The following is a 72,089-nucleotide window of genomic DNA, read 5'->3' as shown; positions in this document are numbered from 1 at the left end:
TCAGCTTCCTGATTCCCAGGCAGTGCCCATGTCTGAATGGAAGAGTTCTGCTGGCACCCTCTCAGAAAACCGTCCTCTCATTTTGGATGAATGCAAACATGCAATTAAAGCTATTTTCTTCAGCGGCAACACAAGTGCTACTATCTGCTATGCATCAGAGACAAGCTTTGGAAATCTCTCCTGCCCTCTCAGTCACAGTCGTCTCCTTCTCAGGTGGTTCATTTGGTCTATATAGACTTGCCCTGGCTAATAGGTAAACATCCCATTTGTCTTAATGAAAGGAGGAGAAAAAGGATGAAACTTCCACCTGCCTGAGAGATTTTTTTGTTGATATGGAAATGGTTTGTTGTGGAAATTCCTTGAGCCATTGTTTTCTGCCCACAGATGGTTTCCTCAAATTTTTCCACACTAAGGAATTGTTGACAATATATCTTAAGGATAAATATTTCTACAAATTAGATCTTCCTTTAACTTCAGCCAAGACCAGTGAGGACATGCCATGAACCAGAGCAGCCTAGTGCTGTGGTCGGCCAACCACTGGCCTAGTGGGAGACGGCCCTCATCCCAGAAGGTGTGAGTACTTTTGTGCTCAGACCTGGCCTATTTGGTCTTTTTGCTGTTTCTCTTCATTTAGCCCCAAAAGACCATCATGTCTTCCTGTGTAAGTTTTCTTCCTCTCTTGCTCACTCTTCTCTGTAACATCTTCCCCTCATCTTACTGTGGTCTTTCTCATGTTCTCTTTTTCACAGGTATCAGTACAAACCTATCCCCCAAGTATTTACATCACATAAACTAATCATCTGAAAGCATGAATATTTCAGTTTTATTCTCTATGTATTAATGTTAAATAGACATAAACTAAGTGTCCCTGTATTTTGAGTTGGATAGTAAGCCTTTATTTTAAAAAGAGGGTCCCAGCCTGGCTGGTGTGACTCAGTGATTGAGTGTTAACCCATGAACCAGTAGGTCAGGGTTTGATTTCTGGTTAGGACACATGCCCAGGTTGCGGGCTTGATCCCCAGTCTGGGGGCATGCAGAAGGCAGCCAAATGATGATTCTCTCTCATTAGTGGTGTTTCTAACTCTCCTTCCCTTTCTCTCCCTGAAATCAATAAAAAATCATCTTAAAAAAAAAAAAAGAGGTGCCCTAGCTGGTTTGGCTCGGTGGATAGAGCATTGGCCTGCAGACTGAAGGGTCCCAGGTTCGATTCCGGTCAAGGGCACATGCCCGGGGTTGTGGGCTCGATCCCCAGTCGGGGGCGTGCAGGAGGTAGCCAATCAATGACTCTCTCTCATCATGGATGTTTCTATCTCTCTCTCCCTCTTCCTTCCTTTCTGAAATCAATAAAAATATATTTTTTTAAAAAAGAGAGAGGGTCCCAGCGGCCCTGACCAGGTAGTTCAGTGGTTACAGCATCATCCTCATAAGCCAAGGTTGCAGGTTTGATCCCAGGTTTCGGTCAGGTCACATGCAGGAGGCTACCAATGAATGCATAAATATGCAGAACAACAAATCGATGTTTCTCTCTCCCTGCCTCTCCCTCTCTCTCTAAATAAGCAATAATAATAATAAAAAGTTAAAAATCGGCTCTCAGTGAGTAGGCTTTTGTCTTTAGACCTAATCATGAAGAAAACACATAGCCCTTCCAAAAACATCCTGCTTCTGACTCCCGGACAGAAATGCTATTGGATTCAATCCGATCTTTGGGCACAAACCCCTGAGGCTGTTCACTCAGTCTTCCCGGTGGGATTTTATCTGCTGATGTTTTCTTCTGGTTCTAATGTAGCCTGAAGTCCTACCTTTAAGACGGCTCTTAAAAAATTAGAGACAGAAAGCAAAAAGCTAGCCTCCAGGACACAGGCAAACAGAGGCCAGACCCAGTCCTGGCAGGCTGCGGAATCTCCACTTGGCTGTGGCAGCAAGCCTAATGAGAAGAAAACCATTAATGAAATAAACAAAACACTTCTGCTTGATCAGAGGAGGCAATATGGGCAGCAGCACATTTGCCAACTCCTGGCCCTTTTCTAGAAGAGAACTACACATGTTCCAAGGAGTTGGTTTGTTTTAATCTACTATGGTCACTTCCAGAAAAAGCACTTCAGAGTGTATGCCCCTGAATGTCAAGTTCATCCTGCATTTTGCCTTTACCTTAGAGCAGTGGTTCTCAATCTTCCTAATGCCACGACCCTTTAATATAGTTCCTCAGATTGTGGTGACCCCCAATTTCATTGTTACAAATTGAACATAATTAAAGCATAGTGATTAATCACAAAAACAATATGTAATTATATATGTGTTTTCTGATGGTCTTAGGCGACTCCTGTGAAAGGGTCGTTCAACCCCCAAAGGGGTCGCAACCCAGAGGTTGAGAACCACTGCTTTAGAGGCTCAAAAGTAACTGGACTATCTTGGTTGCATCCCTCCCACATGAGGAGAGACTAAAAGACAGACCAATCCCGGTTTTCGGGTTTTAGGAGATACCTGAGCCAGCACAGTTATTGTGGTTCTTTTCTTAGATAACTTCACTTGCTGGCTCCCATACCCCGGGTGTCTCATGGCCGACCTTGGGAAGTTGGGACCACCTCACTTTGGGCCCTATCTTCTCTCCACTGCACTATTCCTGGTGGCGATGGATGGTGTGAAAAGCCCTGATGGTATTCTTTCTCTGGTATCTGGTCCCTAGCACAGCTGTGGTACCTCACTGGAACCTGGCCTAATGGTCTTATGCAGTCAGATAATTATTCACCGACTATCTTCATTGAGCACATGCTGGGGAGAAAAATAATAGTAGGATACAGAAAACATTATCTGCTCAGATTCAAAATTGGCTTCCAACGACTTGATTCTGGTTCATGTTATGAAAGGAAAATGAATAGTCTGCCTTTTATTGCTATGAATGGTTTTGCTGAGCCCTTCCCCCATCACAATCTCACATCAGAAAATGCAGGTGTTTCATGCTCTTTTCCAGGAATGAGGGTGGATAATAGAACCATCTGTATTGCTTCTGTTGGTCCTTGTTGAGACCAATAACATGTATTTGTGCCATGATATTGGAAGAGAGGAGTCCCATCTGTATTTGAGTTCCTGTGTTATGGCTCCAGGTAACTTTTGTTAAAACATAGGAATGACACCTGGAAAGTTCTGCAGATCCACTGAGCACTTTAGCAGGATTGGTTAAGATTAGGTAGCTTAAGCCCAGCCTGTGTGGCTCAGTGGTTGAGCGTCAACCCATGCACCAAGAGGTCGCTGGTTCTATTCCAGGTCAGGACACATACCCAGGCTGTGGGCTCAATCCCCAGTAGGAGGCGTGTAGGAGGTAGCCAATCAATGATTCTCTCATCATTTATGTTTCTCTCTCTCTCTCCCTTTCCCTCTCCCTTAAAACATATTTTTAATAAAAGATTAGGTAGCTTGAATATCCAAAGCTCTAAAAAGAAGCAAGATTTTATGAGAGAGGAGGGAGTTAAAAGATTTCTTGGAAGTTTAGATCTTCGTAGGTTGTAACATTAAGGACACTATATATTTAGGGGCTAACACACAAGGTCTGGGCACCTAAGCAATTTTTAGAGAGAAACAACTGAGGGGTGCAGGAGGAGGGATACTGTGGGGAAAGTTGGAAGGGATGATGGTGATGAGAGAGAAGGTAAAATAGCCCCAAAGGGAAGCCCCGAAGGAAGCTCACCTTTTACTGAATATGAACTTCGAGGAAATCAAATGACGTAAGGAGGAGTAAATATTATTCAGGTATACTACTTGAAATTTATAGTTAGGCTTTTTTCAAATGCCAAATAAACTTAGAACAGCAAATACCTTGCAGCCAACTTGCCCGAAGCTTTGATTCATCCTTTCCACATGAAACAGTGGGTCTGTTGGCCATGAATGACCAGCACGTGGCCGCTTAGATTGGTCACTGTGGGAAATGCCAGCACTTCCCATGGTCCATGTTGGCGAGCCACCTCCCATGAAGAGCTCCTGCTGCACTGCTCACTGTCCAGATGGGTCACTGTGCACCCTTGGTCCTGATTTCATGCCTCAGTCCAATCCCCATTACAAAAACAAAAGCAAAAAACCCGCCGACAATGACTCGTTTTATATTGCAATCACTTCTTCCTCAGGAGCAAGAAAGGATGAAAACACTTTAGCCGACGTGATCTGAAAAGTAAAACCGGTTCTTTTACCTCCTGATCCCTGGGTAAAGGCTTATGAACTCAGCAAATCCCTCTGTTAGAAGGGAGGCTTTGAGATAGCGAGTTAAACTAATTTGCTTTGTGTTTGTACCTGCTGTTGGAGGTCCAAACACAATACCCAGGTAATTAAGTCTTTTCAGAATATTCTAAGGCCTGTTTTCAGAGTGACTCCAAACAGCAGGGACATGCGAGGTTCAGTCATGACAGTACGCAGAAAAGTGAAATTTCTAATAACCTCAATTTTCTTAAATCCAAGAATGCCTCCCAACCCTTTTGGTGATTACTAAGAATGGAAAAATTTATCTTCACATTGGCACATGCGTTATGCAGGCCCTGCCCACACACATGCACAGTCTTAAAATGGTGTTTTAAATGGTCGCAGGAAAACTAGAACTTCCCTGCTGGCTCTCCTGGCTAGAAGGCCTCCAGGAGAGGGAAGTAATGGGCAGAGGCCCTCCCTGGGGGGAACCAGCCCGCAGCAGAATGTGGGAGGGGAAGGCAAATGGGTTTCAGGTGGCGATTCCTCCCCACCCGCCACCACAGTACGCACCTGGGCGCCTGCTTCCTTTTAAATGGCTTTCAGCAGCTTCTCCCGCCCAGGAGTTGACTGGATTTGTAAATTGTCTGTTGGCTACAATTTTATCTCTGTATTTTCTGTTTGTATTTCCCACTCCTCCCCGCCCACCTTAGTTCTTCAGTTCCAATTTTGAGGGGGGGTGGGGGGGGAGTGGATTTTGCAAGGAATAAAGAAGAAAACAAGGAAGGGAGGAAAGAAGAAAAGAGGTACTGAGGGAGAGAGGGAGGGAGGGAGGGAGGGAGGGAAAGAAAAAGAAAAGAAAGGGAAAGAAAGAATTTACTTGCTCACTTACATAGTGACAAGATGTTTTTGTCACAAGTTTTTCTCCCTACAAAAGAATGTCCGTATTGGCCACTGTACACCCTTGTACAGCATTTAACGTATTTCATTCCATAGAAAGTTTTTAATTCCATTCCTGTGGACTCTAAAAGCCTGTCAGAAACATAGAATTTGAAAAGTATTTTGAAAGCAGGAAAAACCACCTTCTGGTGTAGGGATATTGCTATTTTTAAAACCTCATTAAATATGAAATGAAAGATGATAATAATTTGTGGGTTGACAAGTGACCATTAAACAATGTAGAAATGACTGCTTTCACCAGTTGAAAGTTTTATTAAATTTATTGGGGTGACATAGTTCAAATGAACATACAAGTTGCAGGTGTGGGTTTCTGTCACAAGATCTGTATATTGCACCACAACCCAAAGTAAAATCTTCTCCTGTCACCATATATTAGGACCTCCCTTTCCCCCCTTCCATCTGGCAACCCTTAATGGTAGATTTTAAATGTTCAGATGCAACTCCAATATTATTTTTCCTGGATTTGTGATTTTTAAAAATAAAATAGAAAGTTATTTCATTTTTAACTGATACTTTATTTAAAAATAATGGGAAGAAGAAACTTAACATAGTTATGCCTCTGTTTTGCTCTGCCAATTTCTTTTGGGAAAAAAAAACCCACAAAACTTAGTTTAAATTCGGTTTAGCATATATAGAAATTTCTCCCTAAAATAAATTTGAGTTTCTCCTCATTTTATCTGCAGCTTAACACTTACTAAATTTGATTCTGAAACTAAGACTTAAACTCTAGAATGCTTTTGCGATGCTCCTGACCTCAATATTTCAGTATAGACTGAGATTCCTGCTGAGAGCCTATCAGAAGAAATATGCAGTCCGTTACTCCGGGCCTGGCTGGTGTGCTGCAGTGCCTGCTGGGATTTCTTCCAGTCAGAGGTATGTTTTCCACTTTTTTATTAGTTTCTTTCCTTGGTTAGTAGCATGCGTGTGAGGTTTGTGTTTCTGGTTTTGAAAAGATTTCTAGATGAAAGTTGGCTAAGTTGTTTCGACCCTGTTTTATAAATACGAAGTATCCTGTACGCTATGTGATTGCTAGGTGACAAGGTCAGGGTGAGGTGATGGATATTTCATTTGCTCATTTGAAAAGCAAGCTGTTGTGTAGTGTGTTACTAATTGAAGTGCGACCTTGTCAAATCTAACTGGTTAATATTTCCATTTATTAATTCTGTTCGTCCTACTCAATGTTCATCTTTAAGACTAGCGTTTGAGCCCTAACCAGTGTTCTCAGTGGTTAGAGCGTTGGCCCGAGGACTGAAGGGTCGTGGGTTCGATTCTAGTCAAGGGCACGTACTTTGTTTTGAGGCTCAATCCACGGCCCTGGTTGGGGCATGTGTAGGAAGCAACTAATCACTGTGTCTCTCTCACATTGATGTTTCTCTCCCTCTCTCTCCCCCCTCCTTCCTTTCTACTCTCTCTAAAAATCAATGGGGAAAAAATATATCCTCCTGTGAGGATTAACCAAAAACAAACAAACAAAACTAGTGTTTGAGACTAGAGAGGTTGTGGGGTTATTGCTTCATTTTAGGGAAGTATTCGGGAAGTCTGGGCGTACTGTTGAGGTTAGACATTTTATGTTTGAAACTCAGCTTCTCAACAGTTTGCAGGGTGTGCTTTCCCTGCTCGGTTATGCGGTTATGCGACTGAGTCGCAGCTGTTCTGAGCGGCTGCCAGCTCAGTTCACCACTAGGCAACCACTTCGTTTGCCCAGACTGAGGAGGTAAAAGATATTTGAGTTTTGGAGCTTATATGAAGTTGGTGGTGGAATAAAAACGAAATGTGGGTCTGAATAAATTTTGAAAAAAAAATTGACCGACAGGAAACTGGCTATAATTGGTGAATAATCTAGAAGTCATCATCTGTATATGAATAATAAACACTTACATTAAAAAATAAATGAGTGCTTCCTGCTCTGAGGTTAGGGGTTCCAGCCAGGGGTGGTTGGCTCCCTAGGGGACTTTTGGAGGTTTTAGATTGTCACAATGACTGGGGACAGCCCCAGGCAGTTAGTGTGCAGGCCGGAAATACCAAGAAACCCTCCATGCACACAAGGCATTCTGGCTTCAGGAAGAACTGTCACAGCCTAACACCAACAGCACCCTCATTGAGGACCTATGGTAGCCCTAGTCTTAACAGGTATCACATGTGAGGAGATGCTAGCAAACTAGAATGGATCTTCTCCTCTTTCTTCTCCTTCTTTTTCAGTGCAGCCTCAGGCCAATAATATAAACTAATTAGGAAACAAAAACTTCCCTCTTCCAGTGAACAGCCACTGTAAGCAATTGGCAATTGAAATTCTCAGTGGTTGTGCCACGGGGGTTGATGGTTTTATGTAAGGCCATAATGTGCTGGAAAGGGTTTAAATCTCACTATAGAAAGATAGTGCTATTGTCTCAGAAAACAAAAGATTTCCTGTGATTTCCAGTGCTCAAAATTGGGACAACTGTGGAGGTTTGATAGCGTTGGACCTGAAAAAACAGGATTTAAAATTCAAGTGAGCCCTTTTAAGAGCCCAGACATCATTGCTTACATTGACATGAAAGAAACTTAAGAGACTCTAGAAACCCACGCGTATATCCAGGACCTGAGGGTAATATAAGCTATGTGTTTGGTTCATCCTTGGCCAATTAACATTTTTTAAAATTTATCTTTATTGTTGGAAATTATACAGATGTACTCTTTTTTCCCCCCATTTACCCCCTCCCGCCCCCAGGCCTTCACCGTACTATTGTCTGTGTTCAGGGGTTATGTATACATGCATCCAAGTTCCTTGGCTAATCTCTTTCCTCCCACTCACCCACCCACCCATGCCTTCCCTTTGAGATTCATCGGTCTGTTCCATGTTTCTGTTTTTATAATGCTCATCAAATGTTTGACTTTGAAATATTTCTTTCAAGTCCATTAGACTAGAGCAATATCCCCTAAAGACAACACCAATTTATCACATCAGTTTTAATTAAGCTCTTAAGATGTGACTTCGCATCTGTGCTTGTGACCCAGAATTCAGTTCTTTATAACTGAACTCTGGGTAACTCTGGGTCACATGGACATCTTGGTTAATCTCATTGTATACATGGAGATGCAGTTACTTTCATTCAACAAGTCTCTGCCTTTAAAACCCGTTTACTATAAACAGATCCCTTGTGAGCTTCCAAACCATTTTTGTAATCTTTTATAAAGTTGAGTTTTAGCTGTGTTTTTCTCTGTTCTCCATTTTTTGAGCTATTGCTGAAAAACAAAGCGGGTAATACAAAAATTATTTGACTTGGGACTGAGTTTAGGCTGTTACATTACAATGAGTTGAACTGTGCTTTAGTTGTGTGTTAGAAAACTGCCATTGTCCTAAATTATCCTCACAACAACCATCCAGGTTCAGTGGTATTACCACCAAACCACAGCATCAGAGCACCTGTGTGACTGGGTCCTGAGAAGTAAGGTTTGGAAAGGGGCAGATCTGCCTTCCAGCTTGCAGCTTTTTCTGTAATATTATATAACCTTCCCATTTTTAAAAAAAATATATATTTTATTGATTTTTTTTACAGAGAGGAAGGGAGAGGGATAGAGAGTTAGAAACATCGATGAGAAAGAAACATCAATCAGCTGCCTCCTGCACACCCCCTACTGGGGATGTGCCCGCAACCAAGGTACATGCCCTTGACCGGAATCGAACCTGGGACCCTTCAGTCCGCAGGCCGACGCTGTATCCACCGAGCCAAACTGGTTAGGTCTAACCTTCCCATTTTTATTTAGATGGGATTGCCTCATGATTTAGCTAATAAAAACATTCAATAAAACCATGAAAGTAGTACAGTGCAGGCACCTCGACCTAAAAAGGAAATTATCTTTGTTGTCTTCCATATGGCTAAGCCTGAGAGAACACTGGTTTATTCAATCACACCGCTTCAACTTACCTATTAGAGAAGGCTGAGCCAACGCAGTCACACAAAAGGTCAATGCGGTGTATTCTATGGTGTCAAGAAAGGGTATTTTGAGCTCTCTTTTCCTGAAGGGTAGGGCTATGAAGGTACCATGTCCACACTGTCTTGAGTGTTTTGCTTGGTGACTTGGCATCTGAGGTTGCTCGTTCGCCCAGCCTGTTGTGTAATTGTTGTTCCCCACTGATTTTCTCTACAATCACGGGAAAGAGGAGCAGGAAAAAGCACTTGAATTCAAGCACAGTTTCATTCAACCATCTAGTCATTTGTAGAATAATGAATTTATCACAATTTCATGGCTAATTCGTGGCTGCTCTATTTGTTTTCTTGCCTCCTCTGACATGTATCTCCCTTTGGAGTAACAATACCTATTAATTCCTAAATGTCAGAAATAAGAGAAACCATAAAAAGCAAAGCTTTTGTTTATTTCAATAGTACCTGAGGCAAGTTCAGCTTTGAGCTGAATATACACCTCTCCCTCGCATTCTCATAAATCATATTCTTTATATCTGTGATAGAAATGGATCAGAAAGCACAATTTTCAATAGAATATCAAAAGGATTTATGCATATTCAAGTTTCTGAAGATGAGGGGAAAAATAGGGAAAGTAACTAATTAAATGAATATGGTTAAGAGATTACATTTATTCCCATTTAAAAGGCTACATGAATTTCAACGGAACAAATCGATTGGTCATAATGGGGTCATTTCAACCATCTCTCATTATAATAGGAAAGAAATAAAGTGTTGTAAACCCAAAAAGGACAAGGAAACTAGAGGAGATATTAGTAGACATACTGGGTATTTGAATAAGGTTTGGAAAACAGAAAGCAGATGGGAGACTAGTACCTGACTTAGAGCAGAGGGAGCGATGTGTTGAAAGGCACACAGAGGTGAATAGCAGAGAAGAGAGTGGGTTTCCATCTGCAGGCCCTGTGCAGGCAAAGGACTTCGAGGCACCAGGTTACCTCTCTCAAGATAAGCAACCACCTCCCACTTTTCCCCAGAGAGAGACTCTTACACATGGAATGGAGAACATCAGAAGTGACACATATGTGGCCATACATAAACATAAACTCTTTCTCTTCAGTTCTCTGAAATACATATGAGAGTTTAAAGTACTTTCCCAAACTTTCTTTTTATTATCTCCCCCTAGGAACCTTTTTAAACCTTTTTCTCCCTAATCACTCACTCCCCAACCAAATAAAATGTTAATATTTGAGATATATTGAATACTTGTTTATATGTTGTATGTATATCTGTGCTTTATACACAAAAAGAAGAAATAATACAGTTTATTCTTTTTGCTTAATGCAGTGTTCAGAGTTGCTAAACTTTTGTAAGTTAAAAGTTAAATTTAAAAATTAAAAGGCTATTAATATGTAACTTTACAACTGCGTGATTTTTGCTAAGTAATTTTTCATGTAATTATTTAGTTCTATAAATTTTAATTTATAAAGTTAATAGCAAATTAGCAACTGAGGTAATAAATAGCAAGAAGAGCTTATGTAACTATTAATTGTTGAAAAAGTAATATAATTTAAACATTAGATTCTTAAAATTTATTTTTAATGAACTTAATTTTTAATCTTGGATTGATATGAAAAAATAAATAGCTAAAGATGTTCATTTAGATACAGTCAACATTTTTTTTTCAGCACTTGACCTGATGGGTTGAATCATTTGTATAGAATTAATAATAAAATATGAACTATTTTTATTTAATTCTCAAAGTCTAAGTCACAAACAAAAACAATGAGGATCAAGCAAACAATATCTATAAGGCAGCCAACAGCAGCCAATAGACATGAGTAGGTCACCTCTTGCCTCAAAATAGACCAATCAAAAGAAAGAAGCCATTTAGTCACCAGAGTTAATTAGCATTGATATTGTATACATTATGTCGGTGTCAATGCTGCTTATGTGACATGCAAGAAAATCCATAAAAAGAAATTAAATTATTAGGAATAAGGTTCTGTTGGGTAGGCTTAAGCTTTGTAGGGCCACAGACTGCTGTAATACTTAAGAGTCTTTCATCACCCAGCAACATCTAGTTTTCATCCTCATGAGGGCGATGTTATTCCTATTGTAAATGCATAGTTTAAAGCCAATAGAACAGTATATTATGGGGCTTACATGAAAACTATAGCATAAAAACCTGGTATCAGGATAAATGGAGTTAAAGAGGTACTAGTACTAAGAAATATGGAGATAAAAACGGAACAAGACAAAAACCCAGCTCTAAATTGAAGTTGACTGGTACTGGAGAGAAGACTGAAGAAGTGGGAAAAGGTGAAGTCATGGCATTGGTTTCTCATTTAAGACGTTTGTTTCTATTTTTTAATGATGTAAATTATAAAATGTTCAAATTAAACTACCAAGAATGTTTATTATATCCTTGCCCTTTAAAAAAATTTAGTTTATAAAAAATGCCTTTTTTTCCTAATTACACTCAAAACATTCGTAAGTCTATTAAAGGTAAAAAAGCATAGCAGAATGATTCGAGTGGCCATGGGAATACTTAAGGACAACAGAAAACAAAGTAAAACAAGTTCCACTAGAGAGCAGCAGACTTCTAATTCCCCTTTCACCATTTATTTTTTGCATTAACTTGGATAATCACTAAAGTTCCCAGTTCTCCTTTATTAATAATACTTTACTTACATAAAAGTGAGGGCTGTCCAAATGGCCAACAGGCACAAGAAAAGGTGCTCCGTGTCACTAATCACAAGTAAATGGTGAATTGAAACCACAGTGAGATATCTCCTCATGCCCGTTAGAACGGCTGTCATAAAGAAAGTGAGATAGCAAGTGTTGACAAGAATGTGGAGAAAGCACTGTTGGTGGGGAATGTAAATGGGTGCAGCCATTATGCAAAACAATATGGAGGTTCCTCAAAAAATTAAAAATAGAACTACCATATAATCCAACAATCTCACTTCTGGTTATATCCAAGGGAAATGAAAGCAGGATATTGAAGAGATAGATGCATTCCCATGTTCATTGCAGCATTATTCACAACAGCCAAGACATGGAAACAGCTTGTGTCCCTCAAAGGATGAATGGACAAAAGATGTAGTATAGATGCAATGGGATATTAATCAGCTGTGAAAAAGAAGGGAAACCTGCCATTTGTAACAACATATGAACCTTGAAGGCATTGAGCAAGTGAAAGAAGCCAGACAGACAAGTACTGTGTGATGGTGTCACTTATCTAAAGTCAATCTAAAAATAAAAAATAATAGAGTCTAACTCTTAGGAACAGAAAGTAGAAAAGTGTAGCTTGGAGCTGGAAGGTTAGGGAAATATGGAGAGATTGGTAAAAGGGTACAAACTTGCAGCTATCAGATGAATAAGGCCTAAGGATCTAATGTAAAATATGCTAACTACAGTTGATAACACTGAATTATATAACTGAAATTTCTTAAAAGAGTAGAACTTAAATATCTCACCAAAAAAATAAAGAAACATAGGAGGTGATGAATGTGTTCATTAACTAGATGGTGGGAATCCTTTCATTATGAATATCATCAAACCACCATAATTAATACTTAAAAATAACATGATTTTGTTTGTTGTACCTCAATAAGGCTGCTAAAAAGAGGGCTGTCACAGTGAAGATTACAACCTCTTTTTAAGCCTGAAGGAAAAAAATTCTACAACTCTTTCTCTGTTTCCCTCTGTTCTACTTACTAAATTCTTTTCATCTAATAAAATCTCAGTTCAAATGTTTGTCCTCCATCCTTTCCTGACCTCCAAATATAAATTTCATATTCTTTATATTTTCTTATAACATCCCATTATTTTTATGGCACTTACCATATTTTAATGGATACTTTTAAAGTTATACTTAAAATGTTATATACTTTAAGATATTATATTCTTTTTGTGTGTGTTCATTTGTTTTATATCACTTTTACTTAATATACTATAAGTAAGTTCATGAGAGCAAGAATGATATCTGTTTTATTCACAGTTAATTGGAATTCACACTAAATTAAGGGTTTAATCAATTCCTTCATGTATAGGAGAACCTCTATGAATACTTAAAAAATGAACCTGGAGCCCAGCCGGCATGTCTCAGTGGTTGAGTGTCGACCTATAAATCAGGAGGTCATGGTTCAACTCTTGGTCAGGGCACATGCCTGGATTTCAGGCTCAATCCCCAGTGTGTGTGTGTGTGTGGGGGGGGGGGGGGGTGAAGGAGGCAGCCAATCAATGATTCTCTCTCATCACTGATGTTTCTATCTCTCTCTCCATTTCCCTTCCTCTCTGAAATCAATCAAAATACTTTGTTTTTAAAAATGAACCTGGAACAGCCTTTTAAAATAATTTCAACTAAAGGGCGGGTTGGGAAATGGTTTGAGTTCATTACGCACTCTCTTAAGAAAACATTTTTATAGATTTATAAGAAAAAGTTGCTTTTTATCAAGTCATAAAAAGAATAAACACAGCTAAATAATCCCATTTTTGCAAATGTTTATAAAACATGTCAAGAAATCAAGAAACTCTGTCCATGTCAACAGAAGTTGAGTTTTTCATTAACTGTAAGACTGTCTCATCATCGTTTATAGAAAATGCAGCTATTCGTCAGAATTTGGTTATTTTAAAATGTGACCTCGCCAAACACTTCAATTTGTTCCATTCCTTTTGTTTTTCTCTGCGTTGGCCACAGACCTAGTGATGCGTAGCGGATGATTGGGAACTGCTGGCTTCCACTGCGGGTTAAATACGCTGGCCATGTGCTGTTAATGGGCTTGTTAGGCTTCCAAGCATTTAACTGAAACAACTTTCTCCTTGCAGAACTTGGAAAAAATGGATATTTACGTATGTGAGCCAAGTCTCACTGCCTCTTACTCTGACTGCTGTTACAACTTGGACTTGTCTACGTGCTTCAACACAGCATTTCTTTCTTTGCCGTAGCCACAAACCTACCCATGACCCCAGTGATATCTGACCTGGACCTATGTCACCCTCCGTTCCATGCTTCAGGTAGTGCTCTTTGCCCAGAGGATCAAATCACTGCTATCGTTAGCTTTGCGGTAGTTTCCCCCCAGCCAGAATTCAGAATAAATGTTTTCCTCCAGGTGCTTTGCCAGATCTATCTCAAGGACCTCCCATCTGCCTTCATTGCTTTATTGCCTCACTTATTAGCTATTCACATCCCAGAGAATAAACAGAGCTTAATGCAGCCCGTTCAAAGCTTTCTCAACGGCCATACCTGAACTTGGGATGACCTTCCTTTCCCACACTCTTCCCATCCATCTTATCGACTGATCTTCGATGACCTACCTCCAGGAAGCTGTCCTGATTTGGAAGCACAATTTCTACCTTCCACTTTCCACACTGTCTTAGGAGACAGGATAAAGCATTTTTAGTCAATATTTAACTGATTTATTCATTTCTGCAATTGCTGGTGGCTGCATGTAGCTCAGAGAAAGCAGGCGCTATGCACCATTCAGTTCATTGTGGACAGGGCTTCGGGCTGACATCCGCTGGGACACAGGGCTTGGATGAATTGGATAGGCCTCATTCTGATTGAGCAGTGTGGTATCATACCACTGTGAAGGTGTTTGAATTCTCTTTTGAAATTGCAACTATTTGAAAATCACAAAATGTATCTTAGTTAAGGATGATTTGTAAGTAACATTCAAAGTATCATAAGCAAAAAATAAAAAAGAAGAAGAAAATTTATCCACAGGAAGTGGTGTACTTTATGAAAATCAAGGAAAGTACACTGGGCCTTATGAGGAACAACATTGACACTTTCTGGGACCACATGACCTCACATCTATAAATTTCTTTAAGTTTCCACCTCACTTTTCTTTCTGCAGAAAGGCATCATATAAGTAGCTTCACATCAAATCTAACTAGAACCTCTGAGTCCCCATCCCCAGCCTTGGCACATGAAATTGGCTCATATTGGCTCATATCCAATCCTGGCCCACAGCCTTGTCCAACAGGCAGAATCATGAGACCTACAGGCAACTCAGCATTAGATTTTCTGAGACAAGACTAGACACATTTTCCTCCAAGAAAGCCAAGGAGCATGAAAAAATAGAGACAAAAAGAATGGCCTGCATTTTTAGAAGATACAATATTTTAATAAATATTAAATAAATGCTCCTAAAAAGCTATGTAACTTGCATATTTATTTTGTTTTGTTTTCTCTCTCCTATGCGCAATAGATTGTAAATTCCACAGTCAGGATAGTTTTCTCTGTTTTATTCACTGTTCAAGTGCCTAGAATACTGCCTTGCAGTAAACTTTTGCTGAATGAGTGAATAAAAGGCCTTGGGTAATGATACTGGTGATAGTTATAGTGAATCTGACCCAAAGACAAGAGAATAAGTGACTGCATGCACAAGAGAGCTTATGATTTCTGTGAGAGACATAATTTTCAGTACTTCTCACATTCACTTTTTTCTTTCTATTATTACCTTTTAAATAAAGTTCTTGAAAGAACTAACCAAACTTATTTATCGTTTTATCTTTAAGTTTCAACATAATGTCTGATGCTCAGTGAATAACTATAAATTGATCAGAATGGGTGAATATATACTATTGCTCCTTTGAACAGTATATTGCATGCCATGAAATGCTACCCAAATATTAAATTGTCATCATAGTAAGTTTAGGAAAATGCTATATATTAAATGTTTATGTCCCCTCAAAATGTATATGTTGAAACTAGTCCCCAGTGTGATGGTACTTGGAAGTGATTAGCTTGTGAGAGTGGAGCCCTCCTGAAAGAATGGGATTTGTGCCTTTTCATAAAATAGACCTCAGAGAGCACTCTGGCCCTTTCCACTATGTGAAGTTATAGAGAGAAAACAGCTGTCTATGAATGAGGGGGTGGGCTCTCACCTGACACTGAATCTGCCAGCACCTTGATCTTGGATTATGTAGCCTCTAAGACTGTGAGAAATAAATTTCTGTTGTTGATAAGCCACCCAGTTTATGGAACTTCTGATTCAGCAGCCTGAATGAGACAGAAAAGTACCTTGGTAATAGTGGTCAAGATGCATGGGACAATTAGAGATTCAAAAGCAAACTAGGAATTTGACTCAAGAGTTTAGGTAAGGCCTAACTGGTTTGGCTCAGTGGATAGAGTGTCAGCCTGGGGACTGATGGGTCCCGGGTTCAATTCCAGTCAAGGGCACATGCCTGGGGTAGTGGGCTGATCCCCCGTAGGCATGCAGGAGGCAGCCAATCAATGATTCTCTAATCACTGATGTTTCTATCTCTCTCTCCCTCTCCCTTCCTCTCTGAAATCAATACATATATATATATTTTTTTAAAGAGTTTAGGTAAGACCCATTTGACCTCAATCAGTGTGGTTTTGTTTGTTTTGTTGTTGCCTTTTCCCATAAGGTCCTGAGTTAAAATCTAATCCAGGTTTCTCTATCATCTTAGAAGGGGCAAAACCTTGCAGCAGTTGGACTTGTTTTATCACAAAGTAGATTTTTATGACACAGTTGTTTCTGTTCACTCGGTTTTAGATTAGGAGTGTAAGTAACAGAGCATTCTCTTTTCCTTACAAACAATCATCAAAGGGTTTATTCAATTTAATATCATCTTTATGCATTACTCAACAATTCAGCAAATATCTAAATATAAACAATTCTTGGAGCACTTTGCTAAAGAAAAGATTGTTGCCTCTTATGCCAAATTAGTGAGAAACTACATGAAATTTTATCTATGGGCATGTGTGTAAGGGCATATGTAAAATTCAGCAATTTTCTTGTAAATTTATTGTGTATACACAACTCAATTCAATTAGCATTTATTTAACTTCTATGTTAATTAATTATAAAGATGAATATTATTTAGGTCCTGTCATTAGGAACTTTGAATATATTAAATGGAGTAAGAGATATTAGGTAATAATATAACATACCAATATTCATAATACATGGCAATTTCATGTGAGCTCCATGTAAGCGGTAAAAGCTATGTAAGTTTCAAGGATGGGTGAATCATATAGTGTCTGATCTTAAGAGTGAAAGTGTTTATAAAATACAGGAAGATTTAAGAAGGAAATACATTTGGAATGGCCCTTGAAGAACAGATATACAATGCACTAATATTTCAGAATCTGAAATTAGGGGAGAAGCAGTTTTAGGAAAGAATTACATTGGCAGGAGAAACAGTAGCCCAATTTGATGAACAACCAGTTATCCAATTTGGCTGGATGATGAATTATGCAAAAGGAAGGAGAGAAAATAAGTGTAAAGAGGTCATATAGGATCAGATTGCTCATATAGGATCAGATTGCTCAGAGTTTCAAATGTCAGATAATTGAATTCTGGTCCTAATTGGATGGTGTTCTGAAAAGAGCAACATTGAGATTTTGAGTAGAGTTGTATCACGGAGAAGTAAGCTCTAGAAGGAGTAACCTGGCAGAATATTTCAGGAGGAATTCTAGGACCAGTGATGTCATTGATGCAATCTTTAACTTGTGAGTTCATTGGGGCTGGAAAGGGAGCTGTAGCCATAGACATGGTGAAGACGTGGAGAAGATGAGAAGTACAGAGACAAGAGACACTTCAGAGACAAGAGCCACTGGATTTAGCAGCTAGTAGAATAGAGGACGTGTGGGAGAGAGTATGTCACCACTGGAGATGGTGTTCTATTTGGATCCTATTAATAAACAATGAAGACAGAGGTTGGTGGAGTAGGAAGCAATGAACCCAAATGTGATGGATAAGTCCATGGAAGTAGATAAAATATCTGATGAAAGGAAAGATGCTGAGGATAGACTTCCAGATGGGAAGAGAATCGTAGTGGGAGGAAAGAGAAATTTCCTGAGAGCCCTAGCTGGTTTGGCTCAGTCGCTAGAGCATCAGCCTGCAGACTCAAGGGTCCTGGGTTTGATTCTGGTCAAGGGCACATGCCGGGGTTGCAGGCTAGCTCCCCAGTGGGGGGCGTGTAGGAGGCAGCTGATCAATGATTCTCACTCACATTAATGTTTCTATCTCTCTCTCCCCCTCTCCTTTCCTCTCTGAAATCAATAAAAATATGTATTTTTAAAATTTTCCTGAGAGTTCAGGAAAAAGAAACAAAAAACATGCTTCCTCTGTCCAAGAAGCCGATAGTGGATTGAGAAAAGGCCATTCCATTTGGCAATTAAGTTACTTGTGGTCATTGAGAAAATAGGACTTGTCGGCTAGTTGTATTTATAACCCAGATGGCAAAGAGTGACGTTAGTGAGGAGTGGATGGTAAGAAATCAAATGCAGCCAATTTAGACTAGCCTAACAGTTTTAGTAGTAAAGGAAAAGAGAAAAAGAGCATGGTATCCTGAGATCCAACGCAACCTTCTATTTCCTCCATTTGAGAGTTTTGATCTATGAATCACCATGTGAAAAAACTCAGTTTGCAATTTGATCTACTCACCCATTGACAAAGTACATGCTAAAGGACCTGTAAAATAGATGGGGTCATTAGCCTTGGCTCTAATGAGAAATACAGTATTTTTGCTGTAATGATCAGTTGGCTTGTGAATACTTAAGCATATGAAAAAGCCTTCAGGTAATCAGCAGCTTCCACTACTCATTATCTTATGTTTGGGGTCATTTTCTTGGCAGAAAATACCATTTAGCTGTAAAATCTATCATCATTCAGAGAGGAATAAAGATTTTGAACAAAATACATATTCTCCTTCTGGAAAAATTATAATTGCTCCATTTTAACTTTCCATGTCCTATCTCTAATTGCTTCCTACACCCTTCTGTTCCTTTGCAATTAAAGGCTTTTTCTACTGGTCAGTGTACATGTGAGCTCACTAGAAGCTTTCTACATTATGAAAATGTAGAGTATTTTATGTGAAAGTTGCATTGCATGTCACCAGCTGTTTAGAAGGCCTGCCTTTGCTGAAACAGCTAGGCTGGCGAACTTCGTAGTATGCTTTGTTTCTCAGGGGCATGTATCCAAATATTGCTTAGGAAGCACTCATATTCTTGCACAGAGGCATACCTGAGCATAACTGCACACAAGCCTTCGATTGCTAGCTCTGCAACAATCACCCATTCATCCGTCTCAAGTAAGACTACTTTTACTTCCTAGAACTTGACACTGGGGTTATATTGCTTAGAGAATCTCCCAAGTTTCAGGGTTAAAAATTTTTTTCCTTTAAAGGGCCAAATAGTAAATATTTTTGGCTTTACAGGTTATACAATCTCTGTTACAACTACTCAACTCTACTGTCCTATATAATAAAAGGCTAATATGCAAATCGACCAAAAAGTGGAACAACCGGTTGCTATGATGCGCACTGACCACCAGGGGGCAGACGCTCAATGCAGGAGCTGGCCCCTAGTGGTCAGTGTGCTCCCACAGGGGGAGCACCGCTCAGCCAGAAGCCCTGAGCCGAGCTCATGGCTGACAAGTGCAGCGACCGTGGTGGGAGCCTCTCCCTGACTCTGCAGCAGTGCTAAGGACCCCTCTGGGGATGTTCGACTGCTGGCTTAGGCCCACTCCCCAGGCCTCTAGTTGTAATATAAAAGCTGTAGTTTGCCAACCCCTGCTCTAGAAAAGGACCCTGAGTAGATATGTTGTTTGATCATCCATAAGGACCCAAGATGGGGAACCCAAACATACATGATTGAAAAGATGCTCAATTCTCAGTTGATACCAGATTAGTTCTGGTGTTTGGATCACAGACATTTGCACTCCATCTGAAGAATTCCTCCATACTACCTTCACCTCTCTCCACCTGTGTTTTTCCTGTGCCATGGCACATGGCCTTCTCACTCCTCTGTCCTATAGCCCACATTGCTTAACAACCCTATTTAGGTTAACTTATTTGCTCCTGACTTTCCTCTCTTTAGGTTATGACTTCTAAGAATTTGCCTTTAGTTCCAAACACCAAGACCTATAAAAAATGTATTTAATTTTAGGGCCTCAAACAACCAACTAAAAAAGAAGTGTATATATTTAAATGATATATTTCATTACTAGTCACCAAATATCTTCCCTTCTATTTATCATGTCATACACTCACGGTGAAGCTGCTACACCAGCCTAAAGTATCTTCAACACACCACTCGCTCTGCTTTCCTTCTTGGCCTGAAATTTCCATCTGTAAAGTCTCCACATAGTGTAGGAGAAAGAAAACATACTAGTAATATAAATCAGACACCTGTTTTCTGGTTCTGACTAACACTGGTTTGGGGCACATTACTACCCCGCATATTAAAGTGTGTTGCTTCAGAGGATCTGCTGAGAGCATCATTCCCCTCCACATGGTGAAAATGTAAGTTATTTGAGGAATATTTTTAGCTCTATTCCATATTGAGAATATAACTAATATTTCTAAAGAAACTTTCTACTGTTTTTAAAAAAGTGTGAAAAACATTTATTTTACAAATGAGGAAACTGTTTTAATAAAGTAAAGTGACTTATTGAAGATCACACAACTGGTTATTGCAGATCAAAAGTAAAATATAAGCCTCCATGTTCTCAATCCCTATAGTTTTCTTTTTTTCTATTGCACTATTTTGTTCCACTTTACCTTAGTGTAATATCCATGTTAGCCAGTCTCAACCTATACTGTGAGCCTTTCATAGAAGCATAATCATCATTAGATGTAAAAAAAAGCCTGCTTTACCATTATTTAAACCTTTCCAAATTAAACATCCTATTTGGTTTTGCTGGTATGTAGAAACAATTTTTTCCACAATAAACTTATATCCAGCAATCTTACTAAAATCTTACTAAATTAATTTATAATCTTAATATGTGTATGTGAATTCTTTGGGATTTTCTACATACACAATCAAGTTGTCTACAAGAAATACCACTTACTTTCTTTTCAATGTTATGTCTTTTATTTCTCTTCTTTCCTATTGCACTGGATAGGAACTCCAGTACAGGATTGAATAAAAGGGAGATAGCAGGCATTCTTATCTCTCTTCTGATCTTACGAAGAAAGGGTTCAATATTTTTCCATTAACTATGAGGGTAGCCTCAAATTTTGGGTAGATACTCTGTCAGATTAAAAAAGTTGTCATCTGTTCCTAATTTGATGAAAGGTCTTATCAGGAATATATGTTGAGTTTTAATAAATGCCTTTCTGCATTTATTAAGTGATAGGTTTTGAGGTTTTATTCACTTTATTCTACCTCAAACCATTTATAAAACATAGTGTAACAGCAGAGGATTAAAGAACACCTTATAAAATATAAAACTATAATTTCTTAAACAAAATAATTTCATAAGGAAAAGAAAACCTATCCAAAGCAAAAACTATCAGAGGAAAATAAACATATTAGATTACATCAAAATTAAGATTTTTCTCTTTAGTCACAGACACCACAGATGAAATGAACACATGGGTAAAAGAAGAAATCTGCAAAATCCAAAGTTTATAAGACATTAGTATCTAGAATGTATGGGGCATACCTGAAAATCAGACAACAAAAGTAAGTAAAGAAATACAGTAGAAAAATAATCAGGAAATGTGAGTTCTTAATTCACAGATAGAAAATTAGAATGTCTGGAGACAATAAAAGGATGCTGAAGTTCACTACTGATCACAGACAAGCTATTTAAATAACCGTGAGATACTACCATGAGATAACATCAGTAGGTTGGCTAACGGCAAAGGCTGCTAAGAACTCGCTAGTGAGAAGCCCCCATAGGTGCTGGTAAGAGTGTAAAGGTACGTAGTTTTCTAAAGGGCAACCCGAAGTCTTTAGACATTTTCTCACAGGTCCACAGGAAAGAGTTCCCTGGGTTTCTAGCTGCGGGAGCTGCAGGCCAGAGAAGTGCACACTAAGAGAGTAGGTGAGTAAACTATGGTTGGCACGATGAATGTCTATGCTCCTGTAGGTTTACATCCACTAAGGCTCAGAACCATAATGTTGAATGAAGAAAGTAAGAAATCAAAGAAGACTTTTAGCAAAATGCCATTTCTGTAAATTACAAAAAATACACATGGGAAATGAGACTTTGTCGTTTTGAAGGATACACATATATCCAAATGATCATGTGAGGACAAACACCAAATACGTTAATACATGTAACTAATCTGGGAAAAGAAATGACACAAGATCTTGGGGATAAATAGTGAAATAAAATAAAATAGAAGATTTTGCACAGGCCAATCATGATATGGTTCTATAAACTGTGGAATATATATATGCTCATATGTATACTTCCATAGAGAGACAATACACTTACACATTATATGACCAGAAGTATTTATTTCAAATATTAATAGTGGTTTTGTCTGGTTATTAAAAATGATTTTCCTTTTCCTTTTCACACTTTTTCATATTTTCTAAATCTCCCTCAACAAATATTCTATAATCAGAAAAAAAGTAAGAATCTATACATATTTTAATGAAATGAACATTCCTAAAGGAGAAGGGAAAGGAAATTTTAAGCAATATATTCTCAAGAGTTTTTAAAATAGAGTCAGAGATTTCTTTTCTCTGCAGTAGCAATACTTATCGCAATATCCCTTGACTGGGAAAACCATTGAAAATTCAGGTCCCTGTGGGATATCTCACTCTTAAGTTTCCAGGTAACTGCCGACTGAAGCAATCATTTACAAAGTCCAGAGTCTCCACGGGATGTTTGTGTAACACACTGCAGGTGAGTTAGGTCCCTGCCATGTGACCGCATTCCCTCCTGCTGGCTTGTCTGGATTATCATTTCCACCCTTTTTGTTGTGAGCACCTATTGTGTCCTCGGGCATTTGCAGATTCGATCTCTGGCCACCACAAGCTCTGTTTAAAGGTGAGTGCTATAATGATTTCATTTGTAATCTTAATATTTCAACATTGTAGATTGTGTTTCCAACAAACTTATCCTTTCATGTGTAAAAATTACATAACTCAGATTGTAGGCATTTCTCTTTCTTTTTAAAACATAAGCAATAGCTACTTTGCTTAAATATCAAAAGAACCAAAGGTTCATGTTTCTTAAGGAAATTTTCTTCCAGAAACTACTTTGTGGTTTGCGATTAAAAGCAAAGCAAACATACCCTTTGGCGAGTGATCAGTCTTGTGCCTGGGCTCCTGGGTCTGCACCAGCAGGGGTAAATAGCATGTCTCGAGCCCCTGCGGTACACACAGAAGAAAGAAAAACAAGAAATAAGGGATTTTAAAAGTTTACATGGAGATGGAAAGGAAGAAGCTGTACTTGAGAGCAAACTAGCTCATCCTCTGAACCTGTTGGGTAAGAGGCACTGAGCTGCCTTACAGACAAATCAGTCAAGGGAGGGTAAACAGGTCAAAATCAAATGGACTTCACGCTACACTAAAATTCTTTAAATGCTCACAAAGCCATTTCCATTGATTCAGTGGGATCACAGATTCTGAGAGTTCAGGAGTGGATGCCAGTGGTGAGAAACCTGCAGAATCGCTGCCCTTCTCCCAGGGTCCTGCAGTGGAAGATTTTTCCTCACTGTCTTCCTCTACCTCTGAGCATTCTTTTGTTCTGAGTTTATATGACAATTGTGTGGTAATGGGTAAGTAAAATGTTCTTACATCATTTTAGATAGCCCCCAAGTGCCTAGAGATGTTGAAAGTTAACAAATAAGGAAGCATTGGATATTATGTGCTGGGCCATAAATAAAAAAAATTCGTAATTACCTTTATTTGAATAAAAATGATATTTTTAACATAAAGTAATTTCTCGTTATAACAACAGAATGTTAAAAAAGGAGACACTACCAATTAGCTCTTTTATGAGCATCTCCTCAAATAAGAAGCTCTTTTTTTTAAATCCTCATCCAAGGAGTGAGGATATTTTTTTCCATTGATTTTTAGAGAGAGTGGAAGGGAAGGAGTAGGGGGAGAAAGAGAATGACTCATTCATATGAGAGACTCATCGATTGGTTGCCTCCCACATGTGCCCTGACTGGAGGTGGGAATCGAACCTGCAATCCAGATAGGTGACCTTGACTGGGAATTGAATCCACAATCCATGCATAAGCCAATGCTCTAATGACTGAGCTGCCGGCCAGGGCTCAAATAAGAAGCTTTGACATACCATCTTAATTTAGAGCAGTTTCCAAATTGCTTCAGAACAGTTATAGCCAAAGAGGAGATAAGACTATTTTTATCTTTGTGCAGCTTTCAATGAGAACTGATATGAAATCTACCTATACTTTTCCAGCTTTGGGAAGTTCAAACAGATAGTGGGTGCTGCGGTTGGAGAATTGGAAACCTCTTGTACTTCAACTTCTCCCAATCACACACTGATCACACAAAGTGCTTTAAGAAGTTCTCTTCTGTACAGTTAAGAGAATTATTCTGGAAGAAATCTATTTCTTCCAAACCCAGTAAGAAAGACAAATAAGCAAACAACAGCAACAATAGACACCCCCTGTGTGTAGGTTTCCTTGTTGAAGCTGTCCTGTGTAAGAAGACCCCAAATGGGGGATGGGCTGGGGATGGGGTAGTGGTCTGTCTAGTGGTCTGTCAGCTCCTCAGGGCCTTTTATTTACTTACTAGAGGCCCAGTGCATGAAATTTGTGCATGAGGGATGGGTTCCCTCAGCCCAGCCTGCACCCTCTCCAATCTGGGACCCCTCGGGGGATGTCCGACTGCCGGTTTAAGCCTGATTCCGGCCTAAACCGGCAGTCGGACATCCCTCTCACAATCCTGGACTGCTGGCTCCTAATTTCTTACCTGCCTGCCTGCCTGGTCACTCCTAACTGCCCCCCCCCCCCCAACAGCCTGATCACCCCTCACTGCCTCTGCGTGCCGGCCTGATCGCCCCTAACTGCCCCCCCCTGCTGGCCTGGTCGCCCCACGCAGCCTGCTTCTTCAGTCCTTTGGTCATCCCTCATTAACCCCCCTGCTGGCCTGGTTGTAGGCAGCCATCTTGTGAGGGTGTGAGGGTTAATTTGCATATTACCTCTTTATTATATAGGATTTTAAAACATTTATCTTTATTGTTGAAAGTATTACAGATGTCCTCTTTTCTTCCCGCATTGAACCCTCTGCCCAGCACCCGGTCTGGAGCTCAGGTCTGATGTGACAGAATGGCCTCACACCATTCTGTCTGATCACAGCCTAAATTCTGTCTGAGCACTCTAGTCCTACTGTCCCCGGTTCTGTGCTGCTGAGGGAAACCAGGAAAGCCGAGCTACTCTACCAGTGAACTAAAGTAGGCAGGCAAGTGCAGAGACCAGCTTAGTCATTGACATCCTGGGCCTACAGCAGCTTACCTATGAGTTAGATACAAAAGCTTAGGTGAAAATCATGGGAAGCATCTCCAATCTCTGTCTACTGTACCCAGACAGTGACCATGAATTATATTTCTTTGTCTCTCACTCACAGCCCAGCAGCACACAATGGATACTCAATTGTGCAAATTCCATTTGAAATTGAAGGACATATTTAGTCATATGCCAATGAATTTGGTTGTTTTTATTCCAGCATTCTTCTCTGAGTTTGTAGGAAAATTCAAAAGCTTACTGATATATTAAGAAGAAATGTTCTCATTTTTTAATTGGAGACACAATTTTTATATCTGATCTCAAGCTTTTGGCTTGAACAAAAATTTATGAAACAAGGAGCCCTATTGTTTTTTATATTTTATTGATTTTTTACAGAGAAGAAGGGAGAGGAATAGAGAGTTAAAAACATCAATGAGAGAGAAACATTGATCAGCTGCTTCCTGCAAACCCCCTACTGGGGATTGCCTGCAACCAAGGTACATGCCCTTGGTCAGAATTGAACCTGAGACCCTTCAGTCTGCAGGCCGATGCTCTATCCACTGAACCAAACCAGTTAGGGCGAGCCCTATTTTTTTTTAACTGACATATTCTTTCATCACAACTAAGAAATGTAAAATAACCTGGCCGGTGTGGCTCAGTGGATGAGCATCGGCCTATGAACCAGGATGTCATGGTTCGATTCTTAGTCAGGGCACATGCCCAGGGCTCAATCCCCAGTAGGAGGCATGCAGCAGGCAGTTGATCTCTCATCATTGATGTTTATATCTCTCTATCCTCCTCCCTTCCTCTCTCTGAAATCAATAAAAACAATTTTTAAAAATTGGAGTTAGTGCCCGGCGGGCAGCCCCAGCCCCAGCCGAGGCCGTCCCGGGAACGCTGATGCCAAAGCCCCTCCGGCCAGGGCCGGGACCCGGTCCGCCTAGCCAGCTCTGACAGCTCCATGGCCTCGGCCGGCCACTGAGCCCCACCATGGGCAGCCTGTACTCGGAGTACCTGAGCCCCACCAAGGTCCTGGAGCACTATAACTACACCAAGGAGACACTCGACGTCCCGCAGACACTGTCCCGCCAGGTGGCCTTGGTCCTCATCATCATCCTCTGCTGTGCCATCGTGGTGGAGAACCTGCTGGTGCTCATCGCCGTCGCCCGGAACAGCAAGTTCCACTCAGCCATGTACCTGTTCCTGGGCAACCTGGCCGCCTCGGACCTGCTGGCGGGCGTGGCCTTCATAGCCAATACCTTGCTCTCGGGCTCTGTCACCGTGCACCTGACCCCCGTGCAGTGGTTTGCCCGCGAGGGCTCGGCTTTCATCACACTCTCTGCCTCTGTCTTCAGCCTCCTGGCCATCGCCATTGAGCGCCATGTGGCCATCGCCAAGGTCAAGGTCTACGGCAGCGACAAGAGCTGCCGCATGCTGCTGCTGATCGGGGCCTCCTGGCTCATCTCACTGGTTCTCGGGGGCCTGCCCATCCTCGGTTGGAACTGCCTGGATCACCTCGAGACCTGTTCCACCGTTTTGCCGCTCTACACCAAAGACTACGTGCTCTGCGTGGTCACCATCTTCTCCGTCATCCTGTCGGCCATTGTCGTTCTGTATGTCCGCATCTACTGCGTGGTCCGCTCTAGTCATGCCGAGGTGGCTGGTCCACAGACGCTGGCCCTTCTCAGGACAGTCACCATCGTGCTAGGGGTCTTCATTGTGTGCTGGCTGCCTGCCTTTAGCATCCTCCTCCTGGACTACGCCTGTCCCGTGCTCTCCTGCCCTATCCTCTACAAGGCCCACTACTTTTTTGCTTTTGCCACCCTCAACTCACTGCTCAACCCTGTCATCTACACGTGGCATAGCCGGGACCTGCGGGAGGAGGTGCTGCGGCCCCTGCAGTACTGCCGGAAGGTGGCGGGGTGGGACCCCACATCACCACCTCCTGCCCCTCCGTAGCTCTAGCTCACTGGAGAGGGGCACCCACATGCCCACGTTGCCTACGATGCTGGAGGGCAACACAGTGGTTTGAGGGACGTGTGGGCTGACAACCAGGCCATGGCAGAGAGCTCCCTGGAGAGGTGCCACGTGACCACAGACAGCTGTGGGGCTGCCAAGCACGGTGGCCCACTCCACAGACCTGGGTGATATGGAAAATATCTCATACCTGGGATGGCCCGCGGAGGCACTGACCTGTTGGAAGAAAGAGCCGCAGCAGAGGCCTGGAGGCCAGGGCGGCGACTGGCGTGACCCCTTCAGAACTGGCCCCGGGGAGGTCTGAGGTTACCTGCAAAGAGCCTGGGTGACAGCAGGCAGGCACTCAAGAGGAACTCAGGGCAGGAGCAATTTACAACGTGGTACAAAGGATTTCATTGCACAACTGTCTGACCCTCCACCTTGCCACCTCTTGGCAACCTCAGGCCCCTTCCCTGGAACCAGTGCCCCAGGGGCTGGAGGCCTCCTCCCTTACTGTCTGGGCAGCCCAAGCCCAAATCCACAGCTTCCCCAAATTTCACCAGCTGGTACTTTGGCCACTTCTTCCCTTTCCTCTTACTCCACGAGATGCCAGGAAACCACGGGTGGGGGGGCCTAAACCCCATTCTCAGACCTCATCGGCCAGTTGTACTGTTTGGGGCACAGAGAAATAATCACCAAGGGCTGGAAAAACCTGTCTGGGGAGCTGAGGAGGGCTCAGCATGGAACTTGAGAAAGTTCTGGGGGAGCTGTTAGCCCAGGACCCTTCCACTTTTCCCCCCAAAACAACCACCCCCAGGCTACTCCCACCGCCAGCCCCCGCTGAGGTACCAGCTCTCCTAAGGCAGGGCAGCTTGACTCCACTGTGCCTCCTTTCAGGTTATAGTGAACGGAGCAGAGAGTGGGGGTGCCGAGGACATTTGTGGGGGCTCTCCCCCACCCTGCTCCAGAAAGACTTTGCTAAATCCTGTGGATAGAGACAAGGGTCATTGCGGTACGAACATATTTATGTGTCTCTCCGTGTCTGTGTGTGTCCTCGTGTGTGCGTGTGTGATGTCTGCGACCTGTGCCCATGTTTCCTCAGAATGAATGCTATTCTGTCTCCTTATGTCTGTGTTGAAGCTGCCAAAGAGGGGTCCGGCCCCACACAGACTCCTTCGTAATCGCTGGCTCATGCCCCCACGTGAGAGCTGGGCTGCAGCTCACCTGGGGACGGAAACCTCATGCCTCAAAATAATTTCTTGTGAATGCAAAGGTTGGGAGCGTCTGTTTGGGGGCAAGGAGCCAGTCGGGGGCGTGTCTCCCCTTATTCAGCTCCCCAGATGCCCCCACACCCCATGTCTGAGACAGGCCCAGGCCAATAAACGGTTCAATTTCTCTTTCTGAAAAAAAATAAAAATAAAAATAAATAAAAAAAATAAAAATTGGAGTTAAAAACAAATTAATGTCTACATTGCTTTGAATATTTAATATCAGACATATTTTAATCTTCACATGATCCTTGATGTAATTCAAAGAGCCCCTAGTTTTGAAAAATACATGACTGACAGCTACAACAAAATTTGCAACACTCGTAAGTATTATTACTAATTTTAAAAGCTAATACTGAGCAGTGATCCTATGCCAAGGGTTGTTTTAAGCACTTTACATTAATTTCCTTACTGAATCCTAACAAAAGCCTTATGAAGAAGGAAAAATATTATTCCTTTTTTATAGATAATAAAACTAAGGTGGAGAAACAAGGTGAAGGGGATTTTATTTCTTTAAATGTGAGTCACTATATTAATTGCAGCAGTATTTTCTCTATATTTAATCATGTTGCATGTTTTGTTAGAGATATAAAGATCAACATGGCAATATGGGAGGGCAGAAATGGTTTTGAAAATTCCCTTCAATAATTCCCAGATCCTCAGCACACGGGTGGGAACTACTGGTCAAGGTTTTCTCCGACATTCAGCCGCATCTGGATACATCCTCTCGTGGTTTGGGTGTAGAGCTCCAGGCATCAAGAGATGCTCCAGTAACAAAATAATTAGTGTTACTACAGATTCAGTGAAGGATGCATATTATCAAAGAATGAAGAGTCCTGGGCTCTTACTTGTCATGTAGCCTCAATGTTAATGCACCTCCTTAAGCTTCAGTTTCATCACCTATAAAATGAGGGTGTTTAAGCTGCAGATTTCAAAGATCTGTTTCAGCTCAAACTTCTATGGCTCTAAAGGTAGAGGTAATTGGACAGTGAACTCTCTCTCTAGCTATTTTTATTGAATATATTGGGGTGACATTGGTTAATAAAATTATATAGGTTTCAGATGTACAATTATATAATACATCATCTATATTTGTATTGTGTGTTTACCATCCAAAGTTAAGACTCCTTCCATCACCATTTATCCCCACTTTACTCTCTTCTACTTCCCCCACCCCCTTTCCCTCTGGTAATCAGCATACTTTTGTCTGTGTCTATGAGACTTTTTGTGGGTTTTTCTTGGGGGGGCAGCGGGGACTTGCTTTAGCAGGTTTCCAGGATGTCCGGAAACTGAATAGAACTTCCAGCAGAATGGTCCTAGCTCATTCCCCAGATCTAGAAAAGTAGGAAAAATTGAAGTGTACTTGAGGGTCCTGCCCACACAAAATGAGCAGTTGTTTTGAAAAGGATAAGTTTATACAAGAATTCCCATTTTGGAATGGGAATGGGTTACAAATATATACTACATACTTTGCTTTGTAGCCTACCACTAACAATTCAGAAAAACGTCCTCCTACTGGGGATTGTAACCACAGAAATATATACCTTAAAAATCTTTAGAAATAGGATTTATACTCATGAACATGTAAATTTATGTGTTAACTTGCCTAAAGCAAGACGAGGAGACACCAGTGTTTTCTAAGATAATATCTGAGTCTCTAACAGAATGATTTGTAAAGGTTTACCCCCCGATGAGTCTTTGATATGCACTCTATCATTGCTTTTCAGGGCCTGGGGGCTCTCAGAACATGGCCAGACACTCTGTCTTGTGTTTCATCCTGCTGAGTGCCCTGATTGACAAGAGCCATGCCTGCTTCTGTGATCATTTCCCATGGACTGAGTGGTCCAGCTGCTCCAATACCTGCAATACTGGAATCCAAACCAGATCAAGGTGGGTGTGAGCTGTGCAGCTTTGCTGTGTGCCCTGGGAAACCTCAAGGGCAGACATAGCAATATCCAAAGGGCCATAGGAAGCAATGGGACAAAACTAGATGTCTCAGAATAAGAACTCATGAATTTGGAAGGAACTTGCGGTCTTTTCCACATAAGGTTGAATGGAAGTCTACTCTTGTTCTCTCCATAACATTGAGGAGTTTCAAAGAAATTTAATTAAGAATCTGTGCAATATTTTCAGTTGGCTATTTACTTAGAATTGCTACTCAAGCTTTTTATTCAATCAGCATATAACTGCTCACCACCAGTGAGTGAGTTAATTACAGAGAATTTTCTGCTCATTAAACAGTCTAACAGGAGCTTAACTGCACAGCAATGCTAGCTGCTACCTTGATTGTTGGCATGTACAAGAAGCAGGAAAAGTGTGTCACATTTAGTAATTCAGTCTTTTTGCCAATTCAGACCTCGTAGGTTTTTTTAAAATCTACGAGGTGTTTCTGTTCCCTGCAGATGCTCACATGACTTGAGGGAGAAAGGCATGTGTTTAATGTGCTTTAGCTATGATAACACTTTTTAGAAACTTTATTTTAGAAAACTTTTTTGCATATGTATAGTGTGAGTCTCATTAAAAATAACCAGTTGACTTCCACAATAAACCATCCGCCAAGCATGTAAAGACAGATTTGTTTAGAATATTCTTCTACTGAAGAGTCCCTCAGTAGCTCTCTCACCGTCCACCTAGTGAAGTTCAACAATAAATCCCATTCTTCCCATCTGTGCCCTTCTCCAGCCCGTGTCATGGGCTCCTCCGGGGACATGCCGTGCTCCTCCACCTGTCCTCTTTGCACGGCCCTTCCCTCCACATGCTCTTCCCTTCATTGCCGGGAGAATTCACATGAGCTTTTCAAGATGTATCTCTCCTGTCACTTCCTGTCTTTCCTGTCACTTCCCCTTTGACTGGCCCCACACCACTCTGATTCCACCTCGATCATTGTACTTATTACACTGAGATCCTTTAAGCAATTTTCAGGAACTTTCTCTTTTCCTTTCTTTCCCAATCAGTCTCTTCCAGGAATACCATCGGTGCCAGCTTCATAGCGAGTGACCTAACACTTAAAAGGACTTCATGCTTGGCTTAATACTCTATCGTCACTGTTTTAAATTCTTAATTTTTTAATAAGAACAGTCTCATCCGCCCTTTTTTATTCTGCCTTGGGCCCCATAAATTATTTACCTGGTCCTGAGTTCCATGAAATGATTTTTCATGAAAGCCTTCTTTCCTTCTATTCACTATAGTCAGTTCTCAGTGATATTTTCCTTATTGGGCTGGCGCCACAGTGATTAGACTAATTCTAAGCAGGTTTTTTCTTCACTATTGCAGACAAGTAACAATAAATGAATACTATCTGAAGAACTCCTGTCACCACCTTTGTGTCTTACGGGAAGCCAGAGAGTGTAACTGGCAAGCTTGTCCGATCAACTGCCTCCTGGGGGATTATGGACCATGGTCAGACTGTGACCCTTGTGTCGAAAAGCAGGTGGGTGACACATGGACATATTCAGGAAATCGGAATCCCAATAAAAAGATGGGTTTCCAAAGGCTCAACCATCACAGAAATGCTGAATTTCTTCAAATAAACTTTCCCATCTTCTATTGAGGAAAAATTTCATTGAGCAATTATTAAGGACCAGGGGGTTCATTTCACGTTTCACTGTTGTATGACCACCAAGAGGAAATTCTTCCCCCAGTACCCGTGTCACAACTGCCCAGTTCTGTGCCCCCTGAGAACATGGGAAGCAAAAGCAGGCCCTAGAAAATGAGGATTTCAGTCCATGGTTTAAAATCAGACAGAAATCTGGAACATTAGCCAGAAGCCTGATTCCTTGCCCTTCCTCTTAATTCCCTCTCCCTATGGGAAAGTCCCTCCATTTGTTTACTGTTCCCACTGCAATATTTACCTTCCACGAGCCTGTTCCTGTAAGGACATTGCCCGTGTGGACCCGTCAGGGCAGATGCTGAGCATTCACATATAAGAGAAAAAAAAGAAACTCAGCCCCCTCTCTGCGCTGAACTGTTCTAGGTCCTTTCCATGCATCACCTTATTCACACTTCACCCCACATTGTGCTTTTCTCCCCGTGTTACAGATGAGGAAGTGGTGGCTCGTTAGGAGCTAAGTAATTTGCCCAAGAATACATCACTAGTGGATATAGGAGCTGCATTCTGAACTCAAACTTTCCTGACATCCAAGTCAGTACTTTTCAATGCTGTCATAATTCTGTCCTTCCCTGACTCTGTTCTACTACTCACCATTTAAAACTGTTTAAAGCGTAGCCCAGCCAGTGTGGCTCAGTTGGTTGAATGCATCTCACGCTCAGGAGTTTGCCAGTTTGATTTTGGGTCAGAGCCCAAGTTGCAGGCTCGAGCCCTAGTAGGGGGCGTGCAGGAGGCAGCTGATTGATGTTTCTATCTTTCTCTCCCTCTCCCTTCCTCTCTCTGAAATCAATAAAACATATATATATATACTTTAAATCTTTTAAAGTGTAGAGAATGTGTCACCCTTGGTTTCCATGGTGACTTCCTTGTGCAAAAGAACCCCCAAATCCTTTCACATGTATCATTCACGTCACACTCTCTTTGAGATACTGAAGGACTATTATTATTTCCCAGAAGAATCTGCACTCAGGAGACACTCAGTAAATATTTGGGCATTGAATTTCCGTTTAACTTAGAATCATATGATTTTAGAGTTAGAAGCCTTAGAAACCTTTTTGCCCACTTCCTCCTTTTAGGAAACTGGGGCCCAGAGACTTCCTGAAGGACGCACAGTAATGGAATCAGAACAATCATTAGCTAATTCGGGCAGCACCACTATAGTAACAATCACTACTGTGATTGAGAAGCCTAGATTTCTGAGATACAGTTTGGCTTCAACCCTGCCTCATAGTTACTTAGCCTTCTCTCTTTTTCTTTCAGTTTAAGGTTAGATCTATTTTGCGCCCCAGTCAGTTTGGAGGACAAAAGTGTACGGAGCCCCTGGTGAATTTTCAACCATGCATTCCAACTAAACTCTGCAAAATCGAAGAGATTGACTGCAAGAATAAATTCCGTTGTGACAGTGGTAATGTACTTTTGGAAAATGTTCATCCTCCACTAAAAATGACTTGACTAGCACAAAGTTTTCCCAATTGACTCCAGTAAAAGCTGTGATAGAGGAATCCCACCATATTTTAAGCATGGGGAGGCGGAGGGGTTATGCTACCAATTACCAAGCTATTTACGTGTGAAGTTATTGCTCTCAAACTATAACCATCTTGACCACCTACCTGATTCATTTGCTCATCAAGTATTGATGCCCTGTTATAAAGCACGAGGAAGAAAAAGGAGGATGAGGAAAAGAAGGAGGCAGATACTTTTAAAAGTTAACTATTAATAAGCACAAATCTATAATCAGAATAAACAATAGAAAGGGAGCAATAGATTTAAAAGATTTTCATATGGTTTATTACCCCAAGGATATTAATATTAAGATATGTCAGGGAGGGGGATGATTAGAGATGATGTGACAAATTTTCTCAGTGGTCCATTGATTGCCTCCAAAAGAAATTCCAAAAGAGGCAACTCAAAATGATTTAAACAATGGTAACATTTTCTCTAAGCCCTCATTCAGATTTATAAATTTGGTTAAGTTTAACTAGGTTATAAACAAGCTCTGAATATACTATTTAATCTATGCATTGTCTTGCATAATTAATAGCTCTTCAACACTCACCGTTTTTGAATAGTCTATCAGGGGTCCTCAAACTACGGCCCGCAGGCCACATGCAAATACAAATATTGTATTTGTTCCCGTTTTGTTTTTTTACTTCAAAATAAGATATGTGCAGTGTGCATAGGGATTTGTTCATAGTTGTTGTTTTTTAACTATAGTCTGGCCCTCCAACGGTCTGAGGGACAGTGAACTGGCCCCCTGTTTAAAAAGTTTGAGGACCCCTGGAGATTTCTGCAAATTTTTTTCAGTAAAATTCCAGATAGTAAATATTTTAGGCTTTGCAGTTCATAGGTCTATGTTGCAACTAATCAGCTCTGGCATCTTAGCATCAAAACTGCCATAGATATATCTATATAGACAAATGAGCATGGCTGTGTTCCAATGAAGTTTTATTTATGAAAACAAGCAGCAGGTCAGTTTTAGTCCAATGGCCATAGTTCACTGACCTTTTATCTAAATCATCCATTTGAAGTTAAATTTAGAGTTCTGATGAATGCAATTTACATCATTTCTGTGTACTCTGGAATGCACTGAAAAATAAAGTATTTATAACTAGATAGGAGATTTCAAATTCCATAGAAAATTGACCCCAGACCTTGGGCCTAAGGTTTTTCTCCTTTTAATCCTTGCTTCCTGCCTTCAGCTTTGCCAATCTTTTCCAAGTGTCAGACAGAAATGTTGGTGTCAGGGTTTTCCCTCTGTGCCCTGGAATAAGAGGGTGGATAAGAGCGGGTAGATATACAGCATACCTATATGAATAAGGTCCTGTGAGCTATTGACAAAAGAGGGAATAGGAGAATAATCTAAGCATTATATTCAGAATGTTAAGATAAAGAAGTAAAGTGTAATTATTTGAAGCTTGAAGGAGGGTTTTCAGAACAAATTACCAAAAAAAAACTCCTTTATTTAATAGATGATAAATTCTATAAAATTTATTACAAAGAGCTTTCTTTAGGCCAAAAATGTTCACAAGTTTAAGAGGTCTTTAAATACATCTATAGGCCACCAATTCATAATGAGTGATTTCAGGAAAGTTAGTGGTATTAGAATAGCTGATCACTAATTCATCAGCAATATGGCCACAGCCATTGATAAAATCTAAACTATTGAAATGCATCTGCAATGGTTAGTAAGCAGCTACTTCCTGAGTGCCCCCTGCCCTGTTGTCCATATTCCTTCACAGGAAACCCTAGATTTTCCCAAGATTCAGCTATTCACTGGTTAATCTCTGGCATGGGTTTGGTTGGCAACCATTTTGATTGGGTAATGCCATGGCCTATTGGTTAAATATTCTACCAAAGATCTATACTACTATGCTCTCCTGAAAACATCATTAGTGTCACTCTGAAAGGGAATAAAATGTTGGATGCATCATCTTTTGTCTGACTCAGGATGATATTTGGCCCTTAAAGAACTGTCTATCCTAAAGAGAGCTTCCTTCTTTTCTTTCCTCCATCATAGTTTCTGTTCAGAGTCCTCTAAGTGTCCCCAAGACTAAGCATATTCATTTAATGAGTCTTTGAGAATTACCCATGAGGCTAACCTTCATGCACTGTGCCAACTCCTTTCCCAAAGTCCTCATTTTAAGCATAGAAGACTAAAGAATTTGCAGCTGGTTATAAAAATAATAGAGGCCCAGCACCAGTGGGGTCCCTCAGCCTGGCCTGCACCCTCTCGCAATCCGGGACCCCTTGGGTGATATCAGACTGTTGGTTTTGGTCTGATCCCCTCGGGACAGGTCGAGGGAACCCACCAGTGCACAAATCTGTGCACCGGGCCTCTAGTATACATATAAGATCTTTGGTTAATCTCTTCCCACCCACCCCCTCCCCCATTTCCTCTGAGATTCATCAGTCTGTTCCATGTTTCCATGCCTGTGTGTTGAGCGTCTTCTGGCCCCTGGTGGTCAATACATGTCATATGTACTGGTCGAATGGTCGCTTAGGCTTTTATATATATAGATATGTAACAATAACAAAAATCAGTTCAAGTACATAGGAAAAAACATGTACAATTTCTAAATGACTACATGACTTCAGGTGTGAGTGTATATGTACTATGTATATGTGCTGGCTAATTGCTGACTTCTGCAAAGTCTGCACTATCCAAACTGCCCTTCAACTACCCCACCCCTTCTTTGGTAGAGGATATATGTGTGGCTTACAATATCTCTTCTCTGGTGCTTCCTACTCCATTGAGTTTTTGTGGCCTGGAACCATTCTTAGCTGTGTCCCATCAGAGCTATATCACACCTGCCACTCATTCCTAAACATCACTCAAGGGATGTCCTTTTGCTTTCATCCCTACCCTTGTTAATAGGTCTTCTCCAATATCCCTAGAAGTACATATGGATAGAAGTTCTTGTGTTCTAACAAATCTGGTACCCTGCTCACGAAGCTAGACTAATGAGAACTGTATCCTGCATGTGTACCCCTACCTCGGTTCAATAAAATAGGATTTTTTTAGTGTAACCATATCAAAAATTAGCTTTTGCTCAAATTTCTAAGTGCCGGGTTCAAAACATTAAAAATTATAATATTTGGGGTTTTTTCCTTTAGTAAAAGCATCTCTATTTAAAACTAAATTACCTACTCTGTTCTGCCCTGAAAATAAACAAACAAATAAAACCTAGAAATGTGCTCTTTTAAAACCAGAGCATCTTTCAGGTTATATCCTGGGGTTGATAGAAATTCTATTCTCTCTATATTTTCACTCTTGTATGATGCTGGAGTGTGTAGCTATAATTCTTTATAATGCTGGTCTAGATATAATACAAGGTTTTGAATAATCAAAGAAGGACTTAATTACTTTCTAACATTCTACCTTCTTAGTGAAAGTTATTAACCAAAAGAGATGAAACTAAGTGCTTTCTGGGCAGCTCTCCATTAATAAAAAAAAATGTATTCAACAGAATACCCACTTTCCCCAAGCATTCAGTGAGTCCAAATAGTCACAATAGCAATGGTGAGATGCTGATCACAACCTAGAATAGTTAACTAGGTAACCTGGAGTAAGACATTGAATCGTTGTCAGTGAGGCCTGTAGGACACCAGCTCCCCTGATTATAGGCAGGAGAGGGGCTGTGTATAAGGTATTTCAATTTCTGTAATATATGCTTACAGAAATTGAAATGCCTTATGCACAAGGATCCTCATGACATTCAGCAAGTTTAAAAGGAAAAGGACTTATTTAAGTACATGAAGCTTGTCCCATTTCCTAAACTCACTAATTTAACCTGCTACCGAATGCAATAGCACCTAGGCATTTAACTTGTCCAAAAATAATTAGATAGAATAAAGTATCTAGTAAAGCAATTATATTATGTAGTTATATATGACTACATAATAAAAATGTACTAATTATGTATAGTAAAATAATTACCTAGTGTAAAATGCACAGATAATAAGTGTGAAATTTTATTTTGATGAGTATATACATACATGTACATGACCCTCAATCAAGATATAGAAAATATCCATAATCCTGAAGAAGTTTCTGTTTTCCTCTTTCCAGTTAATCCCTCTCCTTCTTCTTCTTCTTTTTTTTCCCTCTCCTTATTCTTGAATATCATATGAACGAATCCCATGGCATCACTCTTGTGTGTCTGGCTTTGTTTGCTCAACATAAAATTTTGGAGATACAGCCATGTTACCATACACACGTGTGTGTGTGTGTGTGTGTGTGTGTGTGTGTGTGTGTGTAAAATTGGTTTTTAAAAATAAAACAGTGACCTTGAGTCTGCTATCCTGTGTCAGAACAAAACTCTAAACCTTCAATTCATTTTCTGCTACAGAGCAGGATTTCTGCAGAAAGCTTACTGAAATGAGAATGCGATTCTAGATCTCATTCTCTTTTTAAGCCAATCAGCCCCATGGTGACTAAATAATCTATGGTGAGTCTTTTAATCCTAAAAAGAAATGGGGGAAAATATAAGTTTATCATTCCATTTTCATATGTTCCTAAATCTTTATTAAAAAAATAATGAAAACTTAGGTGGGTACTAGACTTATTGGGCGATCACTTTATGAATTATATAAATGTGTAACAACTATGCTGTACACCTAAAACTAATATAATATTAAATATCACTGAAATTGAGATTTTTTTTAAATTTAAAAGAGTAAAGCATGATCTTGGATGAGTCATTGTTAGAAAACCTGCTTTAGGCTTTTTCTTGAGATTTAAATCACTAATATTTTAGATTAATAAATGCCTTAAATAATCATTTGTGGTCAACGTTGTTTGCTTTTCTTGATAGGTCGTTGCATTGCCAGAAAATTAGAATGCAATGGAGAAAATGACTGTGGAGACAACTCAGATGAAAGGGATTGTGGGAGAAAAAAATCAGTCTGCTTACGGAAGTACAACCCCATCCCTAATGTATACAGGATGGGCACTGGGTATGTAAAATCTTTTTATCATTTGGGGGAATAACAGCATCTCAGAACTGAGTTGGAAGCAGCGATGAAACAATGAGACACCTTGTCTGCTTCCTCATTCACCTCTTTCTACTCTTACCAGGCCTGCCTCTGGCACTTGGCTACCATAGTGGGGCAGCATGTGGCCATGATCCTCACTCCTAGGGAATGAAATTATTTAGCATTTTCACATTTACCTTGTGCCAAGCAATGTTATGGGCCCTTTATACTTGTTGTTTGTTTTCATCCTCATATATACTTTCAACAGTTCTGGAGCAGATCAGGGCAAACTGGTGGGAGGCCAACCAAGCTGGGTGGTGCCCAGGTGGATTTTTGGGGCTAGATCTTAGTGGCTGAGTAACCACTAAGAAATGCCAGGAGCAAATGGAGAATGAGTCTTATGCCTATGACTGTGTCGAAAGTCAGAATACTAGAGAATTAAAACCAGTCTTCAAGGGTTATAGTCAAGCCCTGAGTCAATGATAGGAGACCAAGCCAGAGGAAAGGGCTTAGCCAAACATAGAAAAAAAAGGTGATAAAAAACAATGGTGTGAAAAAGTTAAGAGAATTAGCGGTGAAATGAACATGGCTAGGGTGTCCAAAACTTTTCTCACATAAACTGTATGATGCATGGGAAGGCCAGTACAGTTTAAAGGCCAAAGGTCAGACCTGCATTAACAGGTGGTTCGTATTCAAGTCATGAGGTCATTGGAGGTTTGGCAAGGGATTCTAAATTCATTACATGGAGCCAATGACTTAGAAAACTTTAGAAAATGTAAATGAAGTCAATGGAAAGAGAAGAACTGAGCCTTAGTTGGAAGCGTAAGAAAAATCAGTACAGATAATCTCCTGTTCCCATAACAAAGAAATCTCCCTTCAATTTTTTTGGCCAGAAGGCAGATAGTTTGCTATAGACTTTTATTGCTTTGTATTGGACTTTTTTTAAGTTTTCACTTACACCGCCAGACTTGCATAATATGAAGCCTTGAGGCATCAAAGGCAAACAGCAGCCACTGCAAATACAACCTCGTTTGATTAGAATGGATACCAGAAGCTATTGGACCAAACTCAAGGACAGCAGTGAAATGGAAGGGCCATTAGCTTGGAAGTCAGGGAGCCGGGTGCAGGACCGCGTTCTGCACTAACTCGCTACACCATAGCCAAGTTATTGAACATCTCTCGGCCGCAGTTTCCTCACTGGTGTGTCCAATGACCACAGACTTTTCTGAGGTTCTGTCCTAAGAATTTCTAACTTGAGTTGATTTCAATGAGAGCGTTTCAACAGCATCTTCTTATTAATGTGCAGAAATGGTTTCCTTTTTATTTTTCCTCTCCCTGGGAGAAAAACCTCAGCCCAAACTCCCACTTAGTAGTCATGTTTTCTAATGTTCTGATTGATGAAGGGTGACATTCCAGTCTCACCCCTGGCTCAGTTGGTCTAGATCTACAGTGCAGATGGGAGGACCACACGCTATGTGTACTTTGACAGAAGGACTGTGTGGCCTCTGCCAAGCACAGCTGCTGTCCCAAGGATTCTCAGAAATGAGCAAAACCTGCCGGCTGAGGACAGCCAGTCCTCTCCTCGCTCCCCAAGAACTGAGAGTTTTGAGAGCTGCTTATTGGAATCTCTTTCTGCTGGCCCGAGAATCTCTGCCCCCCTCTCTCACACATTTCTCCCCACAGGAAGTAGCTTCCTGGATGCCTGTACCTCTTTTTAAATGGCATCTCCCCAAAGAAGAATTTAGCAAGACAGAACAGCATTCTTTCGTTGCTAACATCAGTCACCAGGTCTTAAACCTGAAGCAAGAATCAGGCAATATTAGCATGCTGTTTATTTTTTTCACAGGTTCAGCCAAGGCACAAACACACACACACGCACGCACGCACGCACACACAAGCATATATACACAATTTTAAAATAAATATTAAAAGTTACAAAATATGACACACTAATCCAAATAAGATAAAATTCCTTTAAAAACCTACAATATCAGCCCTAACTGGTTTGGCTCAGTGGACAGAGCGTCGGCCTGCTGACTAAAAGGTCCCAGGTTCAATTCCGGTCAAGGGTATGTACCTTGGTTGCCGGCACATCCCCAGTAGGAGGTATGCAGGAAGCAGCTGATCAATGTCTCTCTCTCATCGATGTTTCTAACTTTCTATTCCTCTCTCTTCCTATCTGTAAAAAATCAATAAAATATATATTTTTTAAAAACACCTACAATATCAAAAACCGTGATATATTTGAAACACCAAAATATTTAAAGTCAATTTAAATGCCACAGAGGGGAGGAGAAAGAATAGGGCTGAAAATGGCTGCACAGTTGACTTAACTCATAAAAGGTTCAAGACTGAGAGAGCCACCTCCGTGAAATCCTATCTGCAGGCTCTCTGCAAGCAGCTGCCATCTTCAGAGCTTCTCATGACCTAGGAGCCACTTTTGTTAAGCCCTTTGTTTGTGGCAAACTTACAAGTGCATAGCATAAGGCAGTATAAAGTGAGGGTTATGGGTTCACTCAGCAAGATAGACCACTGACTCAGAATTTAAATTTAAGAGCCTTTATTAAGCTGGCCAGCTGACCACAGTTATAGCACCCTGCCGAAGCAGAGGCTGAACTGCAGCCCAGACTACAGGAGTTACATTTTATTATTAAATTTTGTGGAGGCCCAGAGAAAAATGTGTCTTTCAAATTCTGGGCCCCCCAATATGGAGGAAACTCTCTTTATTTATACTTTTTCCAGTCCTTTGTCTCCCAAATTTGGAATGAGACTTCCGGGCCCTCTGAGAAAGAAGGCCTGCGTGCTGGGAAGGGGTCATGAGACCATATCTCAAGGCCTGATGTCAGTACCTTCCTATCTGTGTGTTTTAAGAACAGAAAGCACAGCATGACCCGTCTGGCCGAAGTGCCAGATATGCAGCCCAGCACAGGGAGCAGTTCCTTTTTCCTCATTGATCCCTCTTAAGTCAGAAAACAAAAATGAATGAGTGTGAAACACCTATGTTTGTCATGCTAACTTGAGTAGTTTGGAAATTTCTTCCCAGACCAGCTCCTCATACTTCCTCCCTCAAGTACCCATTTTGATAGAACTTCAAATATGAATGAGGACACAACTCAAATTGTGCTCACAGCGATTGGGGTATGAGAAGCCACAGGAACCACTCCCTTTTTTTAGCAGCTTCATTGAGCTGTAACTCATGCACCAGCCTTCCTCCTGTGTACCTGCTTTACTCTCACACCACTACCACACTCACACTTCTGACAACAGGTGTGTGGGTGCTCTCCCCCATGAAGCAATTCTCTGTGACACCAGTTGGGTGTCCTACAATTTAATTCAATCATGACACTATCTGCCTGGATTTAGTGCCGATGCCACAGGTTAAGAACTCAGTCCCACAAGACTGCCCTTGACTTCCCATGCCACTTTACCCGTGCTTCTGATACATTGAAGGTTCCCACTGGCCCACTGCTTGGGTTTGATTAATTTGCTGGAGGGGCTCACAGAACCCAGAAAAACAATCTACTTACTGTTTACTAGCTTATTATACGCAAACATCTTAAAAGATGCAGATGAACATCCAGTTGGGAGGCATGAGTAGAGCAAGGTGTGTGGAAAGGGGCTCTGAGCTCTCATGCCCTGTCTGTGTGTACCACACTACCTGCACCTCCATGTATTCACCAACATGAGAGCTCTCTGAACCCTATCCTTTGGGGATTTGGGGTGGGGGGAAGGCTTGATCACGTAGGCATGATTGATCCTTAACTCCATTCCCAGCCCCTCTCCTCTCTCTGGAGAATGAAAGGTGAAACTAAAAACTCTAAGGTTCTAATCAAGGTTTGATTTTTTTGGTTACCAGTCCCCATCCAGGTGCCCACCAAGAGTCACCCAGTTAGAAAAAAAAAGACACTGCACGCATAGATACGAGATTTGTTGGGGTGTTCACTTTGTACTAGTAAGTTTTATAAATGCCTAATCACTATGTTGTATACCTGAAACTAATATCATATTGTATGTCAACTGCAACTGAAACATAAATATTAAAACAAGAAAAAAGTCAAAAGACACCGCTATCACCCAGGAAATTCCAAGGGATTTAAGAGCCCTGTGTCATAAACCAGGGTCAAAAACTAAATACTAGAACAAAAGACGCTTTTAGTGCTCTTATCACTTAGGAGATTACAAGAGCTTTAGGAGCTCTGTGCCAGGAACTGGGGACAAAGACCATTATATATATATTTTTTTTATTATTTCACCATATGTAATCCATCAATACCAAACTTTTTGACACAAAACTTCTTCTTTTCCCACAAGACACATGTTAATATCTGTAAGAATTTGGAAAACTATTAGCATCTTAGAGGACTTTTTGATCTCCCAGAAAACAATTTCTGAAATACTTGATTTGTGCTAAGCTAACTAATCTCTGTATTTCAATTTCCTCATTTGTAAAATGGTTATAATAATTATATCTACATCACATGCTTATCATAAGTATTAAATAAATATAATATTAAACATAGATCAAACAGTGCTTGACTTATAGTACATAATATGCAAGCATTTGTTAAATAAATTTTAAATATTATTATTGCTTGATAAAACAATGTTACTAGAATTCTATTAAAATATTGCTATTAACTATTTTAGTATTAGCTCTCTGTAAGAATTCCTTTACTGTATCCTTCTGCAAGAAGTGGGCCTAGACTGGCATTAGTTATGTAGTAATTTATCTCATAATTGGCTTCCAAAATTTGTGCTGGTTTCCTAAGTCATGAAATAATTATCAACCTGAATTTTACTTCATGTTGAAAGCCCAAAACAACTATGTGAGTGGAATAAGGAAACCCTGACAGAACCGGAGGGGCTGAGTTTTGGTTTCTAGCCCTTTCTGGATGTTTCACCACAGACTAGAAAAAAAATGGGCTTTCCTCCAAGTCATTTGTCATGAGTCAAAAATGTCCACGAGAGAAATTTCTTTCATATAAGTAAGGTAAATTTTCAAGATTGCTCTGCATCTATTGAATTCTTGCAAACTCCTTTATTTCTAGGTTTAATTTTCTGGCAGGAGAGCCCAGAGGAGAAGTCCTTGATAACTCTTTCACTGGAGGAATGTGTAAAACTGTCAAAAGCATTAAAGCAAGTAATCCTTACCGGGTTCCAGCCAATCTGGAAGATGTCAACTTTGAGGTATGACAGCCTATCACAGTGGCAGGCCAGCACCAATGGTGATTTAAACTAAATTCCCAATGAAAGATTGGTGATAAATGAAGGGACAGAATAAAAACGTAATGAACATTTTTAATGACGTGTTAGGTGTTAGTGTTTAATCCTTCCACAACCCAGTAAGGTCAGTGTTATTATCATCAATTTACAGATTAAAAAAAAAAAACTAAGGTAATTAATTTGCCCAAAGTCAAACAGCTAGTAAGTAGCAGATTAGAGATTTGATCCCAGGTTTCCCAAACTCCAGAGTTCATGCTGTCCCCAGAGAACATACAGCTATAACATATCCCCACACAGAAAAATGACTATTTATTCAGAATTTTCTTCTACCATAGCTCTCTCCCTCGAATAACCACAAAATTTAGACATAAAAGAGTGACTGCCTTCTAAAAAATCAAATAAACCTAAGTATAATAGCGGTAGTTCTGCCCCTTTCCTTCCTATGTTATTAGTTGATTTGATTTTCTGTGCGTTTCCCTAAGTGGTAATGAGCATCATACTACATACTCCCAGAACCTGGCCCAGTGCCTTACACATGATAAGTGCTCCATACTTGTTAAACAAAATAATCTATTACTTTTAATTTATGATAAGAGAAACAGAAAAGACATTATTTTAATGGTAACATCCACTTTCTTGGAGTTGTGCAGCAAGTAAAAGGCAGTGCAAATTAGAATCCTGCTCCTGCTTCAGTGCTGCCTGTACTAGATGATACCTTTATGGTTATATCAAGAAAGACATTAACAGTCTGGCCAGTGTGGGTTAGTGGTTAAGTGTCGACCTAGGAACCAAGAGGTCACGGTTCAATTCCTGGTCAGAGCTCCATCCCCACTTGGCTTATTACAATAGTTTTTAAACCACTCATCTTGCCTCCACTTTAGTTAACTATACTCCATATGATCTTGGCAAAACATAAATGTGATGGTAACACTCCCAATTTTTCATTCATTCAGTTAATATTTTTAAAGATCTTATACGTAAAAGCTTGCCTTTAGAATCCAATCCCAGTATTTTAGAGGGCCTACAAGACCTGGCTGTTTCCCAGTTCGATCTAATTTTTCCGCACTGCTTATCTGTGAGCCTGCCCTCCCACCAAGCTAATGAATGTGGTCAGATTTTCTCTGAACTTCTGCCAGGGTACCCAAGCCCCCTTCCTTACACGACAACATCTTTTTCTTTAAGCTGACACATCTTCTCTTGTGTGAGAGCTAGTTCATGAAATAAAATATTTGTAATCTAAGTTTTTTAGAGGCATGGTGCAGAAATGTCAGCAACTATAGCTAAATATGATTGCATTGCTTCAGCGTTAAGAGCTTTATTCCTGGACATTTTAAATGCTAAGTGGTGTGCAATGCAATATCTGAAAGTAACATTGAACTTTTGACTATATTTTACTGTTGAGCAAGAACTTTTTGCAGTGGAGTTATTTTATCTTTCCTTGAATAATTGTGCAAGCTATTTAATTGTGACATATGGTTTGCCTCACAGTGTATTTGAATACTGAATATTTTAAAACAAGAAGAAATTTTTCCATTGCAAACCAGACAAGCATCTTTCACATAAACAAGTACTCTTCAATTTGCTTTGCAACCTTTTTTTAATTTATCTATTATTCTCTTCTTACTGATATAAACATAACAAGTATTCAGCTATTTTTAAAATTAGCTCCATAAGAGATCAACCAAAGGACTTGTATGCATTCATATAAGCATAACCCATGGACACAGACAGTTGGGGGTGAGGGCATTTGCTGGGGGGTGGGAGCAGCCAGGGAAAAGACAATTGGGAGGGGAAAAGGAGACATATGTAATACTTTAAACAATAAAAAGTAAATTAATTAATTAATTAATTAATTAATTTTGAAAATCAGCTCCACTAGATTTTTCTCTTCTTCTCAGACCAAGCTAGTGAAGACTCATAACCACCCACCAGGCAGAACCAATTGATCATTTGTCCTCTGCCTTGCAGACATGGCCAGTAGAGTGCTGATGCCCAACACTGAATAAGGCTAGAAGGGATGGGGATGATTCCAGAGCATGATCACACAGGACCTGCCCTCTCCTTTTCTAGGCCTTAATATTCTGAAAGATATCTGAAATCAGATTGCAAACTACATCAAATTCACAGGCAGAATGAAAATAGTCCTCGTTGCTTATTAGCCCATTACATCTCAGCTTGAGTCATTTCCGTGAGCTAGACTTTCCTGGTATTATCTCTCTGGATTTTATAGTTATTTGTGACAATTCCCTGGGCAGCAAAATCTTCATATATTGAATTAAGTATTTGTGATGGTCTTTCTCCCTAGCTAAACTACCAACTCCCTGCGGGCAGGAGCTAATATTATTCCGTGTTCTCTAGCAAAATGAGTCCTCAGTAAAGATTCATTGAATGCATAAATGAATGATCATTGCATTAGATCTTTACAAGTAGCTCCAGCATTTCCTACATTCTGTTATATTTCATATGGACTTTTCTCCAGGTGGAAATTAAAGAAGATGATTTGAAAACAGAGTTCTATACAGATTTAACTCCTATTGGAAAGAATAAAGATCAAAAAAGCTCAGCTTTGAACAAAGATAACAGCGGTTTTCATGTGCCAATTTTTTATTCCTCAACACACAGTCAGTCCTCCACCCAAAATTCTGCTTTCAAGGAAGCCATTCAAGCTTCCCACAAAAAGGTAAAAAAAAAATGGTTCCTGGTCTTTTTATTCTTTCCTGAAAATTAATGCCAATTCCAGCAATCATGGGACAAGAAGTGTGTGGTGTGTGTGTGGGGGGGGGTTGATATCCAATCAGTAGGATTTCAAACTCATATTCAAATAGCTTTAGTGTTTTTTCATGGTTGTTTTATCCCACTTCAAAAATTATGGAGGTCATATGTATAATGATGCTTCCTTTTTGCATGTGTTTGGCTATGTTTATGGTTGTATTCTTGGTCTTACTGGTTTAAGTGTATGTATTTCTTGCAAACCACATGTCACAGAACTTTGCTTTTTGAATGTAATCTGGTGGTGTCAGGCTTTTGCTAGGGAAATTCGGCCAACTTACATTTAGTGTTCTCACTGAGATACTTGCTTGCTTTCCTCCCATTTTGAATTTTTTTCTTTTTCATTTCTTTTGGCTGCTGTTTCCTGTTTCTTCTGCCATCTTTTTCATAATTGGGCTTATAATCTGTTTCAAAGTCAAAATGCCAGTTTTCTCAGTAAGAGTTAGTGCTTTTCCAATTTGCTTTACAAAAAAAGATCTCACCGAATGTGGTTAATAACTTACTGTCATGTAACCTTTTGGCCTATGACAGCCAATTCAAGCCACCAGGACTGACAAATGCACTGACAGGTGGAGCGCCCCAGAGGTGCTCCTGCTCAGCTGAATTACCAGTTTCACTTCTATTTCCCACAATTTAGTTCTTACTGCTGCCTGGAAGTTTTGAACCATTCATTTCAATGGCCAAATCTCAACAGGTATTACAGATCTCCAGGGAGTGAGTACGCCCCTTAGTAAAAGCAAAATGCCCCTCCTACTTTCAAAAGCCAGGGTTCTATGACAAAAATCAGATTTTCAACTTAAAAATAGACTTAATGCACCTACAAAATGGAAGCTCCACAAAGGCAAGACCTTGGCCTTGTTTACTTCCGTGGTCTTAGCGCTGGAGGCAGGAAGGTAGAGAGGAGGGAGGAAAAGAGAAGGGAAGTGGGGAAGGGGATGGTGACTCCTTTTCAATCCTGGGATTATTGTTTTCCTTTTGTGTAAGCAGTCATTGTGTGCCATGATTATAGCACACAGGAAGATAGCTGTTTAATAATTTAAAGTTATTATGAAGTTCTTTTGCTAAAATGTACTCTTCTTTCTGTGTGGTTTTTTTCTCAAACACTACAATTTGGTAAATTGAGAAATTAGATAAAATGTATAAAAATGTTTTAAAAGAGCAGTTACATGGATACACTTATAAAACTCAGTGGCTGTGTAGAAGAACAATTTAATGAAATGAAGTTTGGAGCATAATAACTAACCACCTAATCCTAAACCAACCCGACATAACAAGAAATGATTTTTTTTAAACCTTCAAACAAATATTTTTGCTTTTGGGTGGAGGAGAGAGAATATAGATAATTTGGGTTAATTTTGCCTCTTAGTGATTTTGAATCATAGCGTTTGGGTTGATGTCAAGCTGAAGGGTGTGAAAAGTCACAGGGCACAGCCCTCATCTGCACACCAGATGACATTTCATGGGTAACAGGCGTAGAGAATTTAAAAGCTTTTTCCCAGTTAGTGACAAAGCTGGGACTTGAGTCTCAGTTGCATAACTTGCAATTGAAAATTCATTGCATAATCCCTTTTCAATTATTTGCACTGGCAAGGCTTTCTAAATAAAAACTCAGTAGGGATGCAGCCATGATTGACGATCAAGAGAAAAAGATTTGCTTTTCTGAGAATTGCTCTCTCTTTGGTAGGGAACATAAACCTCACTCACACGGTGTACACCATTGAGATCATCTCATCTTGGTTAGCGCTTTCTACATCTCAGGAAAAGGAACTGGACAATAAAGTGAAAATTATAATTTGGCATGTGAGAACATGCAATAGCGAGTTAAAATTGTAATATTAGATTGAAATGAAGCGAATGATAAATAGATGACAGTTAAGTGCTTGGACCCTAACAACAAGCTTTCATTATGTTTAGTCATCTTTCCTTTTCACTCTTTTCTCCTCTTCCATTAAGGATTCCAGTTTTATTAGGATCCATATGGTTATAAAAGTCTTAAACTTCACAATGAAAAGTAAAGACCTGCAGCTTTCAAATGTATTTTTAAAAGCCCTTAACCAACTGCCTCTGGACTACAACTATGCCCTGTACAGCCGGATCTTTGAGAACTTTGGGACTCACTACTTCACCTCTGGCTCCCTGGGAGGCGTGTATGACCTCCTCTACCAGTACAGCCGCGAGGAGCTGAAGAACTCAGGTATGCTTACCTCGCCCCCCTTTTCATAAGCTGATCTGGTCACAGGTCATGTCTTTTTCTCTTATTGTATCATTTTCGTTCTTTTCTATGAACCTTAATTAGACCCGTCTTTATTTTCAAAATGACATGAAGAACAGCCAAAAGTAAAAAGTCAAGGAAATAAAACAAAAATAGTAAATTAGGACCAACAAAGAAGGAAAACTAAATATGCGTAACATCTTTGATGGGGCATCAGATTTGTCTCTGAATTTTCTGACATTTAGGAAGATCATAAGGGACTCAGTAGTGGTGACCTAAAGAGCATGCTCTTTCCTCAAGGTCAACAAGATTTGTCCTGGAACTAAATCCTAAAGGATCATCGACTTACAGCATTTTTATAGGCGATAATAATTTTATAGAACAATAAGTATAGCAAATTCACTTGCAGCCAGTGGTGTTTTCCTGCCTACATGTAAAATAATAATATACACCTTAGCCTATAAATAAATCTTGGTTTCTTAAGTATTATATTAAATTGCAAATATTAATTATTAGTACAGCTTAAGCACCTTTGAAATCATTTGTTTTCAGACCCCTGTGGGAAATGGCACAGGGTCCTGTGATGATTCTACCATGTGTCTCTTGAGAACATGGTTAAGACACTGAATGGTAACAAGAATTCAACTGACCAATTCCCCCAAAGAAGTCACAATTCTTGATCATGTAACTTTATAAAAAAGGAACAGGGATTTGTTGAAAAATACAACACTGGTGTCAATGGAGTGTCAATTCCTCCGTTCTTACATCTCATATCACAAATACTAATGTTTCCTGGGGCTGCCCTGAGTTCTTTCGATCTTTAGGTGACCAGAGATCCCTCCTGATCAGCTTCCTAAGAGAGGAGATGGGACAAATGTCTTTGAGAAATACTTTCATTAAATGTTCTAAAAAATTTCACCTGATGGAGTTACTGAAATCAAAAAGGTTTATGTTGTGATGCGCTCTCCACACCGCCTAACCTCCTGTTTTGTCAGCTCTCGTTCCCACCGGAGTGATGTTTGCATGATGAATGTGATGTCTCCGGCCACAGAGACTAGCATCAACATTAATGCTGGCAAAAATCATGGGGGGAAATCTCCGGCCCTTGACTTGTTTTCATTCATCCTTGAGATGATTTTATTCTAGTTACCGCGGCTATGGCTCAGAGAATAATTTCTCGCTTGATGAGCTGGACTCATCACCCATTCAGAGCAAAGCCTCCAAAGGCTTAGAGATCAGGGCAGGTAAAGAACTATGTGAATCTTTAATCAACCTTCCAGCGTTTTAATAGCTGAAGCCCCATAACCAAAATGAAGAGTGATGAACTATCTTTCCCTATTGGAACATTCTCAACTTCCGTCTCTTTCTCTGTAAATGGAGATAGAGAGTGACACCTAATAAGGGAAAGAAAGGGAGTTTGACATGTGGTAGGAAACTGGAAATATATCATCATACACACCTGTGTACACATACACAAACACATACATACACACACACTATATATATATGCATATGTATACTTAATATAGTCAATAAAACATATTCTTATATTCAATGTTCTTAAACATAATATATATTCTTATGTTCAATTAGTATATATACTTATTTATTTCTCTGAGTCACAATAACACTATTGGTGCACAATTTTAATTGTGGTTAAGTTGAAGCACCCCAAGACAGAAACAAAATTTAATGAAATAGAATTCTCTAGGGGTTGTGCTTACCTGGTTTTGCCCATTGTCTAGATAAATATCTATTCTGGCCTCTTCCCTTTTCTCTCTTTCTATTTGTTCTCCCTTAAGTTAGCCATGACATGATACTAGAGTACAGGCTTAGTCTTTGTTTGCTTTATTCAATAAGAATCATAACCCTTGTCATTCATTTCAAAACACCACGACTTGAATATTTCATAGCACTTTGTCTCCCTCAGGAAAAATAAACAAAATTCAATTGCTTTTTAGTTGCATCCTTTGATTTATTCCCCTATTGTTCAGGGTCCCATAGTCAATTTAAAACCTTGAATAAAAGTTGACATTGCTTCAGTGTGCAAGGTGAAAAGAATTTCAGGAATTCAGTGAAACATTAAACAATTAAAATATCATAATATGCAAGATGGTAATTTTAAACTCCCTGTGTTGAGAAGTCATTTTCTGCTTTTAATTTGAGCAGAAAAATTAATTGCCTCACTACTTATTGGTATGACATATTCAAGTAGCACTATTGGCCTTTGTCCAGTCTAAGTAGCTGAGGACATTTCTAAAATACTCATCCCCACACCCCAGCAGAGGGACCTCAGGTTTGAGGGGCCAAGTGCTACAGCATCAAGTTGCCTCTTGGTCATTGTGGGTAGAGGTCAGGCAGCAAGCTCTAGGATCTGCTACAGGGAAGAAAAGGCTTATACAGAAATTCACTGATGAAGCCTTGATGTTTTAATCACTGTATGACCAACACCATGGCTCATAAGAGGGATTCTTCATTCAAATCTTCAAGGATTCTCCTCTAACCCTCAGAAAATGGATTTAACTAAGCTTATGGTTAATTAATTTTGTTATCATTAATGAATTGTACACATCACATTTAATTTTAACTTACAAATAATCAAAACCTAACAAAAAATAAGAAAAGATGGGAGTTGTTGCTATAGGGGCATTAAATTCCTAATGTTGCCTAAACATTTGACTCACCCACTTATAGGAACAATACTATCAGGAGAAAAGTGACATGTTTATTCAGCTTGATCAAAATAGCAGTCTTTTCTTTCTAAAGTTAAAGATACAAGGTAAGCATGGGGACTTCAAATCAAGAACTTACAACTTCTAATGCATCTCTTCCAATGTGTCAAACTACTAAGAAAACTGAAGTGGGCACTCCCCATGCTCCTCTACTCAGCCACATTCCTCAGTGACCTCTCCTTCAGGTTCAGGTTTAGCATCTCACCAACTGTGCCTCAAGCTCTAAACACACTCCTTCCTGCCTATGGTGACCTGCAACCCTAAATATCAGTATTTGATAAACAACTTTGCTTTAAGGTGCTTAAGGGCTGATATTAACAGCTCTATCTCTTGTGTGCTTGTGTTTTGCAAGGCAATGTTTAACTAAACATCAAAAAACCTGGATTCTAAAATTGATGTTTCGGGTAGCAGGTCAGGTGGCTTGGGAAACAGTTAACAAAAAGGAAACATGGATTCTCCTCAAATGACCCCAGGTAGGCGGTACCACCTAAGTGTACAAATGGCAAGATCTGTTTCCCTGCACTGTGCCCGTCAACCCCTGACACCCACATCGATGGTGAAGACATGGAGGATAATGGCAAGCTTTGTGGTGGGAAAGAGTGGTTCCGGTGACACAATCTTCAATTAATGATGCTTGGAAGTTTGGTGAAAGACAAGGACCATGAGGACTAAGGGTATTAGAACTGGGTGGCCTCAGCCTCAGCCTTAGAGATTGGAATTTTTATAAGACATAAACAACGGTGCAGAAGCATCCCATGGAAGCAGCCGTGGGGAGTGAGGAAGACGTGGTCACCCCCAGCTCCCACAGCTGAAGGGGCTGGGAATGGGGCAGTACCAACCTCCCTTAGGGACAACGAAAAACATATCCAATGCAGGCTTGAGTTCAAATAAGGAGAGCAAGAGAAGAGTCAGGGAGGATGTTAAAGTCAGAATTTCTGAGAGCAAACAGAAAGGTTTTGGAGGTAGAGGGGGAGATAGCAGCCGAGTCAGGGAGAGAAAGTGCAGGTGAGTATGAGAATGGGCATCCAGGGAAGGAGAGGGTGACCAACAGGATTCACATTTTTGATGATGAACAAGGAAAAGTGAAGTGGACAGAGGTTTCACAGAGTCAGCCATGGCCCCGCAAAATCCGACAGCAGGGCACAGACACAGTGTGTGCTTATCTTCTGATGTGCAGGGCTGCACAGTGGCATCCGCCAGTAGGATGGCAAGCTTAGAGGTTCATTCTATGTAAGCAACTGGGAGAGGCCAACATGGTCCCCTGGGCTGGGCCATGATGACCCCATATGAGCTTCTCCGGGCCGGGGTGGAAGGGAGAGGTAGCAGGGATTCATAAATACCTCTTCTGTTCAGGTTCCTCGCAGGGTCTGTGAAGGACTGGATCTGTAGGCGAGAACTGTCGTTCATTCGCACTCACGGGAATTAGAGACGATGGCGGCTGATGCAGACCCTCATACTCTTCTCTGAATGCTCAGGAGGTTTTGTTTGTGCTCTATTTCCTAGGCTTAACGGAGTCAGAAGTTCAAAATTGTATCCGGATTGAAACAACGAAACGCTTTCTTTTCTTTAAAAAAAAAAAAGTGGAACACCGGTGCACCACCAACAAGATGTCAGAGAAATATGAAGGTGACAGCCCTCTCCCTTAACTCCCCAGTGCTCCCCGTGGCTGACAGTAACCTAGGACCAGTTGCACAGGACTGTGGGATTTTTCAATTTGCACTTATTTCAGTTATTACCTCAGAGCCCTGTGTGTGGTGGATAGAGAGTGCAAATACAGCATCATTAGCACTACTTAAGGGTGGAAATGGCTAAAGTTTTCTTTATCTTATACTTAAGTTGTTTAATTTAATTAATATTTATTGATTCTTCCCATGGGCTGAACCCAATATTAGCCATTGTGATATAAAGATGGGAGTGAATCAGGCCTTCCTATCAAGAAGCTTACAAAGTAATGATATGTATAACCAGCCATTAAAAATACAGAGGGATATGCCACGGTGGCTCCATTGTTTGGGGCATCATCCCATACACCAAAAAGGTTGCAGGGTCAATTCTCATCAGGGCCCAGACCTAGGTTGTGGGTTCCATCTCCAGTGGGGGCACATACAGGAAGCAATTTATCAATGTTCCTCTCACATCGATGTTTCTCTCTCTCTCTCTCTCTCTCTCTCTCTCTCTCTCTCTCTCTCCTCACTGTAAAACATATCCTCAGTTGAGGATTTTTTAATAAGGCTCAGACAGCCAAGCCAGACACCTGAGTGCTGTATCTTGTAGAGGTTCTGTCCAGCTAGTCTTCAGGTGGTTCTCCAGGTTGATTGTTCTGCACTTAGTTGTAATTTTGATGTGGTCCTGGGAGGGGCGAGCACAGTGTTCACCTCTGCCCTCGTGCCCTCTTAGCTTTCATTTCTCCCTCTTTCTAGCCTCTGCATCCACTGAGTGATCACACTACCTCCCTGATATTTCTCCTCGTTGTCCCCATCTCTTTATTTCCATGGCACACACTCCATTCGTTTCCTACCTGGATCACCACAGAAGCCTCCTAACTGGCCCCTGGCCTCTAGCCTTGCCTTCTTTCAGTCTGTCCACACATTTTCTGAGAGGAGTCTTCTCTGAGGCAATTCTTACCTTGAAGCTCTCACGCCTTAAACATGTCATGCTTTCACAAAACCTGAAAGGGAAGTCCCTGCCACTTTGTCTTTGACTAGCTGAAGTGTGGGCAGTCCCCTGACTCAGGCATGCTCTCTTCTGTGCCGTGCCATTGTAAAGAACCCGTTTCTCCACGTAAAGTTCCCAGTTCCCTTACTTCCCCTGGCAGGTTGCAACTCATTCCGCTCAGGACAAGGGGAAGCAAAATCACAGAAACTTCCAAAAGGTGAAGCTTATCTTCTTATGGGGAGACAGATAGGGAACAAATAAAAATATAATATGTACTATCATAACTAGATAGTTTAAAATATCAGCGTATAGATGGTCTCCTTGCAGATGCCCATGTGAAGCATGAGCAAAATGAGAACTGGTTTGACAACCATGCATTCGTATTATATCAGAAGAAAAGAAAAAAGAGGGAAAAGGAGAGCAGCATGCATAACCCAGTAGAAGAGGGAAGCAGTTTCCATGCCAGTTTTTCATGCAATGGAATAACTTAATCAGAATGTAAATTCAATAAATTAAGAGATCAGAGACAAAAAAGACTAAATATAAGAATTGACTGAAAAGGGAGATTTCAAAACTAAGGTACAAAGACAAACACTGAAAACTATCACCATTGTAGTTTGAAACAAATGACACACTGCAAAGACAAAATATAATTGCCTATTTTTAAGGACACTAATTCCCACATCTTAAATTCTATTCGTCATTCCATTTCCATTAGGTTTTTGTGTAATAATTATTAAGGTTTGGGTGTTTTTCTCTGCATTTATTAGGTATTACTTTAAATATTTTCTGCATGCAATTAACTTTATTAATTTTATTTTCAGACAATTATATTTTGTCAGTGTCAATTGGTATAAGATATATTGGCAAATACTGATTTCTTAACCATTCTTTATATAGAAAATAAATACAAAAATTTTTAAAATTTTCTTTTTTTTATACCCTTCTGTATTATTTCACATGCCTCACTTTGAAAAAGATCAGACTACTCTTCATAGGGAGAGTATTTCCCCCATAGTTCTAGTCATTCTAGACTGTTTACAGTAGGGGCAAGGCTAATCCTTCCTGGTCCTGAAGAATCGACATCAAATTAATGGCATTAATTCTCACCCATATCACAGGCCTCCTTTTCATTTGATTGTATTTCTTTCTACAATTTCCTATTCCTCAGTTCTGATTCTTATTAGTTAGAGACACCATTAGTTAATAGAGATTGTTTTGCAAATTTATATAGAAATCTGTGCTATGTATAGTAAATATCATCGCCTCTAAAGAAACATTGTCACTTGAAGTTTAATTTCTTTTTCTTTTCCTTTGGTTAGTTGTGCTTTTACTCCTGTCTTTACGCTTAAAAGCACTCTATCACTTTGTTCTGTAGCCGGAAGTCTCCAGTGTGGCCGTCAACACATTGGAAAACAGGAGCCAGTGGTCTATATCATCCCAGGGCCAGACATATACGTATCAAAAGTGGGGGGTTGACATCAGAGAGCAGGGAGCAGAGTAGTCAGGACTTGGGCTGCATTTGCACCCCAGCCCCCCAGTCCTCCCTAGTAACCACACTTTGGGGGCCAATGCACTTCCAGCTTTATTGTCCAGGTTTACAATAGCACCTATTTCTCAGGATTGTTTTGAGCACTGCACGAGATAATGTGTGCAGCTTATTATATACAAGCTGCTTAATACACGGCAGCTGTTGGCACTGTTGGCACTGCTATTCATGAACTGCCGATGGGGATGAGGAGCGGTGCTCTCTCGCTCTTCACTTAGCTTACTTAATGGAGCTACATGCCTCTACCATCCACTTCTGTGCAAACAGGCTTTTCTTTAAAGGTTGAATTTGCAATAAAATTAAATGAATAATTATTTTTAAAACACCTTGCAGGTTCGATGATGCAGGGAGCAGAGAAAGCCATCTCGCTGGTTCAAGGCGGGAGGACTGAGTACTCCGCGGCTTTGGTGTGGGAGAAGGGGACCTCGGGCCCTGACGAGAATGTCTTTTCTCAGTGGGTAGAATCGCTGAAGGACAATCCTGTTGTGATTGACTTTAAGGTAAGAATGAAAAGTATGATGGGTGAGAGAGCTGAAGTAGTTCTCTGGCAGCCCAAAGGAATTGCCATACAACGCCTTTTCCATTTTGCTCCGAGATGATAAAGGAAATGTCTTTCTTTATTGTGCATGCACAATGGGCCTCGTTTTCAATGTGAAATTACACGTCTATTGCTTTTGCTATTCAAGCAGGCATTCGCTAATACATAGTTAGAATTTGAGGCATACGTAGAATATCAGGAAAGGGGATTTAGTGAATAAAACTGCTCAAACTTGCCTTGAGTAGTATTCTTCATCTCTCCAAGGTGTGCAAAAAATTTGGTCTCTGTAATTTCTTGCAACTCTCTATTTGGTGAGCTCTCCTAAGCCTTCACAGATAGCTCTGTGGGATAAGTGGGATTTTATGTCCATGGGGCTCTCTGGTTCTATAAACTTTGATTAAATGTACCAGTCTTCTATTTGTTGTCATTACATAAGAAGGTGATTTTTATTATTCATGGAACACTTTGCCCACATATCAGTCCTAGTCCACTTGGAACCAGTGTTTGCCTAAAACATAAGCACATTTTAAAATGCCCACTCACAGGCTGTCCTGCTCATTTGGTTCAAATGACGGCAGGAGTGCAGTCACTATGAACGTAGATTAGTGCGCACGCAGCCTGATGATGCGGCACGCTCTCCGGGTTGTGGTAGGAAAGTGAGATCCAGCCACCCGCCTGGGCACTTGTGAGTCACCCCTGGCACCAAATAGTCATCCCTTTGGGGTTTTAAAATGTTAATAAGATGAGCCCTGGTTTTGTGCAAGCCCCGTTATTTCTTGCTGCAACTCTTTACTCATCCTATCAGTGAGTTCATTTCTCCGTTTTCTCCCATTCTACACTTTCTCCTCTCGTTCCCCCAAACGCCAGTCTTGCCCCTGGGAGCACAAAGAACCGAGGGAGGCTCTCTTCATCCTCTGGACCTTTCACCTGGGGTCAAACTCAGTGAGCTGTCCGCAGAACATTCCTGCGCTGCCTCGCTCCTGCTCACCTAGCTCAGTATTTTGATGCGTGCATTTGACGCTTAACACGTAACATGATGCAGGTCCAGGTAAGGGACATCTCCAGAGCAGAATTTCCAGGGAACCTAAGCTCCAGGCACATCACACCTGCCATACTTTAGGGACAACAGAAGCAAGCGAATCTTGCTGAGAGCGGCTGTGAGAAAGAAACGGAAAGAAACTCATCCCTTTCTCCACGGGTGCAACTGGCATAGATACTATATTCTGCAATAACCCCCGTGACGGGTGGGATTTCCCATTCCTTGGGAACTGGGCGGTGATGGCTACCTAGGCAAAGGGACGTGACCATGACTAGACCCCCTCTCTAGCTCGCTCCCATCACGGACTTGGTGAGAAACATCTCCTGTGCGGTGACACGAAGGAACAACCTCAGGAGAGCTTTCCAGGAATACGCAGCCAAGTTTGACCCTTGCCAGTGCGCTCCGTGTCCTAACAACGGCCGCCCCACTCTCTCGGGGACCGAATGCGTGTGCGTGTGCCAGAGCGGCACCTACGGAGAGAACTGCGAGAGGCGCGCCCCGGACTTTAAATCGGGTAAGTGTCAGGAACTCATCCTGAGGGAGGCTAGGCGGGTCACTGAAAACAGACCAACTTCCATTAGCACCTCCCACCTTACGCAAACTCACAAGGAAGATAAGCCTGTAAAAAGTTCGACTCCAAAGTCCAACAGCCCTGGGGGGAGCCTATCATGACCTACCAGCTCTGTGGCCTTGGGGAAGTCGCCTGGCCTCTCTGTGCCTCCATCTGTTCATCCAGAGAATGGGGATAATGTCAGCTTGTATCCAAAGATTAATATACACATAAAGGATGCACAGCACAATGCCTGTAATATGGCATAAATAAAATAATAGAAAATAATAGAAAATACAATGTGTGTGATAAGCTTTTGTGTGTTGTAATGTAGAATGAAGACAGCTTTGTAATAGGGATAAATTAAACCATAGCTGAAGTTTTCATTCAGGGCTAAGTAATGTTCAAGGTTACCTGATCCTCCTTAGAAGGGGGATGTGTCATAGGAGTAGGAAAATATTCCATTACCTGTAAACACACGGTTTGATATATATTCCACTCAGAAGAAGTTTGTATTTATACTTGTATGTACGCATATACCTATGTGTGAGGTAGGTTGCAGGTCGTTGAAAATGATTCACAACTGTGGCCATTTTATCCAGCCGTGGGGACCGGGAAAGGAAATCAGGTGGTGGGTCAGGCCCTAACTTCCTCTTAACCTCACAACAACTCTGTGATATTCCACAAAGGACCACACAGCAGAAAAGTGGGAAACCAGGTTGGCCTGGCTCCGAAGCCCGCGTTCCCTGGGGTTCACCATCACCGTGGGCGGGTCTGCCTGCCTTCCAGATGCGGTGGATGGGAACTGGGGCTGCTGGTCTTCCTGGAGCCAGTGCGACGTCACCTACAAGAGATCAAGAACCCGAGTGTGCAACAACCCCAGCCCGCTGCTAGGAGGGAAGCCCTGCGAGGGGGAGAGTCGGCAAGAGGAGCACTGCTCCATCTCAATCATGCAGAACGAGTAAGGAGGTTGGAGGGGTGGGCCAGGGATCCCCAGCACAGTGAAGGCATGATTACCTTCCTGCTAAGCAAAGAAAGAACTAGAATCTTCCCTCTTCCAACACAGCATATTAGTGAGGCATTTTACCTGCTGTGACCCTTTTCATACACACACACACACACACACACACACACACACATGCATACTAGTGGCCCGATGCACAAATTTTGTGCACGGGAGGGGCGTGTCCCTCAGCCCGGCCTGCACCCTCTCCAATCTGGAACCCCTCGGGGGATGTCCAATTGCCAGTTTTGTCTTAATTGTTTTTGGAGCCCACAGGGATCGGGCCTAAACCAGCAGTCGGACATCCTTCTCCCAATATGGGACCACTGGCTCCTAACCACTCACCTGCCTGCCTGCCCGATCACCCCTAACCACTCTGCCTGCCGGCCTGCTCGCCCCCAACTGCCCTCCCCAGCTGGTCTGCTGGCCCCCAACTGCCCTCCCTGGCTGGTCTCCCAGAAGGTCTAATTAGCATATTATCCTTTTATTAGTGTGTGTGTGTGAATATATATATATACCACTCTATGCATAAATATACATTAAATATATGTGTGTATGTATATACATGTTTATTATATGCACATATGTATTGTTCCCTTTTAGTGGGCAAGCATGCATCAATGACGATGAATATAGGAAAGAAACAGACCTCCCTGACCTAGAATCAGACACAGGGTGTCCTCGGCCAGTTCCTCCGGAAAATGGATTTATCCGAGTAAGCATCCTGACCTTCCCTTCAGGTTTGGAGTTTAAAAAAAAGAGAGAGATAGAACTTAAAAGGTATGCTTTTTCAAAAGTTAGAGTTATTGTGTTCCTAGTTTAATAATCTTCTGTTGACTCAAAAAGTGAAAAAAGTGATATTTAGAAACACTTTGCCATTCTTCCACCTGAATTCCCTGGAGATGCCTTTACACCTGATTGTTAGACCAAAGGATAGCAGTCTTCTTGTGTTACTTGGTTCCACCAATTGATATGCTACCAGTGCATTTATGTGGGTGGAGAATGGAACTGGAGCATCATGAGGGTTGGGGTGGCTGGTAAGAACCTGCCCCTATTTAATTATGATTGGAAGATGGAGATCTGGTCGAGGAAGGGCCACTCGGGGTCTGGGTGGCGCTGATAAAAGTGATGACACTATGAAAATAGAGCTTTGTGCATGTTTCCCCAAGGACTGAAAGGTGTGCTCCTCGTGAAGCTGGGACATGCAGGACCTTTGCACAGAGGACTTTCTACTTGAGTTGGGTCTTGAGAGAAGGGAAGAAAGTGTTGGGCATAGAGAGGAATTAGCCAGGCAGCCAGGTAAAGACACAGAGACATGAAAGAGAATACATGTTATATTCAAAGAACGGCAGGTGTTTTGTTTTGCTAGAAGACAGGTTTTACAGGAAGAAATGGCAAGAGGTGAGGAGGGTAATATTCCAAACCAAGTAAGACTCTCTCTCTCTCTCTCTCTCTCTCTCTCTCTCTCTCTCTCTCTCTCACACACACACACACACACACACACACACACGTGGAAAAGGGACCAGTTAGAAAGTTGTCCTTGTAAGAGATTATAAATGCCATAAACAAAGGCAGTGGTGATGGCAAAGGAAAGGGGGACTTGGGGAGAGATTTAAAAGGTGACATTGAAAGGACTCTGTAACTGAGTTGATACAGGAGTGAAGGAATCGAAAGAAACCAGATGCCCCCGAGGTGCTGAGAAGTCTTATTCATAGCGCTAATAATGTGCCGGTTTCGGTGTTAATTCTAGAATGAGAAGAAACTGTACTCCGTTGGGGAAGATGCTGAAATCGCATGCTACACCGGATTCAAGCTGGTTGGGTACCAGTACTTCAGCTGCTTGCCAGACAGGACCTGGAGACAGCTCGATGTGGAATGCCAGCGTGAGGCCCGCCTTTTCTCGTGACCACTCTAAAGAATAAATGCACCCAAAATAAACAAAGCAAAGTCACCATAGACCAGGACATTTTACTGCTTTCTAATAACTCTGGTGAAAAGGTTTAGTGAAGCAGAAAATAGGACGCATCTGCTAACATTAGATTTCAAAGCATCTTCAGGTTTCAGTTCTGGCCCTGTGTGTTGGCCTCATACACACAGGATGGCGAAACACGTGCTTAAAGAGAAGCCGGGAGGTCTGCTCACTGCTTCTAACCACAGACAGCTGCCTAGTCTGATGTCCAAATTGATGCAGATGGATGGGTCCTGGGAAGATGCTACTTACACCCTTAGTGTATCGGCGATGGAGCTGCATGGGAAAGGCAGTTTCCTCCTTGGAGCACTTCCCATCCTTTCCTGAGGAGGAGTTTGAAGGCTCCACACATAGCTGTGCTCCAGTAAAGTCAAAATGAGGATCAGACAAGGCTCACAGGGGGACTCCGAAGAGCTATCATGGGTCCCCGTGAGGCAGCATTGAGAGCAGCATCGGTTAGAATGTCCTGCCTCTATCGCTCACAATGTGGCAACTTCCTTTTGGGCAAAGGAGAGGGAAGAAGTGCCGGGGTTCTTGTCCCAGCATCAAGAAGGGTTCAGGAATCTGGAGAAGGCCGTGTTTAGATTACATAGGAATCCAGGGACTAATAAAGAGTCCGGAGACAAAATATAATTTTGAAAGGCATTGGGGGTCAGAGGAGCTTAGCTAAAGGAGCTAAGATCCAAGATCTTAAGTCTAAGGTCTTAGGTTCTCTCCGTCCCCAGGACCCCATGATTTTTATTAACACAACTTGTCCTGAGGCGAGGCAGAGATATACACTTCAAAGGGTCAGGGTTTGGTACAGAGTCTATTGTCAGAATGAGGGAATTAGCCTACGGCTGTTCAGGTGTTTGGCCAGTAGGAGGCAATAACATGTAGATTAAGATGCCTTTTAGCTGTCTGGCAGCCACAATCAATTTAATGCATCCTATTCAGGTTTGGGGAAATGCCTTTAGCCATTCCCAACAGGTGACTACATGTGTGACTCAACCCTGTTGAGTCCCCAAGTCTCATCAACCTTTTGATGAAGCTCTTGAAATTATGACATGCTGGAATTGGTCACCGGCAAAGAAGAAGAGGGTCCTGTAATATAATGAAAGGGAAGTGCCTGGAACCTGTCTTAGAAGGGAACCTCAGACGATGGAGCTAAAGGAAGGCTCTCGGGGTAGTCCTGGGGCCAACCCCCAGGTTCTCTGATGACAAGGGGCCATTAAAACAGCGAATGGGATGAATCATATTAAAATCACCTCTTGGGTTGTATAAAATCGGCCCACATCTGGTTTGTATTCTGCTCCACTGACGCCTCTAAAATTTTTCTGCCGCAGTGACCCAGTGCCTTAAACCAGTTGTGCAGGAAGTTCTGACGATCTCACCGTTTGAGAGATCGTATGAAATTGGAAAATCCATTGAGCTAACCTGTCCCAAAGGCTTTGTGGTTTCTGGGCCATCAAGGTACACATGCACTGAGGATTCCTGGACACCACCCATTTCAAACTCGCTCACCTGTGAAAATGGTGAGTAGCAGCTCAGGATTCCCTTTTCTCTCATCTACACACATGTGTGTATGTATACACATTAAATATATGTGTGTGCCTAGGGGAGGGGTCTCCCAAAGTTGGTAGCATAGCATCTACCATGCTGCTATTTCTTGAGTGTGTTCTGGGAGGGCAAAGCAGGTTGTGTAGAGGAGGAGGTCAGGCAGAAATGAGAAGTTATTGGCCAAGTGGATATCTTTAAATTTTAGAGATTGAGGTTATGTTTCTTTTTCAATATACTTCAACATTTTGAGGGAGTGCAAGCTCACTCATAAAATCAGAATTGATAGCTAACTGAACATTTGGTTAAAGTAAAGAGTCATTTAAAAAGCAGTACCTACTATTTTTTAATCATTTAAGCATTTTATTTTAACTTGAAACATAGGAATACACATTTATTCACCAAGTTTCTGATGTACAACCACTTTTTATTTTCAATGAGTCATTTATTTTATCTGCCAACTATGCCTCAAGCATCCACTTCTCTCCATTTCTACCTTGGGGACTTTGATCAAAATCACCAACTTCTTTCACCTGAACTACTACAATAACCCCCTACATTGTCTATCCACAGCTCTCTTGACCACTCCCCTCACTGAAGCCAGAATTAATTTCTTTTCCAACATCCAGATCAGGGAATTATTTTGTCACACCACTGCTGCTTAAAACCCATCAAAGACTTTTCACTGCTTATAAAGTAAGGATGAAAGTCCTTCTATAGCCATCCGTGTTCCATGCGCTTGTTTTGTGCACTTCAATTGCCCTGGTCTTCAGTTCCAGGAAAGTCACATGCTGCCTCACTTTTTAGCACTTTCATGCCTGATGTTTCCTTCCCCTTTTCTCTTTTCATTTCACCATTTCTAATCTTCCCAGCTACATCAGTTTCCTTGTTTATATGCTTTCTCTTTAATAGAACTAAGAAGGACGGCAATTCTATTTGTATTAATGTGTTTGTTTGATTCATGTTTATCTGCCTCCATAAGACTATAAGCTCTGTGAGCAGATGATCTGGGTCAAATTTTGCTCAATAACTACCTTCAAAACCTAATGCGGTGCTGGGAATACCATCGTTTCTCAATAAATATTTAAGAAACAACTGAACAGAAATCTCACCAATTCCATTTTCTTTAGTTATCTGAACTTAACAGCAATTTTAGGTTGGAAAATGACTGCCCATGAGAGCTAGAAAGGACCTTTGCGATGGAATATTTCATGACAGCTTATGTGGAAAAGCTAAAATGAATGTTCTAACTGTAAGAGATAAATGAGAATCTTTAACCATTGCCTTTGCTCCTAAATTCAAGTTTTCACTTGGAATCTATTCTGTGCACTGGACTTCAATCCTTTTTCTCTTCTTTCAGATTTTCTGGGCAAATTAAAGGGCCGTTGTCAACTAGGACAAAAGGAATCGGGATCTGAATGCATCTGTATGTCTCCAGAAGAAGACTGTAGGTAAGAGGTGCTCTATGGCCCTAACTGGTTTGGCTCAGTGGATAGAGCATCGGCCTGCAGACTGAAGGGTCCCAGGTTCGATTCCAGTCAAGGGCATGTACCTTGGTTGTGGGCACATCCCCAGTGAGGGGTGTGCAGGAGGCTGCTGATCGATGTTTCTCTCTTATTGATGTTTCTAACTCTCTATCCCTCTCCCTTCCTCTCTGTAAAAAATCAATAATAAAAAAAAGAAAGAAAAACCATTCAAAAAAAAAAAAACAGAGGTGCTCTGTGAAGCATGTTTGGGAATTGGGAAGGCCAGGCTAGTATAGCCATCTTGATGAGCTTCTTGAAGCACAAACATGAAACATTAATTTTTCAAATAATTCCCCCCTGTGCTCAGCTGAATTCCTCCTTTCCTACTGGTTACAAGCTTTCTCGTCATCTCTCAGCCCAGTTCCCAAGTTTTCATGGCTTTTGTTTATTAAAACAGTCTCATTTTTATTATAAATACTTATTCTTGTCTATTTTTAAACTTCATATTCAGTTATCTATCTCAAAGCTTTCCTCTTTCCCGAAGTATAGGGCAAAGTTTTGACTCCAAAAGCTTAGAGTAGAGAAAGTGTTGTGAGCATGGAGTTCACACTCACACACACACACACACACACACACACACACACACACACCTTTGTCAGTCTATTTTTTCATGTAGGGGCAGAGCATAAACATTATATATCTTCCTGTGACTGCCACAAATAGTTAGCTATCTCCTCTTTGTTGTTATAACTGTCTTTTCTTTGCATGAAAAAAAACACCAGTGTCAAGGAGTGTCAAGGTCACTTTGATTGAAGATCTACTTTCAGCTGAAATTAATCCAAAGTAGCATTGGTTTCAGATAAAATTTTGTTTCTCTATCTCACACAATAAATCCAGAGGTAGGCGATCTAGGGCCAGTGCGATGACTTGCCTATTTCATATAGCACCGAGGTCCCTCCTCTCTCTGCTCTGCCCTCCTCAAGCTGCCTCATGGTCCTAGTTGCTCTGCTGGAACAGGACCAAAGGAAAGCTGAAAACACACACACCCTCTCCTCTTAAGGAGAGTTCCTGAAAGACCCATCATTCGATTTCATCTCCTTAATCTCCTATTTACGTGGCCACATGGCTCTGCAAGGGAGGCTGGAAATGCCGTTCTTTGGCTGGATGCACAGGCGTTTTTTAATAAAGTTAGATCACTGGGGAGGAGAAAGAATGAATGCTGGGGTAAGAAGCCAACAGACCGTGCCCAACTGTTACACTTTAAACACTGAATAGCTCTCATGTTCCTCTGTGCTGTAGGTGCACAAATGCTTATTCATTCATTCATTCATTCATTCATTCAAACACTACAGCATCTTTTTCTGTATAATTCAGCCCAAAGGTGGCTCTATCTACCCTCCTCAGTGTCCACCACAGTGGTCCACCACGCAGCTTCTCGCTGCTGGAGTCCCCTCTGGGTAGTACTTGAAGCATTCATACTGCCCATTGAATCCAGGGGAAACTTCTTTCTCTATTTTGCAATACCAAACCATGAGAGTACAGACTGTCCTCTGGAACTGTCTGAAGTTCTTCCCTACCTCTCTAGCCTCTGTGGTCTCAGTTCTCTTTTCTATGGCATTGAGGGTGTCTATGGAGTGGCTGGGCCAAGCCTAGTTGTTCCGAACTTAGTGAGTGGCCTTTTCTTCTCAGCTAGGGACTCTAGTTCCTAGAAACAGTCTTACGTGCTGGTGAACTGACTGTTAATTCTAAAATTGACCTCAGAATAGAGGCTCAGATTTGGTGTGACCAAGGGGTTCTTGACCTCTCAGTGAGACAAGGGCTATGGCCACTGGTTACTTCTCAGTAGCAGGATCCATCACCTATTTGGAGAGATTACGCAAGTTAACAAAGAATAACTTAAAAGTGCATGCTCTTTTTTTAAAAATATACTTTATTCATTTTTTACAGAGAGGAAGGGAAAGAGAGTTAGAAACATCAATCAGCTTCTTCCTGCACACCCTTTACTGGGGATGTGCCTGCAACCATGGTATATGCCCTTGACCAGAATCGAACCTGGGACCCTTCAGTCTGCAGACCGATGCTCTATCCACTGAGCCAAACTAGTCAGGGCAAAAGTGCATGCTCTTAATCATAATACAAACCCACCTGCAAAGCCATGTAATGATATACGATTCTGGTGTTGGAATTAATGAGTGTTACTGAGCTCAGAAGAGGTACAATGGACTATCATGGGCTAGGTCAATCAGGGTTAGTTTCAAAGTATAAGCAGGAATTGAGCTGGACACAGATGGGCAGAGAGGAGAGACAACACAATGCTGATTGAGCAAGGCACGGGATGACAGCAAAGGGAGAATAATCTTACCAATTTAGAAAATGATCAATACAACTTTCTGGTGATATAGAAGGATTAAGGGGATGGAAAAATAATTCCAGAAAGGCAAGTGGATTTGAATAAAAATATGGAAGATCTTTTTAAGAATTTAAAATTCACTTAATTCAAAGGCAGTTGAGAGTAATACCAAGATTAAGATGAAATTTTTGAAAAATGAATCCCAGAGCATGCAAGGGGATGAAAAGAAGAGAAATTGGAGGGTGGGGAGAGCAGGGGAAAGATACCTGGGTAGTAAGTTAACATGTTAAATTGGCTGGATGCCATTTCTTGTCTTCTGGTCTTCGTGTGTAAATGCTTGCTTTCCTCTCTCGGGCAGCCAATATTCAGAAGATCTCTGTGTGTTTGACTCGGACTCCAACAGTCACTTTACTTCACCAGCTTGCAACTTTATGGCCAAGAAATGTTTAAATAACCAGCAATTCCATTTTCTACATATTGGTTCCTGCCAAGACGGTCCACAGTTAGAATGGGGTCTTGAAAGAACAAAGCTTTCATTCAACAGCACCAAGAGAGAAGCCTGTGGCTATGACACCTGCTACGACTGGGAAAAATGTTCAGGTAAGTGCCAGTGGTGACCACATACTAGAAATGCTCTCACCTAAACTTCATCTCAGCTGGTATATCTTGTTTACATTCATACACTCTCTCTTAAAATGAACCTTGCCTTAATCAGAAAGCATTCCATTTTATTGTAAAAATATTTATAAAGTGACTTAAACCGAAAAGAAAAACATAACCCACCCACTATTAGAAATAACTGCTTTAACAGTTCTGGTGTAAATCTTTCTCATCTTTTTTCTATGCATGTATAATCAGCACCACCCTCAGACCCCAGTGAGAAGAGTATACATCCTGATTTCGTGCTTCAGGCACCCTTCCCCTCTCCCAGCTTTAGAGGGCGTGCATCTGAATTGTCTAAGATTTCCTTTGGCGTTTGGGACCAGCTGGGGCCAGTAGAGGTAGAGTGCTCCGTGCCTGGACTGGGCTCCTCGTGGACACCAATTGCTGAAGCAGATTCCTCAAATTTTTTATGTCCAATTGTAGTGCCTGGAACCAGCCAAGGCTGGCTGTATTATTCGGGCAGGACACCCTGAACCCAGACAGGGACCCTCATAGACTCAGGCACTGTTTCTCTGACCCTCCCTTCCACCATGAATGGGGTCAACCAGATGTTCCCAGACTATAGAGTCATCTCTGGTTCAAAGCTAAACCCATTCCCAGAGCAGGCTGATGACCAGCAGGGTAGTCTCTCTCAAGAGTGCTTGGAAATGGACTGCTGGTATGGTGCTGACACTCGAATTTGGAGTGACTTTAATCATTTATACAGAGAAGCATTCCATAAAAAATTTTTCTCCAGGGGTTGCCCTGATTATATTACAAATTTACCAAAAAAAAGATCATACTCTAAATCTTATTTTATATATTGCTGCTTTTCACTTACAAAACTATTTCCATGTCATCATATATTATTCTGCCACATAATTTTTAATGTCTGCAAAAGCCTATATGGACATTTTGCGATTCATTTAACCAATCTTCTGTTAGGCATTTAGGTTTTTCCCAATGTTTTGCTATTACAAACAGTGCTGTGATAAACAAATCTATCACAGATAAATCTATAATGTTAAATTATTTTCTTAGGATATACCATAGAAAATGGAATTTCTAGTTAAGTATTATTTTAAATTATTAAGTTTCTTGTATCAACTTGCTTTCCAGAAATGTTTTTACCATATTGTATTCCTATCTACAATGGATGATAAAGACTGTCCTCCCATACTCTCACCAAACCTGGAGTTATCACTCCTTTATATCTTTGCCAATTTGATGTTTAAGAAGTGGTGTTACATTTCTATTTTCTTTAAAGTGTATTGACTATTGCCATTTTATTTGTTAATTGCTTGGAAGCAGAATTTCACAGCAGTCCATATGCTCTAAGATGAAGTTTGTCCCTGAAATAGCCCACCTGAGCTATATAAAAGCCTAAGTGACCATCTGACCGTTTGGCTGTCACCTGATAGCTATGATGCACAATGACCATTAGGGGACAGACGCTCCAACCAGTAGAGGAGAGAGCCAGATTCCTCGCGGAATCGGCTGGGAGTTAGGTTGCTGCTGGGGCATTGTCATCCCAAATCTGCTTCACCTGCACTCCGGACCCAGAAAGGAGGGAGCCCAATTCTGGGGTGCATCACCTGAGAACTGCCCTCTTGCAATCCGGGACCCCTTGGGGGATGTCGGAGAGCTGGTTTTGGCCCAATCCCCATAGGCCAAGCCAAGGGACCCCACTGGTGCACGAATCCGTGCACCGGGCCTCTAATATACCCATAAATATAGGATTTGAAGAATAGGATTTAACAGAACTCAAAAAGGCATCCAGATATCACATGTGTCACTCTTCAAAGGCTTATTTGAAAATGAGGCATGAAGTATGCAATAGAAATTTGTTGAATTGTTACATCTAATTTTTACTAAAACCACCTTACTTTTGGAAAAACCTTACTGTTCCCATTGACTCCTCTTTCGCTTTCCAATCCCATGTTCTTCAAATCAGTCTTAGAAAAGGGGAGAGGGCTTATTTCCTAAATAAGGTTTCATCCTGTTCTACTTAAAGCTGGTTGTCAAGGTCCAGCTCCCTGGAGAGGTGGCAGGATGGTACTCATAACAAAGGGTAGACACTGGAGCCATGGTCAACGGACCATCTGATGGTAGCAACTCAGGAAGTCAGTGTCTGGGGCTTCCAACCTTTCAGCCATGTTGGAACAAGGCAATTCACTGTGAGAGACAGCAAACCAGGGCCCCATATGTACACTGCCTAATTCTAAACACTATTAAGTCATCTTCCAGATGAACACTGTTATTCATCCTTTCACTGCCTGACCAACACCATTATCCAACTGACATCTCTCTCAGAAACAATAATTTGTGGTAGAAAAAAACTGACAGTGTTATGCAACATCATTTTAAAACCTAAATATTTTCTTTGAAATTTGTAGTGTAAGAACATTATTGTCAAAAATACATACAGAAAATAGAAGGAATTTGGACAGAAGATCAAATCAAAATGGTAGCTCAGGCATGCTAGGGATGTGTTTAGTGTTAACTTTCATCCCTCCTTATCTGTCATGGAGAAAAGGTCTTTATCAAATTCTGCTATTGCAAAGAACTGGGGGGGGTTGCTACTTTTCCACAAATTATTATTTTTAAATTTGTCTGAATAACAAATAAGCTGCAGCTTACAGTTTCATAAAAACCGGTCTTTATTGTTAGGTCTTTGTTGTACATATATCCAAAGTCCACGGTCCCCAGGAGTCAAAGTTTATCAAACAAGAAAAAAACGAACAGTAAAATATTTGAATACATGAATGTTGCTCAAGTTAATCACACTAAAACATAAATATTTCTTAAGAAGAGATTGACATTGTTTAAAGTATTCTTTGGTCCTGCACACAATCAGAAAACGGAAGCACATCCTCCCCAGTAGATATGGTCTGCCTCTGGCAGCCCTTTAATTGCTAAGCAAAAGTCAATGTCACAGAGAATTTGGGTCGAAAGACACTATAGACCAGCATCAGTGTATAAACCACAGTGTTTATAAAGAAAGAGAAAGTCAAACATGTATTCTATACCCACCCCACTCACGGCAAGGTGGGAGATGATTAATCCTGAGTTGAACTGAATGCCGCCGTGATTAAATTGTGTACTTTGCTACTCATTTCCTTCTCTTTCTAAAACAAAACAAGAAAAAGTTTAAAATGGAACTTCAAAGTGACATGAAGTTCACTTTTCAAAAGTTAGAACACAAACGATTTTGCAATGGCCCGGTTTCTATGCATATTAAGTGTTTTGCCTGAACTTCAAAAATAATCCCACCTTAACTAAAAAGAGGGGGAGACTTAGTCAGCAAACAGCCATTTGGTATCTAACAGAAGGAAGTCCCTGTACAAAGTACGATGAGATGTCTGAAGATAAAAGGCCTTTGTACACTCGCACTGTTCGCCGTAATTGGAGGAATGACTTTACCCAATTCTTGCATGAATAATTTTAATGCAAGGCCATAGGCGATGAGAGTTGTAGGGGAGATCAGTATCTTCTGGCCTGGGAGGGTTTCATAAGGTTGAAAGCATGAGAACTGAGTGTTGAAGGATGAATTAAGGAAGGTGATGCGAAAGGGCTCTGGTACTGGTGCTCTGCAAACAACCTTGCTAAGAGCGTTTCAGCCGTAACTAGACTGAGTGGTGACTGTGGCCTTTCCAGGAGCCCAGGGAACGGACTTTCTCTTCGGAGATGGAACAGCCTCCTGTCCTTCACCAGACCCCATCCTCCCCGACAATGGACAAGACTTTCCACAACTAGAATCTTCTCCAGCGGGTTGACAGAGGCATAGGAGGGAAAGTGTGCTTTTTCATGAAATGTTCCTACCAAGGGCAGAAAGCCTTAACCTTTGAATATCTCCCCATTCCTTGCCCTGTTTTCTCCCATCACCTGAGACACACGGGATAAAATTGACATCTGCCTTGCAAACGCTGCTCTGTTAATGAAATCGCTGCTGGGTCTCAGGCTGACTCAGATATGGTAGCAGCAGTCATTTAGGTTTTAAAACCTGCCTTCGCCACTTACTAATTGTGGGACCATGGACAAATCACTTAACGCCTCTGAGCTCCGTTTTCTCATCTGTGTAATTAGTATGCTAACATATTTCATGTTTGTTGTGAGGATTAAATGAAATAAAGCATGCAAAGTGCTCGGCCTATTAAATGGGTTTTATAGTACATGCTCAATAAATTGTAAAGCTAAATGTACTTGGGCAGTGCCGATGAGAAAAGAACAGAAGGGACTAACTGATGACACTGTGGAAATGGACTGGCAGGATGGAGCTGACTGTGTGGGAACAGTGAGCGAGAAGGAGGTGTCAGAGATGACCCAATGCTGCATCTGGTCTTACTGGCTTACTATGCATTCTTCTCTCTTACACGCAGGCCACGCCCTTCAGCCACAGTAGTGTATTGGGTCATTGCCTTTGTTTCAGCGTTCTCAATTATTGCTAACCAAGGAGCTCGCCACTCTGGGGGCAAGTTAGGTAAAATCCAACCCTGAGAACTGTAGTGATCACATTGTCTCTCTCTAATTGCAGCCTCTACTTCCAAGTGTATCTGCATGTTGCCCAACCAGTGCATCAAGGGTGGGGACCAACTCTACTGCGTCAGAATGGGGTCATCGACGAGTAGCAAGACAGTGAACATCTGTGAAGTAGGAACTGTAAGATGTGCCAAGAGGAAAGTGGAAATACTGCATCCTGGAAAGTGTTTGGCCTAACACAGTTACCAATGAACAGAGTGACTGTCCAAAAATAACCCCTACAAAAGGGCATCTGGTACAAACAGCAGACTGGCATGCTCAAAAGCTATTGACAAACTTTTGTATTAGTTTCTTATAATTATTCTCCCTGTATTTCCTGTCTTAGCTTCCCCTCCAGCCCATGACACCCTGTAGCATATCCCTAGAAAATACCTTGCATATCAATCTAGTAAACTCATCTGTTCATGTTGTATTAAAATGATGAAATTTCAGAGGACCTTTGAAGCTTGTGATATTAAGCATCCTCACAAGTAGAAATAAGAACAAATGCATCATTTTCTTCTATGAATCAATAAACGTAGAAATCTACAACTTGTAAAAAATTTTTTTTCATTGATTTTAGAGAGGAAGGGAGAGGGAGAGCGAGATAGAAACATCAATGCTGAGAGAGAATCATTGATCAGCTGCCTCCTGCTCGCCCCCACACCGGAGATCAAGTCCACAACCCGGGCATGTGCTCTGACCGAGAATTGAACCATGACCCCCCAGTTCATAGGTCAACACTCAGCCACTGGGCCTCATCGGCCAGGTGTAAAACACATTCTTGAAAACCAACCTTCATGC

General features: G+C 41.1%; 2 protein-coding genes across 2 annotated transcripts; both read left to right on the top strand.

Annotated features, from left to right (window-relative positions):
- The first annotated feature begins 26,087 nt into the window (after window positions 1-26,087).
- Window positions 26,088-27,710, top strand: LOC102440602 (sphingosine 1-phosphate receptor 2-like). The gene is given in 2 exon segments (XM_014457067.2): window positions 26,088-27,130; window positions 27,132-27,710. Coding segments are annotated over 2 exon segments (1,041 nt in total). The 5' UTR covers window positions 26,088-26,219; the 3' UTR covers window positions 27,262-27,710.
- A 2,490-nt stretch (window positions 27,711-30,200) lies between these two features.
- On the top strand, window positions 30,201-71,670 carry C6 (complement C6). The gene is made up of 17 exons (XM_023755057.1): window positions 30,201-30,343; window positions 31,727-31,883; window positions 33,321-33,465; window positions 38,375-38,516; window positions 43,583-43,721; window positions 46,237-46,437; window positions 48,480-48,720; window positions 52,974-53,096; window positions 56,008-56,174; window positions 57,540-57,765; window positions 58,591-58,762; window positions 59,408-59,519; window positions 60,555-60,687; window positions 62,099-62,287; window positions 63,670-63,760; window positions 66,484-66,725; window positions 71,302-71,670. Exons 1-17 carry the CDS (start codon window positions 30,201-30,203, stop codon window positions 71,481-71,483), a joined length of 2,805 nt encoding a protein of 934 aa, XP_023610825.1. The 3' UTR covers window positions 71,484-71,670.
- Window positions 71,671-72,089: the final 419 nt, after the last annotated feature.

Source organism: Myotis lucifugus, unplaced genomic scaffold (assembly GCF_000147115.1).
Source record: "Myotis lucifugus unplaced genomic scaffold, Myoluc2.0 scaffold_68, whole genome shotgun sequence".
In the NCBI taxonomy this organism is placed as follows: domain Eukaryota; kingdom Metazoa; phylum Chordata; class Mammalia; order Chiroptera; family Vespertilionidae; genus Myotis; species Myotis lucifugus.
This window is presented reverse-complemented; position numbering and strand designations above follow the sequence as displayed.

Bases quoted from the DNA above. Each gene is read 5' to 3' on its own strand.
- C6 (XM_023755057.1), top strand. From the start codon at position 30,201: ATGGCCAGACACTCTGTCTTGTGTTTCATCCTGCTGAGTGCCCTGATT. The intron at 43,722-46,236 runs GTATGACAGCCT...ACTTTTCTCCAG, and splicing joins TGGAAGATGTCAACTTTGAG to GTGGAAATTAAAGAAGATGA. The intron at 48,721-52,973 runs GTATGCTTACCT...TCTATTTCCTAG, and splicing joins CGAGGAGCTGAAGAACTCAG to GCTTAACGGAGTCAGAAGTT.